General features: G+C 41.6%; 1 protein-coding gene across 1 annotated transcript; it reads right to left on the reverse strand.

Annotated features, from left to right (window-relative positions):
- Window positions 1–6657: 6657 nt before the first annotated feature.
- vcpip1 (valosin containing protein (p97)/p47 complex interacting protein 1) lies at window positions 6658–49851 on the reverse strand. Its single transcript, XM_078216278.1, has 4 exons — window positions 47025–49851; window positions 28438–28524; window positions 14602–15552; window positions 6658–9974 (listed from the first exon to the last, which is right to left on the reverse strand). Exons 1-3 carry the CDS (start codon window positions 49630–49632, stop codon window positions 14633–14635), a joined length of 3615 nt encoding a protein of 1204 aa, XP_078072404.1. The 5' UTR covers window positions 49633–49851; the 3' UTR covers window positions 6658–9974; window positions 14602–14632.
- Between the last annotated feature and the right edge of the window lie 16558 nt (window positions 49852–66409).

Raw genomic sequence — 66409 nt, forward strand, 5'->3', positions numbered from 1 at the left:
ACCCTGTCCTGCTACCTTAAGGGACCAGTTTACATGCAAAACAAGGTCCCTCTGATCCTCGGTGCTTCCCAGGGGCCTATTGTTCATCATGTTCTGAGAGCATGGGGAGGGTGCAAGATTCCACTAACACTGCAGGAAGGGATTCTATTGTCCCAAGATTTGGGGTCTCAAGGCAAGTGATCCTGGATGTATCAGTGAGGGAGGACCGAGGTCTGGGACAACTAGGATTAAGGACAGAAATGAAGCCTGAGGTTTCACAGACACTGAGATGGGGACATGGATCCTGGATGTTGGGGTGAAGTTCTATCCTTGGATGGATCTGGGATGCATCTAGACTGCGGAGAGGAGTTCTAAGTTTTGGGTGTACCATTTGGTGGATTTGGAAGTCTTGTGGTGCAGTGGGTAGCGTCCTTGGCTCTGAGCCACAAGGTCTGGGTTCGAGTCCTACCCTAGGACTTGATGGCCAAGGAAAGTGCATTCATAACATGGCCAAACAGGTTGAGTATCAACCTGCAAAATCCTTCCTATATGCCAATGGCTGGTGGAAGGAGCAGGGGAGACTCCTGGTCAGCTACGCTTGATGTGGAATGGTACCGCTCGAGCTATAAGCTTCTGGCAACAGACTGGGGACTTGTCCCAGGAATAACTAGCTATGCAAATGGGCAAAAATCTGCCGTAGTGCATCACTAGGTGCAGGAAGCAAATTGGAATGGAATTTGGTGAAATTAGGAATTCACAATGGTGAAAGGTGAAGGGACAGTATTATTCTGTATACTGCACCAATACAGAATTCATGGATGGGTTGAATGCTCTCTCTATTTGTTGTAAGATAGAAATAATAGTTGAAACACAATATTGTGACACAGAATCACAAAGGGCAATTCAATGGGTACATTTTACAATGCTATGTTGTAAAAAATTGTTTAATTGTATATTGGGCATTAAAATGACAATTACTGAGTAGAAATAGCAAATGATTTGTCTTTCAAAAAACATTTTGAATGATAGTTAGTTTATTAACGACGCATGATGGTGAAAAGTTGGTGCCCCAAGATAGGGTTTTATCATTATTAAGGTTGGTGTGTGAAGAGTGACTAAAAACAGTAACATAGCAATGAAGATTTATAGACTCAAAGTATACATCAATACACTTTTTAATTACGCTTAGGAAATATGCCAGCGTCATGGACCAAAAGATTGTATGAGAATGCAATCAGGTGAAATTAATTAAACAAATTTAAATATGGAATGTGGCATTGATTAAATTAACAGGTGGCTTCATTGCACTGAAAGCGGCCATGATGGTCATAATGATAAGCTCAAGAAACCACAATAAATAAATGACTGAAGAAATGTTGATAATAGCATGAAAAAAGTGGCCATACCACAGGATTAGGAGAATCTAATTAAATAAAGTGGAACCATGACATAATAAACAAATTAATTAAATTAATATGCAGGCTTCATACAATTAAAGTGGACTTTAATAAGATAAATGGCACCTATATTGATTAAATAATGTAAGCAATGGGGCTGAAATTTAGCAAAATTAATTAAATAAATATATAGGTTTCATGAATTCAAAGCATCGATACACAAACTGGGCAGAAAAAGCAACAAACAAATAAGTTAAAGTGACAATGGCATGGGATGCTCAGTAACTACACTGGCAAATTGAAGTGCTTTGGCAGTAGAGAAACAATAGAAAGGAAGAAAATACTGCACTAATTTATCTTAAAATATTAAAAGATTGTGTGAAAAAACTTAACATTTGACAATGGTGTCAGCTTGCTGGAAACGCAAATGGGTGAATGTTGCAGGTTGGAAGTGGGTAAAGAAAAATAAGGCAAAAGCAAAGTTTCAATTAAATTAAAAGAAAAAGGCATGTGAAATTTGGTCAAAGCAAGTGTCTGAAGTGATGTCAACTGAACAAGGAGTTATAATGCCCAAACAATATTCAGTCACATACAATAGACAGACAACTTGGAGCAAAAGACAGCAAAAATCACAGAATCATGACAGCAAAGGTGGAGGCCATTCATCCCTTCATGTCTATGTTGGTTTTCTGCAAGAGCAACTCAGCTCGTTCCACTTCTCTGTCTAGCCATGCAAATGTTTTCTCTTCAGATAATTACACAATTCTTTTTCAAAAGCCATGATTAAATTGGCTCTTGGGCAGTGTATTCCAGATTCTAAGCAATTGCTGCATTAAAAAAAGATTTTCCTCATCTCACCTTTGGTTCTTTTGCCATTCCCTTTAAAACAGTGTCCTCTGGCTCTCGACCTTTCCACCGATCGGAGAAATTTCTACCTACTTTGTTCAGACTGCTCGAGATTGTGAAAACCTTTATCAAATCTCCTTTCGACATTCTTTAAGGAGTACTTTTCTAATCTATCTATATAACTGAAGTCCCTCATCCTGGACCCATTCTTGTAAATCTTTTCTGCACCTTCCTGAAAGCCTCACGAGCTTCCTATAGGTTTGCACTCAGAATTTGACAGAATAATCCAGTTGAGGCTGAACCAATGTTTTATAAAGATTAACCATAACTTCCTTGCTTTTATACTCTTATCATTTTCTCAACCTGCCCTGCCATCTTCAACAATTTGTGCACATACATCCCCAGCTCTCTCTCCCTGCACTCCCTTTAGAATTGTGCACTTAATTTTACATGGTTTCTTCTCATTCTTTCAACCAAAATGTATCACTTTGCACTTCTCGGCATTAAATTTCCACCAGCTTCCCCAAGTCCTCTTGAAGTTATTTATCACCCCTCACAGCTCACAATACTTCCAAGATCTGTGTCATTTTCAAATTTCTAAATTGTGCCCTACACACCCAAGTCTAGGTCATTAATATAGATCAATAAATTCTATGGTCCAAGTACCAACCCCTGGTGAACCCCAGTGTATACCTTCCACCAGTTCAAAAAACAACCATCCATCATTACTCTCTGTTACTGTCACTCAGCCAAATTCATGTCCTTGCTCCACTGTACTTTTTGTTCATTAACTTTAACTGGCAAATTTATGTGGCAATTGCCTTTTGAGAGACCATGTCACCCTCAGTGCCCTCATCAACCTTCTCCCTTACCTTATCAAAAAACTCACTCAAGTTAGTTAAACATGCTTTGCCTTTAACAGTTCCATGCCTACTTTCCTTAATTAATCCACATTTGTCCAAGTGACTCTTACTTTTGTTCCATATTATCATTTCTAAAAGCTTCCCTAACATCGAATTTAACTGCTGTATTTATCCTTACCCATTTTTAAACAAAGGTGTAAGATTCACAATTTTCCAGTTCTCTGACACCACTCTTGTATGTAAGGAGGATTTGAAAATTACAGCCAGTTTCCACCCTTACTTCCTTCAATACCCTTAGATGCCTCTCATCCAGTCCAGGTAACTTATCAGCTAAGAATGCCAACTTTTAAAAATATCTTATTTTATCAATTTTTAGCTCATCCAGTATCTTAACTACCTCATCTTTCACTATAATTTTGGCAGCATCCTTTTCCTTGATAAAGACAGATGCAAAGTATTTAATTAGTACCCTGTGCCCCCCTGCATAAATCCCCTTTTAGACCTCTAATTGGCCACATGCCTCCTTTTACTACCCTTTTAACTATTGATGGGCCCCTAAGAGAAGTGATAAAAGTGCTGGAAAAAATTTTTTAAGGTGACAAAGTTATGATACCCAAAATGAGAGAAAGTGACATGACAAAATTGAGGGTCATATTGAGAGAAGTCCAATGTTTCCCAACCGTAGTAACTTTGAAGGCTACTCATTGTGGCTTCAAGTTATCAAAGGGTTTATTACCAACAATATTTCTATATGTACAATCAAGGGTCAAACAGAAATACATGTCTACTCTCTTCTCCTCCCTGGCTCCCACTGAGGTTCCTCCCCAACCCAGGAGCCCATGCATCCGATTGGCTCAGTTTCCCACACTGCCTCTCCATAGGATCTGGCCTAATTACATGGCCTTCAGGGGCTTAAAGGGGCCACACCAAATGAACCGTTAAAGTGCAAAATTTAAAAGCAGCATAGTACGTTACTCCAGATGACTATCATTTGACATAGCAAAAGAATAAACTTTCTTGGCTGCACCATGCAAAATTGGATGCTGCCTACTCACTGATTGTTAAGTGGTCACACTGGGAAGCTCCCACATGAGCAGAAATCCTTCTCACCGGCATCCAGAGTAAAAGTGAGGCTATATGATGGCACGATACTCTCACATTACTCACACAATATTCAGGATAATTAATTGGAGAGCCCAATGAAATGGCAAGAATGAGAATGTGAAGTTCCAGATCATTGGCAGTGTGCAAAATCTACTCATCTCAGCATGAGCAAGTCTAAAACTTGGACTGGTAATCCTCAACATGCCAAAAAAAGATTTACGATGTGTCATAACGTACCACGTTTCTGTGATGGCAACAATATCACACTTCCATGTGTCAATCCACACCATTAACTCATCAGTCTTACCTACTACACTCCTAGCATTAAAGACCATCCAGCCTTGCCTTACTCTGACACTCAACATAGCTGAACTCACTCTGAATTGCTTCCTTCATTATGGCATGATGTTTGTCTATTTTACTAATGTTCTGTGTCCCCTCCCCCTGCCAGAATAGTTTAAACTTCTACCAACAGCACAAGCAAACCTATCCGTAAGGATGCTGCCCCATGTGGTTCAGGTGCAGAATGTCTCGTTTCTGCTTGTCCCACCCTTCTCCAGAAATGTCCCAGTGGTCCAGAAATCTAAAACCCTCCCTCCTTCACCAACTCTTGAGTCACACATTCATCTACCCTATTTTCCTATTTCTATACTTGCTTGGCACGTGGCACTGGGAGAGAGATTACAACCGTTGAAATCCTGCTTTGTAATCTATTTCCTAGTTCCCTGAATTCTTGATGCAAGACCTAATTTCTCACTTCACCTATATTGTTGGTACCAACATGTACCATGACGTGTAACTCATCTTCCCCTTTCAGGATGCCCTGCAACCGTTCAGTGACATCCTTAACAAATAGCTTAGGTTACTTAAGTGCAGTATTGAGTAAATGCCAAATTATTAGAAGTGCCATCCTTTGGATGAGATTTATATCTGTTTCTAGTTGTTTCTTGTCTATGATAAACTTAAAAATTAGACCATGTTATTTTCAGGAGAGCAGGGTATTTTCTTGGGGTCCTGATAAACATAAAGAAATGACCACCCTGCAACCCCACTTCCATAGCCTTACCTCAAGCTCTACCCCGCATTGTATATTCATACAGCACAGAAGGAGCAGCCAATCATGCATATGTACTCCCCTGCCTTTTCCCATTGCCCTGCAATTATTTTCTTTTTTCAAGTATATATTGTCCCAGAGCCAAGACCTCACTCTAGAGTTTTAATATATACACCAACCTGGCTAATTTATAAAATCACTTTTAAAAACTGGACAAAGACTTTAAAATGATTGAAACCATGACTATGACTCACACAAAAATAATTTCTGGCCTTCAGAACAGCAGCAATCTCATTATCCCTGAAGAGGCACTAATGCCCCAAGGAATTGTACCAAGGCCCTTTAAATTTTTAAGGCCAGGCCCCTGACCAATGAAGATGATTAGTCTGCAAGGGCAAAAGGATCCTGAAATCTTTCTTAAACTTATTAATTGTGGAAACATTAACTATCTCAAGAATCCACTCAAGGAAAATACATCCTTTGTCCAAAGGTGAAGAAATGGGAATCATGTCATGCAACCTCTACCCCCTCACCCCGTGCAGGCTGCTAGAATCTGTAATATTGCCTTGTGAAGCTGTTAAAAAAAGGGCAGATTGCCATTTTCCATCTAGCAGTTTGAAGCAGAAAAAGGGGCAATTTAGGTAATTTTTAGATACCTGGCTTCCCAGCTACATTGTTTTCTACTGGAGCTTCTGAACCGCTGTACATGTGCCTATCCCACCATGAAAGTTATCTCTACTGGAAAAATGGATTATTCAGCATCCATCTTCAGTGTGCTGGACTCTGTGAAATAATACATCACTGGACTTTAATTCTGAACTCTGGACTCATGAAAAAATAATTCTTAGCTGTTCTATGCTCTTTAGCCCTGTACCTCTTCCCCTTATCTCTATTTTATTGTTTGAATGTGCTAGGGGATTGTGTAATAAAATAATGAGGGGGCTGGATTGTTTTTATGTGGATCCAGAAAATAATGGACTTATAAAATAGGCTGCTGGCTTGGTGATGAATGCTGATTTTCTGTAGTTCTTCAAGGAAAAACGAGCATGGGAAGTAGATATTCTGTAATATAATTCAGGACCCATTTGATCTCCTGGATTAGTTTTGCTCACCTAATGGATGTGAGAAGAATTTTCCATTTTATTTTCCATAACTGGTTTAGGTTTATTTAGGTTGTTTTCATATCTTGTAGGAGTTGCATCTGCATTATAACATACTAGACAGCACAATTGTACTGGATGGATTAGATTAACTAATGTTTCTTTTTCAATCTGTGATTTTCATATGTGGCACAATGGCACAACAAAATTGACAACGAGCTTTGGAAGCCAAGCCCCTCCACAATGGATGCATGTTTTGAAATAAAAGTGTTTGGATATTTTGTTATAAATGAATCACAATTCAAAGCAGCTTATGCAAATCTAGTTCCTACAGATTGAACACAGAGATTATTAAATGAAGTATTTTCTCTTAAAATCACAAGAGAATATAATAGAGGACAAGTACATGGTGTTACTACTTCTGAAAGCATGTTTTGGAGTGCAAAGATGAAAGATCAGCTTTTCCTCTGTGGGACCACCACATATGTGGTGAAGAAAGAAAAATGTCGTTAAAACAGTTTGAAACATTCTTGGACAATATGCACGTGAAACATTTTAATTTATTGCACCTTCAATATATGCTCATAACTCATGCTAACAGCAAGCTGGTACTTATAGAATGTACCACTTTTGTTTAATAAGCATTCAAGAAAAGAACTCCAAGTACTGTACAAGTCACTTATAGTACTGTACAATATATACTATTATAATACACAGGTGTTACATTATAGAGGAATTCATTTTAGATATTTAGTACAGCAACCACAAATATAAACAAACCAAATTTGCTGAACAATTGCCAGTGTTATCCTGTTATCATAAATGTGAGTACATTTCTTATATCTATTATCAATTGTTGTCATTTTCTTTTAAACAGGGACATTTTCTCCACTAAAAATAAAGCATATATACAGTACACCATCCATACATACTCAAGGAGAGTTACAACATGTTCTAATAACTGGATGGCAAACACAGCAAAATAAAATCTAACTCTGTGGGAAATTTAACTTTAGACTTGCTTTGCACTCCCAATTTATCTACATTTTCACTCTCTATAGATGCTCCATCCAATAATACTTTGCATGAGTTCTGCTATCGCATTTAAAAGGACAATAAAGTTGAAAATCCCATGGAAAGATGCTAATGAATTTTAATGTACATGCTTATTAATGGAGTTGTCTTGTAATCCTCACAAATTACCTAAAAACAAATTCAAAAGCAAATGAATCATTAATTTTTTTTTTTAAGGCCCAAACTGCCAGCATACAGCTCATTTCTAAGAGTCATGAAAAACTCACCACTCCTGTGAAATTTAATTTTTATTTTAATCAATATCTTTGTCTGAAAGCACATTCATTTTTGCATGCTAAGAATGTAAATATTTATGAAATGTGTAAAGTATACAGCAAGTCTCTAAGCGTCTTTAAAAATGATTCAACAGCCATAACGATCACTATAAATTAAATGAAATCTGCCTATTAAAAAAGCAAAATTAAGTTAATATTAAGATTAACAGACAACAATACTGGCTATTCCAAGCACAGTCCAAATGAAAAGCAGAAACACTTAACTTTCTGTTTTCGCGGAAGGGAAATCATTGAGGTTTATTTCCAAAGCATTTTTAAAACATTTTGTGTAATAGTGGATTTATGAATCTCTTTTAAAAAATAAGTAAGGCAGACTCATTCTTGTGTAGTTTTACTGATTAAGGTTTTTGCATTATGATTTCACATACAAGGAGTAAAAACTGCCTATTCATACAGTGGCAATATCAGTTTGCATTTCAAAATCAGAAAATATTTGGTAGTTCTTCCCTTTCCAACACAACTTAAGTCTTGTTAAAATTGTTGATTACACTGTTACTGTAAAATCATCTGCTGCAGTTAATAATCACGCTGCTTGACTGCAATAATAAATAATACCATTGCCAGTGACTGTACACATTACCGGATGGCATCTTTAATAGTGGAGAAAGGCATGTTTTTCTCAGAATTTGCAATCATACTAAGAATATAGAGCGCAATGTGTTTGATACAACTTGGTGTTTTGAGTGAGGATAAAGGAACTCAAATTGTAATTTATATAAAAAAAAGCATTGTAGTGCTTATTTTTATTTTTCTGCACCATGGCTAAATACTCGTGATGATACTTTTAAGCTCAAGTAAATGGATGAAATAAGATATGATCAATACTAAGGAAAAGTGTGAATTCAGCAACATGAAAATAAATGTCTAGTGAGTTTGATACCTTACTTTTGAAACTTGCAAAACTCTACAGTTTTGTTCAAAGCATTCTATAAAGTCCAATTCTTTTCAGTTGCTGTAAGAGTGGAATATTATATTTGTCTTATTTTCCTTTACAACAACGGGTGTGATCTCCAGGCTGACAACAGCCTGGAGGCTCAAATTGCTGGTCAACACCTGTAATGGGAAATACGTACAAAACCAACATTTCAGAAATTGTGTTTTTTTTTTTAAAGATGATGTTTGATCTTTCTTCCTTGTACTTAACTCAAAGCTAGATCAATTTTGGGGAGCACTTTAAGGAACTGCATCAAATGTTTTTGATTCAAACTTTGAAAAACGCTGAAGCAAAGTTCTTAGTTCTCTCCCAGCAAATATTACCTTTCAGTGCAAACTAGTCTTTCTGCTTGCCCCCCCTGCCCCCCCCCCCCCAAAGATAGTTACTAAACTTTAGGACAAAGAGCTTTCCCCACTTCCTCCCCATTCTACTATATCACACACTATCTAGACAAAAAAAAACTAAAGATCTTTATATTAGTAGAGAATTTTCTAAATACTGAATTTGAACCTATGCTCAAGCAAAGAAGATTTGCAATACGGAACTGATCAGTTTCAAAGCAACTGGTATTCCATCTCTACTTAAGCACTCAGGCAAAACTCTTTGCACACAATGGAAATAAACAGAGTGCAGCAATCAAATATTTTAACTGCAGGTCAATTTGTCATTACCAATTGGATTACTCCTGCACTAAGATCATAGTTTAGTACGTTCCAAAAAAATTCAAACTTTTAAACGAATCTCAGATCTGTCAAGAATATTTCTGTGATAAGACAATTGATACCTTTATTTTTCATCATGGCGAATCACATTAAATGACTTAGATTATTTTGGCAAAGTGCAAAACCAAAAACGTAGATGACTTTTATTATGCCAGGCCCCAGTCCCTATCCAGGCCCTAAAAGCCAGGACAGTGGAATGGCTATTTGGATCTTTCTAAAGAGCACTATATTTATTTTGTTTTAATGGATGTACACCAAATATGACCTTATTCAACTTCATATTCCAGTATTTTGCTTCTAGCACAAACATCACCATGAACTAATATTGCTAAAATCAAATTCTGAATGCATCAAGAAAATGTATTCTTATGAGACTCATCTCTTTTTACCAAAGAACTCTCATTGAGAGCTACATCAACAGAATCTCTATCAAGGTTAAGCTAATAATAATGGTTCTGTGGACTAATATGTGCAGAAGCTGTCATGTGGATCACCAAGAAAAATCTTGCTCTCATGCAATGCATAGGGGGATTGAATCTGATTCTGTCTTTTGACCACGATGAGTTCCTTTCGTGGCATGGCTCTTGTACAAAGCCCAGCTCTGCCTGCAGGGGGGAGAAAAATTAGACAAATAGTTAAATTCAATTTTGATCGTGCAAATTTATTGTCCCCTTTACTTTCTTTTTGCCCTAGAAATTTGCAATACATCTTCATCGAGCCAAAGGCACAGGATGGGACAACAACAGTTTCACAGTATTGAATATTACCAGTAATGCTGCTTTTAGATCATCCAATGTGCCAATTTGGTGTGGAATTGCTTGTTTTGCTTCCTTCATCTATTTCATCATTCCCTTCCTCTAATCCAGTGGACAACTGTAGAGGGCAATGAATTATAGGACACTACCTGGTTTCAACAATCAAACTGTCCACAGAAAGTCTTCCAGCAAACATTATTTCTTGTATTTTGACACATCATGTTTAGCAAAATTATCAATTATTAAGAATTAGGTATGGTTGATTTAACAAAGCAATTGCACTTCAGAAATAATGGATAGTGTGCTACAAGTCTGTAATACAGATTGAAAAATGGCAAGCTAAAAGTGGAGATTAGTTTTAAATATTGAGTCTGAAATTCTTCGGAGTGGCAATCAGTGTTGGATTATCACTTCAAGCCCAGTTTCTTACCTGATATTTTTCCCCCAGCCTGTCTCACCCGACTTTCCCACTCAGGCCTAGCGCAATCCAGGCAGTGCAGCGTGTCCCCGGTGCCGAGGGTCAAAGTCCATCAGAATCAAAGTGAAAGAGGCCATACCCCTTTCCACAGCTTTAGCTGCCACAAACCAGGTAAGTATAAAAGTCTAGTGAAATTTACAGGTTCTTGACAGACCAGGAAGATGGCAAGTGTCTAAGGTAAATGGATAGGGATTTTGGGGGTTGGGAGGACTAGAAGTGGGAAGAAACCATGGGTGGGTGGAGGTAGGGGTTTAAGGGGATTGTCAGAGGTCAGGCCTCAGGTGGAGCGAACAAACCTTGTGGGCGGGGCGATTGGAGATCTGCAGTGGAGGGCCTCGAGGGTGGTCATGTCGTTGGTGAGTGGGCAGAGTCCCATGGGGAATCAGTGAGAGTCTGTACAATAGTTGAGGTTTTAATTCTCCTAACCTTTTCTGGATAACTATTGGTGTAACCCCGTCAGAACCATGCAACGTTTGAAGTTTAAATTTCATTTTCAGATAGTTCCCAGTGCAGGTCAATTGCCCAGGGAAGTTTGCATTTCTGGGCAATTGTTGTGCAAACCTTATCAGGGAACCTCTGAAGGGGATTCCCCAGCGCAACACTGGGGTATCTCCAACCCGCGCTGGCAAGCTCAAACGTTACGGCCCCTAATGTGAACAACGACCACAACTACTTATTACATCTTTAACATCCTCCCTGCAATTTTAAAAATTATTTTACTGGCTCTTCTCATTGCAGAGATTCCCATTTTAGTTTGTATCGTCTGTTAACCCTGACAGTGTTTACTTAATTGCTAACCAGTACTTCTAAGTAGTATTGCATCGTATGGTGAAAATCTAAGGGAAGAAAGTAAAATAAATACTGTTCTGCAACAGGGATGTAGTTATCTCAGCTAACTGGAAGTATGTGTTTTATTGACAAAGTTACAATATGTTTGTAGACTTCCACATGAAAAAAAAGAGATTGGAATGGGCTACCAGACAGCACTAAAAATATAAGAACACAAAAAACTACAAACAGGAGGCCATTCAGCCCCCGAGCCTGTTCTGCTGTTCAATAAGATCATGGCTAATCTGACTGTGGCACCAACTCCACTTTCCTGACTCCCCCAAAATCCCCGACTCCCTTTTAGATCTTAAATCTGACTCAACCTTGAATATATTCAGTGGCCCAACTCTCACTGCCTCATGGGGGAAAGAATTCCAAAGATTAAATCGGCAAATTTGAGAGATTTCCTCTTACCTCTGGCTTAATTGGAAACCCCTTATTATGAAATTGTGGAGATACCTCACGAGGGAAAATATCCTCTCAACGTCTACCGTGTCAAGTTGCCTCAGAATTTTGTTTCAATCAGATAACCTCTCATTCTTCTAAATTCCAATAAGTATAGTTTTAAAATGTACTTATTAGTGTCACAAGTAGGCTTACATTAACACTGCAATGAAATTACTGTGAAAATCCCCTAGTCACCACACTCCGGCAGCTGTTCGGGTACACTGAGGAAGAATTTAGCATGGCCAATGCACCTAACCGTCTTTTGAACTGTGGGAGGAAACTGGAGCACCCAGAGGAAACCCACGCAGACACGGGGAGAACGTGCAGACGCTGCACAGTGACCCAAGATGGGAGTCGAACCCATGTACTAGCACTGTGAGGCTGCAGTGCTAACCACTGTGCCACCTACTCAACATTTTATCATAAGATAACCCCTTCATCCCAATGATCAATGTAGAGAACCTTCTCTTAACTGTCTGCAATGCAAGTATATCCCTCCTTAAAAAATGTGACCAAAATTGTTCATAATACTCTAGCTGTGGTCACAACAATGCCCTGTGGGGCAGACTCAATGGGCTGAGTGGCCTAATTCTGCTCCCATGTCTTATGGTTCATAGAATCATAGGATCCTACAGTGCAGAAGGAGGCCATTCAGCCCATCAAGTCTGCACCGACCACAATCCCACCCAGGCCCTATCACCATAACCCCATGCATTTACCCAAGCTAGTCCCACCAACACTAATTTAGCATGGCCAATCAACCTAACCTGTACATCTTTAGACTGTGGAAGGAAACCGGAGCACTCAGGGGAAACACACGCAGACATGGGGAGAATGTGCAAACTCCACACAGACAGTGACCCAAGCCAGGAAGCAAACCCAGGTCCCTGGCACTGTGAGGCAGCAGTGCTAATCACTGTGCTGCTATGCCAAGCTTCTAGCAAGACTTCCCTATTTTTATACTCCACTTGCAATAAGACCAATATTCCATTCACCTTCCTAATGACTTGTATTCAAATGCTAACTTTTTGTGATTTTTGTACAAATCCTTCTGCATTCTGTAGTCTCTCTGACAATCTGCTTTTCTATTCTTCCTGCCAAAGTGGACAATCTCACATTTTCCCACAATATACTCCCATTTCACATTTGTGTTTTTTCAAGTCACTGGGACCTATCCAGAGTCTACGCAACTTTGGAAGACTATAACTGATGCATCTACTATCTCTGCATCCACTTTTTTTTAAGAACCTAGGATGCAACTGTCAGGTCCAGGGACTTGTCAGTCATTAACCTCATCAGTTTTCCTAATACTTTCCCTTTAGTGATAATGATTGTTGAAGACCCCCACTCCCTTTTGCCCTTTGATCTCTTGTCATTCTTGGGATGTTTTTTGTGCCTTCTATCATAAAGACCGGAAGAAAATACCTGTTCAAAGTCTGCAATTACCTCGTTTCCCATCATTAATTCCCCAGACTCACCCTCGAAGGACGTTTACTTTAGTTGCTCTCTTCCTTCATATATACTTATAGAAGCGCTTGTCTGTTTTTATATTTTTTGATGGTTTATTCTCATTCTAATTTCTTCTCTTTTTGTTTTTAAGTCATCCTTTCCTGATTCCTTTTTTCCCCAATCTCTGGCCTACTACTAATCTTCACAGTACTGTATGTTTTTTCTTTCAATTGGATACTAAACTGGTTCACAGGATATAATAGATCAGCTCAAGCAACTTATAAACACCATCCAAATACCTCTTTGCACAGCAATCCTGACTTTTATATAAACACGTGAAATTAATGTTGAAGACATTGACAAATTATGCCCTATTTTGAATAGATTATTTCCCCTTCATTTTGGGGAATCACACAGTTTGTGGCTTATGAAAACCTTCATGTGATGTGTGTGTCTGAAGGAATGGAGTAATCAGTATTGTGATAACAAACATATTTGCATTGTTCTCTTCCCAATGCCCAAAGTTCTACATTTACATGTATTCCCAGTTTACAAAATCTGTCTTCCTGTTGCTACATTTGTGCCAAACTTTTGCCATTATACATTCCTAAGGCCATATTATTGGTTTTGTCTATGTAAATTCATTAGCAATCTTACCTTCCCCTGCATTGAATCAACTTTTCCAAGTACAAATTTTATTCATTCCATATTTATAAAGGAATTTGGCAAGATATACCTACAATTACACCCTCCCACCACTGACACAATTGTTGGACCTCAGACTTTCATCTCCTAGTTTCTTAATCTGTGCTGCAGATAAATTCTTGTTTCCAACCAATTCTAATTTTCTACTTCCCAAATAGCCATATATTTTGCTAATAATAATAAAAAGTATATGTAAAATAAGGATGAATATAAAGTTAAAATGGCAACTGAATTACATCTATGTGCCCTCATCCAATTGCTGCTCGCTTTCTCATCTACTTCAATTGAACACTACATTCGGCATTGACTCCCAGTATGCCATGTGATGGGCGACTGACTAATATCTAATATTTCCAAAATAACCAGATACACTTTATCAGTATTTTAAAATGACATGTTCCTACATACCTCTCCTTCAGTTTACAGAAAAAACTTTTAAGGGACACATTTCTAAATAGTTGTTCCAAAAACAGTCAGTTATTTCAGTTCATTTATTTTACCTTCCCCACAGTGAAATACTCTGCAGTTGTGAAGAACTTATAATGTCTTGGGTACTTATTTCAGACTCACCAAGCTTTATAGTATCCATTTCTACATGAAGTCAAGAGTGATCCATTGGTTCAATTGTCCCCTCTATTTCCTGACTATCCATTTCTTCAAGGTCTTCATTTAAAAGGTTTCCATTCTGTGCCTTGCTGGATTGTATGGATGGATGGGATAACAGTTCCACACCAACAGATGTTGTTTCCATGCTCAAATTTTCATTGTCACCTGCTTGTGGAGCGACTGATGGTGGCTCCAGTGCATCAGTATGAAGGCTTTCAGTTCTCATTATTAATTGAACCGAGGAAGCTGTAGAATGTACTTTTGATTCAGGGACTTCACTAGGTATTGATTGTTCTGCATTTTGATCCTTCAAGTGTTTATCCATGGAGGCTTGAATGGAAGATACCATCTCCTGCAACTTTTTACGTTGTGCTTCAATTAAATTGGGGTCAAGTTGCCTACCATCTCTCATTGTTACAAAACCAGGTGCCATTCGTATTAGCTGACTATCCCCACTGCTGGATTTGGGTGGGGAAGCCCCATGCTTGGGACTAGACCTGCCAATACCATAACTAAGATCTGTTCCTGAAGAACTACCAGTGCTTTGTTTCCTAGGCACTTGCATTTCCCTGCTATGCCTCTGCTCCAACTGTGGGCTGCTTGAAGCAGTTCCAAGGGAATGACCTTTTCCTTGGAAAGCTGTAACATTTGGCATTTGTTCAGATTTTTTTCGCACCACTCCTCCACTGCCAAGTTTCATCCCTCCGTGCGAGGAAGGACTTCCTTCCCTACTTCTTGACCCTCCCTCAGACCGTAATTGACTTAAGGCCTCTTTGATCAGATTGTCAATGTCAGGACCAATGGGGATGTGCCCTGCTGGATCAATGCACAGCTCCAGCCTATCGTCTGTTCCATTATACACAAATGTCTTACCAGGAAGATGGGGTAGAGCGAAGTGCTTGCCATCTGCCAAACCTGTGTAAAAGAATGAATACCAAGAACAACATTTTAAAATCAATGGATAGTATTTTAAAACACTAATATATATGATATAAAAACAAAAAATGCTGGAAATACTCAAGGGTCTGGCAGCATCTGAGGAGAGAGAGACACAGTTTACATTTCTAATTTTTTTCAATTCTGATGGAAGGTCATCCACCCAAAATGTTCTCGGTTTTAACCAGGTGAAAGCTGGGGAAGGGTAGGAAAAACAACAAAAGTGAAGGTTTCTAATGAGGTGGAAGACAGGAGAGATTAAATGACAAAAATGTTGGAGGCGCAAGGCCAAAGAGAATAGTAATGGGCAGAATGATGAATAGCTGCCATTCAAATGCAAAAGCATGAGAAAGAGGAGCTAAAGCAAAAGCTGCAAGAATTAAAAGACATAATGGAGGCAAGGGTTAAGGTCCAAAATTGTTGAATTCAGTGTTGAGCCCAGAAGGCTGTAAAGTGCCTAATTAAAAAATAAGTTGAGCTGAAGGAGAAGTTGTTCAAGCTTACATTGGAAGACTGCAAGAAGGCTGAGAACACAGAAGGCAGTGTGACATCAAGAAGGAGAATTAAAATGACAGGCAACTGGACTGAATAGAGGTGTTCAGTAAAGCAGTCACTCAATTTGTATTTAGTCTTCCCAGTGTAGGGCAGACTAAGCTGTCAGCTGTGAATACAGTATACTAAACTGTAAGAAGTACACAAGAATGGATGTTTGGGACCTGAGAGTGAGGAAAAAGGAAATAAAAGGCCAAGTGTTGTATTTCATGCTATTGTATGGAAAGGATGTGAGTGAGGAGTGGATCAGGTGATGGAGGAGGGACCAGGGTGTCATGGGAGGAACAGTACCTTTAGAATGCCAAAAAGGGAGGGGAGGATGTACTTTGCAGTGGTGCCATGCTGGAGGTGCTAGAAATTACAGAGAATGATCAATTAAATAGGGAGGATTGTGGGGTGGAAGGCTGAGACAAGGGGAATCCTAACATGGTTCCGGGGAAGATGGAAGGGGTGAGAGCAGAAGTGTGGGATATGGGATAGATATGGTTGGGGGCCCTATCAACCACAGTGGGAGGAAATTCTTGAGGAAAAAGTAAGACGTTTCAAAAGTGCTTGTATGGAAGGTTGCATCATCAGAACAGAATGCAGGGACTTGGAAAATGGCATGAAGCCTTTGCAGGAAGTGGGTGCGAGGAACTAAAGTTGAGATATCTGAGAGAGTCAATGGGCTTAGAGTGAATTTCAGTTGAAAGCCCAACCCCAGAAAGGGAGACAGAAAATTGAGGAAGAGAAGGAAAGAGTCGGAAATGGACCATGTGAAGGTGAGAGAGGGAATGGAGGTTGGAAATAAAGATGATGACATTTTCCAGTTCAGGGTGAGAGCAGGAAAGCGCAACAATAGAGTCATCAATATGCCAGAAGAGGGGAGATCTGAGTTGGACTGGAACAAGGAATGTTCCATATTTCCCACAAAAAGGTAGCATTACTAGTATCTATACAGGTACCCATATAGTGTTATGATGTCCACAGGGGATTATCAATAGATCTCGCCATGGGTCTCATTGAATATGAGCTTCCTATTAGAGAAATAGAGGCTTGCCCAATAGGAAAGGAGCACTGGGGGGGCTGGGGTTAAAACCAGCTGGCTCCACTCAGGTAGGCAGTCAATAGTCTTGAACCTGATCTACACTCTAGCCACTGAACGACGCTCAGATCTCACTGTAAATAAAGGGTGATTGGTGATGGAAGACTGGCCTCGGTAAGGCCTAGCAACACCTTTCATTTGGTGGAAGTGAGTGAAGTTGAAGGAGAAATTGTTCAGATTGAGAGTAGGTTCAATCAGGCGGAGAAGGGGTGATGCTGGATGGAGACTGGTTGGGTCCTCTTTTAAGGAAGAAGCAGAGAACCCCCAAACCTTCCAGGTGAGGGATGGGAGTGTAGAGGGGTTGATTGTTCATGGAGAATGAAATGGTTAGGGCCAGGATATTGGAAACTGTTAAAGTAAAGGGGCGGGGTGGGGCATCAGAAGAGTCATGAATGCAGATGTAAAGTGACTAGACAAGGGGATTTTGTTTTTAACTCACTTTGGAAAGCAGCTGTTTATCATCTTGCCATTCACACCTTTTGTTTCTTTACCATACTTGTCCCATGAACAATCCTTTTTAGGCCAGCAACCCTTTTGTCATTTAATCGGTCATTTCTTCCACCCTATCACAGGACTCCTATTTATTGCTTTTCCATCTCCCACATTTTACTTGTTTAAAACTTATTTTATTTCTAACTTTTCCCAGCTCTGATGAAAAATCATCAACCTGGAACATTAACTTTTGTTTCTCTCTCTCCATAGATGCTGCCTGTTGACCATTTCTGGCATTTTCTGTTTTTATTTCCAACTTCCAACATCTGTATATTTTGCTTTTTAATATTTAATATTCATCATTTCAAAAAATTAATTGCAGCGCAAGTAAAGAAAAATGTAATTTTGCTAGCGATGAATTTTCACTTGTTTGTTTCAATGTAACATCTCTATTAAAAATTCTAAATCATTTTTATCAAAAAGGAAACAGAGGAGAGCACTAGTTACAACTGATAAATAATGTTAATAGATCTGCAATAGACTACAGGTTACTATAACTATAAATCTAATTTGCACTTAAACAGTAGTAGTCACCAAATTTAACTGGCATACTAATCAAATATTGATGGAGGCACCCTGGCATGGCCTTCCACTCCCTTAAATCCAAGGGATTTGAATGTTATGGCATATAACTGGGTTAACCATGCATAACCAAATCTGCCTGTATCCTATGAAGTTCTATTGGGTCTTTCTCTCCTCTACTGAAACTGCTCAATGTTCCAGGATCATTCTGGAGCGTGAAGATAACCTGGCAGCTTCGCTTCTCCAATACTAAATTGCCTAGTTAAATACCTCGTCCCATCTCCTTTACTCTCACCTCCAACTAGTGTGAGGTGGTTTTGGAAGATTGAGGTCATCCATCCTGTACCTTATTTCTCCTGGTTGTTATCATCTAGTGATAATACCATTAGGCTTATCGAAGGAGCCAATGGCCTAGTGGTATTATCGCTAGACTACTAATCCAGAAACTCAGCTAATGTTCTGAGGACCTGGGTTCGAATCCTGCCACAGCAGATGGTGGAATTTGAATTCAATAAAAAATATCTGGAATTAAGAATCTACTGATGACCATTGTCGGAAAAACCCATCTGGTTCACTAATGTCCTTTAGAGGAGGAAATCTGCTGTCCTTATACCTGGACTGGCCTACATGTGACTCCAGAGCCACAGCAATGTGGTTAATTGTCAACTGCCCTCGGGCAACTAGGGATGGGCAATAAATACTGGCCAGCCTGCGATGCCTATGTCCCACGAATGAATAGAAAAAATACCTAGTGCCTTAGTCGCCACGTTTAATAAAATTAAATGCCATATTCAGCTCAGTCAATATATATGTGCTGGTGTTTTTATCTTCTAACTATCTAGTCAAATCACACTCTTCTGTTTCCCTATCATTAAAGTATGTTGCCATGCAAATAATTTTCATTTAAACTAATTAACAGACTCTGAAAAAATAATTTGTCTTGTTTACATTATGCTTCACACAAACTCAATGCCCCAAAGCACTTTACAGCGAATTATTTTTTGAATTTCGGACTTTGCTTCACCAGTAGTTTGTGGAAGTGAACTCCCGACTCCAGCCACACACCGAGTAAAGAATATTTTTCTAACCAATCTGGGAAGAGTGTGATAAATTGTGCCAGTGTACTCTAGAAGACCAAAAACTACAATCCCCATAAATTACCCATGCGGAATGTGTTACTGGGAAGCAATAAGTCCCCAACCCACATAAAGGGGCCGATTTTACCAAACCGGCTCTAAGTGCCGGGTGCGGTCGTAAATCAGACCCGCGCCCAGCAGCCGCGCTCCAGCGCCCCCATACGCCTTTTTTCGACGTGGGTCCAGTGGGCGGGGCCTAGCGCATTTGCATCTGTCAGAGCACCGAACTGCGCATGCGCAGTTCGAAGCTGCCAGCACTCAGCGCGCCCGAGCACTGCCTTTGACTTTCCCTGGTGGAGGGGAGATCTGACGTCTCTTCCCTGGGGGGGAGGGGGGGTTGTGATGTCTCTTCCTGGGGGGAGGTGACATCTCTGCACCCCCCCCTCCCCCCCCCCCCCCACCCCCGGGGCAGAGACGTCACATCCTCCTCCCCCCCCCCCCTCAGGGAAGAGACGTCACATCCACCCCTACCCCCCACCCCCCCAGTGAAGAGACATCATCCTACATCAGGACCCCCGGAGCAAGGCCAGGATCCGGGATCGCAAGATGCTTTCGACGGACACCAGCGATCAAGGTAGGTCGGGGGCCCGGGGGTGGAGGGGGGGGATGGGGTGGGGTGGGGCTGATGGCGGGGCCTGTGTCCCAGGGTGGTCCGATCGGGGGGGGGCTGCCAGGGTGGTTCGCGGGGGCAGTCCACAAAGGGTGGTCAGGACGATTCGGCGGTTCAGTTGCTGAGTTGAAGCCCTATCAGACTTGAATTCAGCAACACGGTAAATGCGCGGGCGCCGATCGGATCGAAGCCTCGTAAAGTGGGAATCCTTGGGTAAATTGGGCGCGGGCTTCATTATTCGGGCACGCATCGGATCGGCGCCCGGATCGGCTGTTGGTAAAGGCGCGATTGGCCTTGGGTCGGGTCTGGACCGTGTTTTAGGCCCGACGCCCAACTTCACCATGATTTTCGGGCGCGAAATGTTGGTAAAATCGGGCCCAAAGAATTCAATCCTCGCAATAAAGCAAAACCAAAGCTCCAGTCCTGGAAGATGGAGTGTGAGAGACAATTGTGGGGGAAGAAAGTGGAAGGGAAAGGATGAATGCGCAATCATGATGGGAGAGAGTGAAGACTAGAGACTTGGGAGAAAGCTTGTAGTCAATATCCGCTAAGAATGACCAGAATTGATCAATTTCAACCATTTACAGAAATTACCACAGAGAATAATTTTTGCCTGCAGTAAGAGATCTGAAATAAGCTTTGGATAAAAACTAACAGAATGGTTAGCTTTAGCAGGTTAATATACAACAATCATACTCTCTTGCACAGTTTCCAAAATATTACACTGAACAGCAAATAATTGGTGTCTTCTCTTTTATGGCAGCTGGGCAAACAAATTATCTGGAAGGACAGTACATCTCTGTCTGCTTCTCCCACTATGGACAGATTTCTGCCACACTTCCGGCAAAGCTACTTCAGCGGGGTGGGAACAACCCCAAGAAAATTTCCAAAAAATATTTTCTTCAGTTTGAAGCTTTCTAAAGTTATACGATGAAGTTAATAACTTTTATTTAAAAAATAGTTGAAACATCCTCAAATTCAACCAATTTGTATTCAAATCAATTCCAAAAACACACAAACTAAAAGATGTTATGCATGAAGAAACAATTTATATTTGTAATGAGGAAATGAATAATACACTGTTTGGAATTTGAAGATAAATAATAGCTGCTTCAAATATGTAATCTGTACCAACAAATAAACATAAGGAATAAGGGCAAGAGTAGACCCTTTGGCCCATCGGACCTGCGTGATCACGTCTGATCCTCTGCCTCAACTTCACTTTCCTGTCTGCCACCCAGACCTCTGGAATCTCTGAGAAACCAAAAATCCATCAATCAGTCTTGAATATACTGAAAGCTGGAGGATCCACAATCCTTTGAGATAGACAATTCCAAAGGTTCACAATCCTGAGTGAAGAATTTTCTCATCTCAGTCCTAAATTATTCACCTTAAAGCCATAAGGCATATGAGCATAAGCCGGCCATTCAGCCCATCAAGGCTGCTCCACCATTCAATGATATCATGACTGATTTGATATAATACCCAATTCCACTTTCATGTCTCATCCCTTGATTCCCTTACTGATTAAAAACCTGTCTATCTCAGCCTTGAACATATTTAACGTCCCAGCTTTTACAGCTCTCAGGTGGTAAAGAATTCCACAGATTCACTACCCTCAGAGGGAAGAAATTCCTCCTCATCTCTGTCTTAAATGGGCGACCCCTCACTCTGAGATTATGACCTCTGGCCCTAGATTCTCCCACAAGGGGAAACAACCTCTCAACATCCACCCAGTCAAGCCCCCTGAGAATCTTATACATCTCAATAAGATCACCTCTCATTCTTCTAAACTCCAATGAGTACAGGCCTAACCTACTTAATCTCACCTCATAGGAAAATCCCTCCATACCTGGGATCAACCTAGTGAACCTTCTCTGGACTGCCAGTATATCTTTCCTTAGATAGGGGGACCAAAGCTGTTCACAGTATTCCAGGTTTTCCAGTATGGTTTTAGCAAGACTTTGCTATTTTTATACTCCATTCCCTTCGAAATAAACAGAAACAGAAAATGCTGGAATATCTCAGCAGGTCTAACAGCATCTGTGGAGGGAGAACAGAGCTAACGTTTTGAATCTGTTTTCTCTCCACAGATGTTGCCAGACCTGCTGAGATTTTCCAGTATTTTCTGTTTTTGCTTCAGATCCCAGCATCTGCAGTGATATACTTTTATCCCTTTGAAATTAAGGCCAACATTCCATTTGCTCTTCCAATGACCTACTGAACTTGCACGCTAGTTTATTCTGAGGCTGTGCCCCGTGTTCTAAATTCACCACTGAGGGAAAAACAACCTTTCAGTGTCTAGCCTGTCAAGCCCCTTCAGAATATTGTATGGTTCAATGAGTTCACTTCACATTCTTTTAAACTCCAGGGAGGATAGATAGACTCAACTTATGCAGCTTCCATCATCACAGGAACAAGTAGCATGAATCTTTGCTGTGTTGTCTTCAAGACAAGTATTTCCTTCCTTAAATAGGGAGACCAAAACCAAGCACAGAATTCCAGGTGTGGTCTCACCAAAGCCTTATGCAATTGCTTTCAGAAAAACAAGATACTTTTGAGGCTAAAGAGAAATATTTTTTCAGGTCTGGCTGACAAAATGCTACTGATATGGGAGAAAATGTACACGCTGCATGTACTTCCTGTAGGTTCTACCTTCAGTTGGTCGAGAAACAACTCTGGGCAAAAATAAACAGTCCAAGTTCAGATTTTTGGATGAGCCAAATGCTTCGAACTAAATGTAGGCATTCAAAGAAAATATTTATAGTTGAAACTAATATCATTGTTAAATATATAAATGCTAACATCTCCTACGTTGCAATCCTAATTTGGGACATCAGAATTTTCAATTACTGAGGGGGAAAAAAATAGATTTTTTTTCTCATAAAATCATGGGCCTAATTTTACCAAAACTTCGCGCCTGTTTTTGGGCACGGTAAAGTTGGGTGTTGGGCCTATACCGCAATCTGCACCCGATTCCGAGCAGATCGCGGCTTTACCGACACCCGATTCGGGCGTGGGTCCGGCCCGTGTCCAAATCGAGCGGCCCAACGATTTAAATGCATTTGCATGCATTTAAATCGACTTAATGAACCGCGCACCCAACTCTACCGCCAAATCCCACTTTACCGTCTTCTGGCCCGATCCACGTCCACGCTGTTACCGACCTGCAAAATAAAAGTCTGAACTTGCCACTGCAGCCTCCGAAGAGCGGGATCAGTGACCGCAATGGCTCTCTGTCCCAGGTCATCCTCCGGTTGGGGGGGGGGGGGGGGGGGAGGGGAGGAGAGGGGGTGTGACGCCTCATCCCTGGGGGTGGGGGTGTGTGACCAATCATCCCCTGGGGGGGGGGGGGGGGAGGGGGGAGTGACGTCTCAAATTCTGGGGAGAGGGGATGGGGTGGGGGGGGGGGGAGGAGAGGGGGTGTGACATCTCATCCTCTGGGGAGAGGGGATGGGGTGGGGGGGAGGAGAGGGGGTGTGACATCTCATCCTCTGGTCGGGGTGGTTCCGCTGCATGTCTGCGGCCGATCCCTCCTGGCTCCATCACTGGTACACTACCAGCCACAGAGTACTCTTCCCTGCAGGTGCGAGAGAGCGGGAGAGATGGCTGTGGCTGGAAGTGTACCAGTGATGGTGCCAGAAGGGATCGGCCTTAGACAGGCAGCGGAACCCCCCCGACCAGAGGATGAGACATCACACCCCCTCTCCTCCCCACCCCCCCCCCTCACCCCCAGGGGATGATCGGTCACTGCCCGCCCCCCACCCCCCCGACCAGAGGAGGAACGCCAGAGAGCCGCTCTCTCCGCTCTCTGCTTTTTGTTTCGCGCCCGGGCGAGCTCTGTCCGATTTTTTTTGAACTGCGCATGCACAGTTCAGAGCTCCGATCGGTCTGCCAGCGCTAAGCCCCGGCCACAGCGCGGATTGGGCTGGAGCCGGCAAAACGCGTATGGGCGCGCTGGAAAGGGGATTCCAGGCGTGGATCTATTTGACGCCCAGATTCGGCACTTAGACTCAAAATGGTAAAAGTCCCCCCCGTGTTCAATTAGTTCATTGGCTCCCTGGGTTTTAAAAACCCTACAGTGCAGAAAGAGGCCATTTGGCCCATCGAGTCTGCACCAACCACAATCCCACCCAGGCCCCACCCCACATCCCTACACATTTACCCACTAATCCCTCTAACCTATGCATCTCAGGACACTAAGGGGCAATTTCTTTTAGCATAGCCAATCAACCTAACCCGCACATCTTTGGACTGTGGGAGGAAACTGGAGCACCCGGAGGAATCCCACGCAGACACGAGGAGAATGTGCAAACTCCACACAAACTCCAATATTCATTGAGAACCTCGCCCATCTCCTGCGGTTCAACACATTTGTGTCCACTTTGGTCCTTGAGGGGTCCTATTCTCTCTCTAGTTATTCCTTCTCCTTTAATATACTTAAAGAATCCCTTTGGATTCCTCCTAGTTCACTCAGCCAAAGCTGCCTCATGTCCCCATTTTGTCCTCCTAATTTTGTTCTTGAGTATACTCCGGAATACCCTGTACAACTCCAGGGAATCCCTTGATTCCAGCTGCTTGTACCTGAGCCATGCTTCCTTTTTTCCTGGCCAAAAACCTCAATACGTTTTGTCATCCAGGGTTCCTACTCCTGCCAGCCTTGCCCTTCACCCGAACAGGAACACATAGATGCTGAACTCTAGCTATTTCACTTTTGAAGGCCTTCCACTTGCCGGAAGTCGCTTTACCCTCAAACAAGCTACTCCAGTCAACCCTTGCAAGCTCCTGTCTAATTCCATCAAAATTCCCCAATTTAGAACTTGCCACTGTGGATCAGTTCTGTCCCTTTCCATACCTGTTTTAAAATTAATAAAACTATGATCACCGGTCCCAAAGTGGTCCCCCACTGTCACCTCAGTCACTTGTCCTGTCCTATTTCCCAAGAGTAGGTCAGGTTTTGCCCTTTCCCGAGTAGGACCCTCCACATGCTGCCTGAGGAAACTTTCCTGAACTCACTTAACAAATTCCACCTTGTCTAAGCACTTAACACTAGAGCAGACCCAGTCTATGTTAGGAAAACTAAAATCCACGACTATGACAACCCTATTACCCCTGCAAGTCTCCCCAATCTCCCTGCATATTTGTTCTTCTAACTCCCATTGACTATTTGGGGGCCTATAGTACAACCCCAATAAGGTCGCCATCCCCTTTTTATTGCTTAGTTCCACCCACAAAGCTTCGCTGGATGATCCCTTGGTTATTTCATCTCTGACTACTGCCGTGATGCTCTCCTTAATCAAAAATGCAGCTCCCCCTCCTCTCCTTCCTCCACCTCTATCCCACCTAAAGCCCCTGTATCCTGGAACATTAAGTTGCCAGTCCTGTCCCTCCCTTAGCCATGTTTCAGTTATGGCTATAATATCCCAGTCCCACATACATATCTATGCCCTGAATTCACCAGCCTTGCCCGTCAGGCCTCTTGCATTGAAATAGATGCAATTTAATCCAACAGGTTTTCCCCGCTCCCTGCCGTGTTCCTGTCTATCATGTCTACTCAGCTTGCCATTGTTGAGTACTGCATCTCCTTTCAGCCTCTCATTTGCTTCCCTGCTGCTGAGCATCCCACCCCCTGCCAATCCTTGACTGAACATTCAAAATTGATGTTTTCAAAGTCCTTACCACTTTCTCATTTGTAATTTTCCAGCCACTTGGTTTGAACATTTCCTAACTCTACTCTTCAGATTTATTGCTGTTTTCCTTTGAGCCAATTTGTGATGAAATGTGACAGCAAGTAAATGAGTCGACTACAGGAAATAAATGTGATGCTTACAGATAGTGTGCACTATATACCCAAGATTGTCAATATAAATAGAGGTTAAAAAGTCAAAGTTTTGGCTTGGATAAGTGACCATGGAACAACCAAAAAAAAAATCACAAAATTGAATTATTTTAGAGTAAGCAAGGTAGGCAACAACAATGAAATAAATAAAATCAAAGAAGAACAAAATTAAGAAATACTGAAAGCAGCATGGTTGAAACAAAAAAAAACATATTTCAAAACCTTTATATCTGTACTTTACAAATAGAAACAACCCATTTGAGCATAGTAATTTTGGGCCAGAATTGGATTATATGTATCAAACAAACAAAAGAGTAAAAACAGTCAATATTGGTACCTATTGCATTACATCTACCAAATAGCTAATTTATAAAACTAAATGAAAGTCGAGAAATTTTTCAGTTTTTATAAATTAACATATATTGCTGCTTAAAACATGACATTTTTTTCCTGTTAATGTGTAGAATAATGAATAAATTACAAGCAGACAGCAAAATGTGTAGACTTAAAAAACAGCCTTATTCCCACAAGTAAAGGGGTGCAGCAAAAGCTGGAGTTCCTCAGATAAGGAGAGAAACTCAAATTAAGTTAAACTTGAAAAAGAAAACACCAAATCTAGAACTAATAAAAATGAATGAATATCAAGGAAATATTTTTTTAAAATCTAAATGATACTATTGCAGGGGGGAGTGGGGGTGGTTGTTCACCTTCCCAAAGTTTGTAGGTAGCAGGGCAAGTTGATAAGGCAGATAAAAACCAAATGGTATACCTGGTCTTGTAAATAGAGGCATCAAATACAAAAAACCTTTACAAATCTCTGATTAAGTTTCAACTGGAATACACTGTACAATTCTGGGCACCACACAAAGAAGGATGTCAAGGTCTCGGAGAGTTTACTAATGATGTTTACCAGGATGATCACTGGGAATAGGGGACTTTAGTTATGTGAATTGATTGGAAAAGCTGTGATTGCTTTCCTCAGAACAAAGAAGGGAGACTTGACAGGGTTACTCAAAATTATCAAGTGTTTCATAGAGAAAATAGTGAGATACTATTTGCTCAAGCAAATGGATCACTAAACAGGGATAATACATTTAAGATAACCGACAAAGGGATTTAAGGGAAAGAGGAAAACCTTTTTTTCACTCAAGAATTATTAGACTCTGGAACGCATTACCTGAAAGGGCAGTAGACGTAGATTCTTTGAGAATTTTAAAAAGACAACTGGAAGAGGACCATGTTGCAGGCTTATGGGGTTTTTATTTGCTGGGGCACGGGACAAAACTGAACAGTTATTTCAAAGAGCCAGCAGAGGTCAAATGGTCTCACTTTTGTGCTGTAAAGTTTTACGATTTGAAGTTTAGAAATGTTCAAAAAGGAATAACTTAGACAGGAACAGACCAGTCAGTCTAACACTGGGTAAGCCTCTAGAAGTCATATTATACTGTAAAATGAATATGCACTATCAAGACATGGGCTAATTAAAAGCAGATGGCACAGATTTGTAGACGGTAAACCACTTTTGACAAATTTAACAGAAATAAGTGTATTGATAATGGAAATGCAGTGGATTTTGTGTTATGTAGATTTTCAAATGGTGCTGCACAGGAAACATGTCAATAAAATTAAATTACATGATATTCAAGAGGAAACAGCAGCTTGAATGAGAAATCTGTTAAAGTGCAGAAAATATATACTCGCAACTAATTGCACTTTTTCCAGGATGTAGGGATGTGAATGTAGCAAAATTTGTAAATGGCATAAAAAGGGGATAATTTGAAGAGGAAATTATGTGACTTCTAATTGTGCCCAGTTTAAAGTTGCCAATTTCAGGACAATGGAGTTGGTGCAAAGTAAATGGCCTATTTTGGTGCTGTGTCAGTTTACTAAAGTATTACACCAATGCAATAAACTAAGCTAAGAATTAGTTGCTTTTACCTTTTCATTCAACAGAGAACAGGTTAATGATGCTCTTCTGGTTCTGTTGTGTGTCCACTGAAATAGTAGCAAGCTTTCAACATTCATTTAGATGAATGTGCAGTTGATCAAAACGTTAATGATTCCTAAATATATATTTTGATTGTCTAAGTGGCAGCTATAAGGTTCCTCATTAAACCCAGTGTGAAAACAATCCACTAAACTTCCCTCCATTCATAAAATTAAACAATTTGGATTTTTTCAATATAAAAAAGATGTGCATGAAGTTAGTTTAAAGAAGAATCAAAAATTTGCCTTTATTAAACTGAAGTTGTTAAAAAACTAAATGAGGAAATGGGCTATGCTCCACTGCAATGCACTGCAGCTCCAACACTCAAAACCATCAGATAGAAAAGAAATGCAAGCTAATATACATTTCAGTTCACAATCTGAGCCAATATAATCATAAAGCCTCCATATGAAGACTATGGCATTTTCTAGCAGAGTAGAAGAACAAATAAAATAAATTATATAACACATTCAACCAGTTGGTAGATCATGTCTCCTAGCAACTAGCCATAAGTGGTATTGGTAAAGTCATTTTGGAAGCAAAGGCATATTAATGATAAATTGCTACTTGGAAAAAATATGTATTTTTCCTATGAAATGAGGATCTATAAAATGATGAAAAATGCAACACGATTCACCTTACCTACGTTTTTCTTCATTGTGTTATAGAACACCCCACCTTGTTCAAATAAGTGTGGTAACTTCTTTGCGTATGACCAAACATCTTCTCCTAAACAACAACATGAAACAAATTTTGTTTAGAATTCTAAGCATCAGATTAATTTTACCACTTAAATATAGAAATTGCAATAATTACTTACATCACTATTACCTAATTACAGAATGTTGGAATATATTATTCAATGCAGCTACCATAATTTTATCTGAAACCATTTTTATTTTAAAAAAGCACTTCATACATTTCACTTTTATTCTCAGTCTTGATCTGATATGCCTGGCTCTAACTAAAATAGAAGCATGCAAGAATAGTTTGAATTACTCGAGTTGAGATTTTACCTCAAGGTATGGAAGTACCTCATTTGAACAACTTAGTTCAGACTGCTTCAACAACCTTAAATCAAAATAAAACTGGTAAGGTGAGTTACATTGCTTCCATTAGAATGGCCCCAATTTTGCATTAGTAATGATGGTAAAACTGCTGGCAATCACCATTATTACTCCCCTGAAACTTACAACAAGCTTTGGAGTCTGCATACGTGCAGTTAAATGTGGAAATCTGGAGGTTCCAGTCAGTGAATCAATGTTGGACTGCCCCTCCACCACCCCTCCAGGTGTCCTGTTGAAGACCATACGACTGCAACCAAGAAGCATCAGAAAACTGATAAAAACCTGTGCTTTTATGCTATTAGTCTCATTGTCAAAACCCTTTAAAAAGTTCTATCGTGATAAATAAAGTATAGCAGGGTTATTATGATTATTAAGTTTAGTATTACTCAACAACCTCACTGGCACTGAAAAACTATTGTATTTCTGAAATGTCAAATTTCACATCAGTTTTTTAAAAAATTACATTTTAAAAATGAATATTTTCTGAAAAGAAAGTTTTATGCCATTTTCATTTCTACCTTAATCCCATGTATAATTCACAGTCATTTATTTCATTCTGTAACTTTTTTAAATTACAAGTGAAAGATCCAGTGGTTTTTACTTCCTGCTTTGCTGTCTGAATGCTTGAGCGTAATTGGCTGCTTACCCTGCTTGATGACATCATTAACTGCTGGATGCCTGGAATTATCTTTAACTTGGTGCCAGATTTAAACTGACATTGGGGAAAAAGGAAATTCATACCATTGTGGGCAATTCTCTCTGAGGCTAACAGCGAGTGCCATCTCTTCACCGCTGATTGTTGTAAGGGTTGTTCTAAATGGTCTGGAAGCTTGTATAATTGAACTATATACATCTCCAAGCTAAAGCCCTGATAGGTGTTATCTCCATGCTGGCTTCTTCTGGACTTTCTGTTCACACAGTCTACCATCATGTGACTCTCTACATCAAAATATGAGTAGTGCTGTTTCCCTAACCCCACATTAACTCTCACTAACCTGAATATCCTTACACTACAGCTCCCTCCCCACCCCCTTAAGTCTTTACCCAAACATATTTACAATAAAACCTTTATTTGCATGGCATGCCTTCTCCACAATCACACCATCGCCCCCACCAAGTCTCTGACTTTACCAATTCAGACAATCTGGAGGCTTTATGGTTCTTTGAGATCTTGTCTCGTCGTGTTTGAAGAAGTGGCAGTCGCAAATTGCTTTGGGCAGATTTTGTTGGTTCAGAGTCAAAACTGTAGTATTCAGTGTTTCTGGTACTTGGGTGTCTCTATCTTTTTGCAATCCTTAGAGTTGCATTTTTCTTTATCAACAATCTGTCTGTTTTGTTCGGACACCATTGCTATGTCCCATTCTTTCAGAAGGGAATGGTCACTCCCTTCATCTGCTCACTCCACACTGCCACCTGCTGTTGCAGTTTGGGTATTGTGTTGGCATTTTCAAAGATATATTTTTAAGCTTTTTGGCTGCTTCTCAGCTTCTGCTTTTTTCTGGACTAAACTCTTCAGCTCGTGCACTTCATTGCACTGACATGATCTGTGATCATCATGTGTTCTGCTTGGCTATTGTCTCCCTCACCCTGGGGTCTCCATGCCATTTTTTGAGGGTGTTCTATAACTTTTTTAATGCCTGCGCTCTCTACAATTTGGAGTTTAAAATACTGTCTAAGGCTTTTAATACCTAATCAATGCCTTGTATTAGGATTACTTCATCAGCAAACACCACAAAGTATAAAATGTATTAACTTGTACTTCTGATTTTCTACTTAATCCTGATGTACTCCCTTTAATGTAAAAACTTTCTTCTCCATGATGCCCAATACTGCATCTGATTTGGCCCTTGCATGAGCTCAAATTGGTCTGGTAGTTTTAATTTACTATTTCAAGTTTTTCAGAGCAGGGGAGTACACCTTTAACTTTTTCAAGATGGTTCTGCAGTAACTTTTTGTTAAATGCTTCTGACCAGATATAATAGGTGTTGGCGGACTCACGTAGCAAACACAGGCCTGATTTAAAAGGGATCAATTTTTTGCAGCGAGTGGTCAATTTAAAGGTTTGGGCCAGCTAGTACGTTTCCGGAGTGCAGGAAACCAAATGAATGGCAATTCTCAGCTCTGGCTGCCAGTTTAAATGTTGTTTTCTTTTCAACGAGCTTGGCCACCATATGGAATGCTGCCTATTCTGAATCCTGGAACTTCACTGCATGTTTGAGTACACACACCATGGCCCACACATACGTTAGGCCAAAGTGCAATGCAACAGATTAACTGCTACTGCTTGAACAATTACTAATAGTGAGCCACAGTGATTAAAGAAGTCAGACTGCTCTGCCTGAATAGCACCCTGATTATTTTTAAAAGGTCAGTTCAGCCTTTTAATGAATTTTGCTCACCCCCTTTTTTGTGATCTGGCTAGGTTCTTTGACTCTACATTTAATCAGGTTTGGTTTTTGCTCATCCTTTAACTCTGTTCAACTATATCTGGCAATGGCCACATTTTCTGGTGGAGTCCTTCAGCTACACAATATATTTTTCTTTTGCCCTTCAACATCCACATCTGCAATGGAGCTTATTTTTTGGATGATCTTTAGCTGCTTATTCAATTCAGGTGCACTTTGTTTAAGTCAATCTGTAATCTCTTTAATTTTTCATGCCTTGACATTCTGGGGTTCATCTCCAGTTTTGTTGAGGTTATGGGTTTGTTCATTAACGGCTACCATGTTGTAAGGGTTTTTTGATGTCTCATCAAAAGGTTTCGAGGCTTGTAAGGTTGAACATTAAGCATTCATTAACAACTCATAACTATATACATCTCCAAGGTATATCTTGACTAGGTGCTATCTTCATGTTGGTATCTTCCACTCTGTACACACAGTGTACCATCACATGACTCTCTACAACATAATTTTGATAGTATTGTTTCCCCAGTCCCACATTAGCCCTTACAAACCTAAATGCCTTTTCACTACATTGACTGGGAAGTATGTGCCATTGTAACTAAGGCTGTGGACAGTTGACATCCCAGAAATATAAGAGTTACAAAATGCTAGATGGCTATTCTGATCCATTATAGCATTATTTTCAACAGTGCAAAATAAATTCACATTAGACTTACACACAAAATGCTGCAACTATGGGTTCTATGCTTTATTAAATAATTTGTTTCTTTTAAGAACAAAGCAAGCAATATAATTGTAACCTATTGTCTCACTAATATCCTCTGTTGTTCATTTCACAGGAACTGTGCCTTCGGTACTCAACCCCACTACTGTTACTTATATGTGAGCCTCAATAATGAATGCCAACAGGGGTCTCAATTGCTGGATGCCATAAACATGCAACATCAATTTTGTGCTTTCACAATTTGTATTCCCCTTTCAAAGTTCAATATATTTTGTTCTTTCCTTCCAATACAAGTGAAGTGAGTTGATTATACTTATTATTTAATTTCCAAAGTCTGAGTAATTTCTTGTTTACACACAGATGTAAAAACATGGGTGTTCTCTTTGGCTTCTTGTCTGCAGTGTCAGTTTGTCTGCTTGTTTTCTAGATTGGTATGTGTGCATTTAGTTGAGGGATAAGAAAATGAGGATAAAAGCATTAGGATAACTTAAGTAAACTCTGGTAAGTAATACACTTCCAAAGCAATCAAGAAGGCAAAATTGACAATGTTATTAAAAGTCAATTAATATTCATATTGACTACCAAAGACCAGAAGACCATAAGTTATAGGAGCAGAATTAGGCCCTTCAGCCCATCGAGTCAGTTCCACCATTCAATCATGCCTGGTAAGTTTCTCAACCCCATTCTCCCACCTTTTCTCTGTAACTTTTGATCCCCTTACCAATCAAGAACCTATCAAACTCAATGACCTGGCCTCCACAGCCTCTGTGACAATGAATTCCATAGATTCACCACCCTCTGGCTGAAGAAATTCTTCCTCATCTCAGTTTCCCTTTACTCTGAGGCTGTGCTCTTAGATTTCAGTCCCTCCTACTAATGGAAACATCTTCCCCATGTCCACTCCATCCAAACCTTTCAGTATTGAAAGAGTTCCATGCCAGAAAATAAATCCCCTTATTTCTTGTAAAGCGCATAGGGAAGAATTTAAATCAATTGGTTTAGCTTAACTGATACAGAACAATCTCATTTTAGCACACTGCTGTTGGTTCCCTTTTGTGTTTTAAACGGTAATTAGTATGCAAGTTGATCTCACTTGTCCCACAGAATTGTTTCTACACAAACATACATAGAATGATGCAATAATTGCAGTCATAGTACCCATTTGATAATCCACATCATACTTTATTGTGCACAAGAGATGGAAAGAACTATGTCAGGAGAAAGATCACCTACTGCAGCTGGATGCAGCTCACTATTACTAATTAACTGCAACTGCTTGAACAACCTGTTACATTGCACTTTGGCCTAACGTCTGTGTGGGCCACGGTGTGTACTCAAACATGCAGTGAAGTTCCAGGGACTTAAACATTGCTCCAATCAACTGAGGCACATGCTGAAGTTGCACAATCCACCGATGCTATTCTAAAAAAAAAGGCAGTATCACATGGGTCTGCAATAGTATAACTAAAAGACAAAACAACAGGTTTTCAATCTGTCAAAGTCCATGTGATCATTCTGTGGAAACATTCCACCACTCTTCAGCTGCTTCCAACTGAAAGGTCATAAGGAGATGTGCATGCTATGAAGAAAGTTCAATAGTTCACTCCTAAAATTTGCAAAGAAATATTTGATGGGGTAAATTTCCACTGTGATGCTTGGAAAGCAAACCAATTCATTTTCCTATAATCTAAATACTTTCAATGCTTAAAAACTGCATGGACACCTGTATCAAATCCCATCAAAACAGAACAAACTGGTAATTTAGAAGTACTGGCAGCATAATATGGGCACAGCTTCCTCTCAAAAATTCCAAATATTTTCCAAACTGATTATATTAATCATTCATTTATGTAATCCAGTTTTATAAATTTAAATCTGCAAAACTGGGGGTATAGGAACGTGAATAGCTCTAATTGGTGACTTAACCCTTTGATTGTCTTTTCATATTTGTCATGTGTTTAAGGGCCACCCTGTTTCACTCCAGTGGCAATGCCACCTGCTTCGAGAGCGCAGTACTGGAAAAGCTATTCTCCCTCCAGATGTAAGCTGACTCCAGCAATCTAAGTATTTTTAAGTGCCATGTACTAAACCTTAGACTCCAAATTGAACAGCCTCATCTGGTCAATGGTACTGGCTGCCCAACATTTTTCAACTAACGTACAAAACAGTGAATATCTGATGTGCTTTGATTACTGATATGAAAGGTAATCAAATTAACTGAAGTGCACGTAAGAAAAAAATTAGGCTACAAGAGTCAAATACGAGGAGATCTAAATTTTCTACGATTGGTGGGACAATATTTTTCAGATTTATAAACTCATTTTTGCTAAGCATTATTCCATGTTTTACATTCATGAAACTAACATGAGAGCCACCCCAGGTTCAACTGGAAAATGAAATAAGGAACAGCAGTCATTTTCATTTCTCTGCAAACATGCGAGTCAAGTTAAATTTTGAGTATATTGTAGGATTAGCTGCAACTGGCCCAGGTTAATGTTCTCGAGAGACGGGTTCAAATTTCACCAGGGCAATGTGGAATTTAATTGATAAATCTGGAAATGAAAGCTAGACTCAGTAATAGTGACCATGAAACTATAATTGATTATCGTAAAAACTAATATCCTTTAGATGCCATCTTTATTTGGGCTGGTCTATATGCAACTCCAAACCCACAGCAATGTTTTGATTCTTAAATGCCCTCTGAAATGGCCTCGCAAACTACTCAGTTGTGCTACTGAAAAGTCAAAAAGGAATTAACAGGACTGACCATCCAGCAGTGATCTCAGAACCAGAAATAACTAAGGTACACCCAGCCCTGTCAACTTTGCAAAGTCCTGCTTACTGACATCTGGGGTGTTGTGCCATTACTGGGAAGGCTGTCCCACAGACTAGGTCTAGCTTCAGCCTGATATAGTAATACTCACTAAATTATGCCTCACAGACACCACATTGCAATCACTGGGTACATCCTGTCCCACCAGCAGAACAGACTGTCCAAAGGTGGTGGCATAGTGGTATACAGTCAGGGAGGAATTGCCTGGGAATCATCAACATTGACTCTGGACCCAATAAAGTCTCATAGCATCAGGTCAAATATGGGCAAGGAAACCTCCTGCTGATTACCTTCCTCAGCTAATTAATCTTCTATGTTGGACACCAATTGGAAAAAGCACTGAGGATGGAAAAGGTACAGAATGCATTCTGGGTAGGGGACTTCAATGTCCATCACCAAGAGCGATTCAGTTCCATCACTATTGGCTGAGCTGGCTGAGTCATGAAGGACATTGTTGTTAGACTGGTTCCCGAGCTGCTACAGGCCCAACACAAGGGAAAACCTACTTAGAAACAGAGTAGGCCATTTGGCCCTTCGAGACTGTTCCACCATTCCGTATAATATTTAAGGGGAGGCGGTGGCCTAGTGGTATTATTGCTAGATTATTAATCCAGAAACTCAGTAATGTTCTGGAGACCTGGGTTTGAATGTCACCACGGCAGATGGTGGAATTTGAATTCAATAAAAAAAAATTGGAATTAAGAATCTACTGATGACCAAGAAACCATTGTCAATTGTCAGAAAAATCCATCTGATTCACTAATGTCCTTTAGGGAAGGAAATCTGCCATCCTTACCTGGTCTGGCCTACATGTGACTCCAGAGCCACAGCATTGTGTTTGACGCTCAAATGCCAATTAGGGATGGGCAATAAATGCTGGCCAACCAATGACGCCCATGTCCCACAAATGAATAAAAAAAAATAATGGCTGATCATCTAACTCAGTACTCTGTTCCCGCATTCCCCCCATATCCACTGATCCCATTCAACCCAAAGAGCTATATCTAACTCCTTCTTGAAGAAAACATACTAAGTTTTGGCCTCAACTGCTTTCTGTGGAATTCACCACTCTCTGGGTGAAGAAATTTCTCCCCATCTCAGTCCTAAATAGTCTACACCTTATCCTCAGACTGTGACCCTTGGTTCTAAATTGAGTGGATTAGGATTATATTCACTGGAGTTTAGAATGAAGAGGGGATCTTATAAAAAGCTATAAAATTCTAACAGGACTAGACAGGGTAGATGCAGGTAGGATATTCCCGATGGCGGGGAATGGTGGACAAGTTTTGGGGAGTCAGGAGGCGAGTTACCCCTGCAGTTTCTGAATACTGCAGCAAGTAACTCAGCTCCTGACTCCCCCAAAGCCTGTCCACCATCTACAAGGCACAAATCAGGAGTGCGATGGAATACTCCCTACTTGCCTGGATAGGTGCAGCTCCAACAGCACTCAAGAAGCTTGACACCACCTAGGTCAAAGCAGCCCAGTTGATTGGCACCACATCCACAAACATTACTCCCTCCACCACCGACATTCAGTAGCAGCAGTGTTTACCATCTACAAGTTGCACTGCAGAAATTCGCCAAAGATCCTTAGACAGCATTTTCCAAACTCACAACCACGTCCATCTAGAAGGACAAGGGCAGCACATACATGGGAATACCACCACATGCAAGCTCCCCTACAAACAACTTACCATCTTGACTTCGAAATATATCATCAATCTTTCGCAGTCACTAGGTCAAAATCCTGGAATTCCCTCCCTAACAGCATTGTGGATCAACCCACAGTACATGAACTGTAGCATTTCAAGAAGGCAGCTTCTCAAGGGCAACTAGGAATGGGCAATAAATGCTGACCAGCCAGCGATGCCCATGTCCCACGAATGAATAAAAAAACCCTTTGCTGCATTCCCTCCATTGTCAGCTCATCCTTCCTCAGATAAGGAGACCAAAACTGCACACAATATTGCAGGCATGGTCTCAACAAGGCCCTATATAACTGCAGCAGAACATCCCTACTCCTGTACTCGAATCCTCTCACTATGAAGGCCAATATACCATTTTCCTTCTTCACTGCCTGCTGCACCCTGCTCTGATGGAGATTTGCATCCCTTCCTACAATCTTTACATTCCCATGGATTCTTCCCATTGTGACTGCATTCATGTTCTGACAGGTCAGATGATTGCCTGAAGGTTTGTCCATACACAGAACACGTGTATGGTTTCTTCCCACTATGAACGCTGCACCTGTATGCTTACTTGCAGCGGCTGGTGTACAAAGACATACAGGTCTCATTGCACATTTCCCTCTCTCAATCTATAGCAATGCAGATAATAATCTACCTTCCTGCTTTTCCTACCGAATTTGATTACAACACATTTATCTACATCCTACTGCATCTGTCGTGCACTCAGGAAGGGTTCATATGACTGGTGGTGAAGAGGGCTCTGGCTGTTAAAGTGACCTAAATCAGGGATATTGGATGGTTGGAGGACTGGGCTAGATGTTGCCAGAAGAGCTGCATGACAGAGCATGATGTGGAGATGCCGGCGTTGGACTGGGGTAAACACAGTAAGAAGTCTCACTACACCAGGTTAAAGTCCAACAGATTTATTTGGTTCACTCCAAAAGCCACTAGCTTTCGGAGCGCTGCTCCTTCGTCAGGTGAGTGGGATTTCAGTTCACAAACAGGGCATATAAAGACACAAACTCAATTTACAAAATAATGGTTGGAATGTGAGTCTTTACAGGTAATCAAGTCTTAAAGGTACAGACAATGTGAGTGGAGAGAGGGTTAAGCACAGGTTAAAGGGATGTGTATTGTCTCCAGCCAGTACAGTTAGTGAGATTTTGCAAGCCCAGGCAAGTCGCGGGGGTTACAAACAGTGTGACATGAACCCAAGATCCCGGTTGAGGCCGTCCTCATGTGTGCGGAACTCTGCTCAGCGACTCAGCGTTGTCATGTGTCGTGATGGCCGCTTTGGAGAACGCTTACCTGAAGATCAGAGGCCGAATGCCCGTGACCGCTGAAGTGTTCCCCAACAGGAAGAGAATACTCTTGCCTGGTGATTGTCGAGTGGTGTTCATTCATCCGTTGTCGTAGCGCCTGCATGGTCTCCCCAATGTACCATGCCTCGGGACATCCTTTCCTGCAGTGTATCAGGTAGACAACGTTGGCCGAATTGCAAGTGTATGTACCGTGTACCTGGTGGATGGTGTTCTCATATGAGATGATGGCATCTGTGTCGATGATCCTGCATGTCTTGCAGAGGTTGGTTTGGCAGGGTTGTGATGTTGTGGTCACTGTTCTCCTGAAGGCTGGGTAGTTTGCTGCGGACAATGGTCTGTTTGAGGTTGTGCGGTTGTTTGAAGGCAAGAAGTGGGGGTGTGGGGATGGCCTTGGCGAGATGTTAGTCTTCATCAATGACATGTTGAAGGCTCTGGAGAAGATGCCGTAGCTTCTCCGCTCTGGGGAAGTACTGGACAACAAAGGGTACTCTGTCTGCTGTGTCCCGTGTTTGTCTTCTGAGGAGGTCGGTGCAGTTTTTTGCTGTGACGCGTCGGAACTGTCGATTGATGAGTCGAGCACCATATCCTGTTCTTATGAGGGCATGTCGTGACACTACAGACTTCCGACAGAAACTCAGCACACATGGAGCAGTTGAACCAGGAGCACTCCTCGTCACAATGGATGTCTCGGCACTCTACACCAGCATCCCCCATGACGATGGCATTGCTGCCACTGCCTCAGTACTCAACGCTGACAACTGCCAATCTCCAGATGCAATTTTACAACTCATCCGCTTCATCCTGGACCACAACGTCTTCACCTTTAACAACCAGTTCTTCATCCAGACACACAGAACAGCCATGGGGACCAAATTCGCACCTCAATATGCCAACATCTTCATGCACAGGTTCGAACAAGACTTCTTCACCGCACAGGACCTTCAACCGATGCTATACACTAGATACATCGATGACATTTTCTTCCTTTGGACTGATGGTGAACAATCACTGAAACAACTATATGATGGCATCAACAAGTTCCATCCCACCATCAGACTCACCATGGACTACTCTGCGGAATCGGTTGCATTCTTGGACACACGCATCTCCATCAAGGACAGTCACCTCAGCACTTCACTGTACCGCAAGCCCACAGATAACCTCACGATACTCCATTTCTCCAGCTTCCACCCTAAACACGTTAAAGAAGTCATCCCCTACGGACAAGCCCTCCGTATACACAGGATCTGCTCAGAAGAGGAGGATTGCAACAGACACCTCCAGACGCTGAAAGATGCCCTCGTAAGAACAGGATATGGCGCTTGATTCATTGATCGACAGTTCCGACGCGCCACAGCGAAAAACCACACCGACCTCCACAGAAGACAAACACAGGACACGGCAGACAGAGTACCCTTCATCGTCCAGTACTTCCCTGGAGCGGAGAAGCTACGACATCTTTTCCGGAGCCTTCAACATGTCATTGATGAAGACGAACATCTCGCCAAGGCCATCCCCACACCCCCACTTCTTGCCTTCAAACAACCGCACAACCTCAAACAGACCGTTGTCCGCAGCAAACTACCCAGCCTTCAGGAGAACAGTGACCACGACACCACACAACCCTGCCACAGCAACTCTGCAAGACGTGCCGGATCATCGACACGGATGCCATCATCTCACGTGAGAACACCATCCACCAGGTACACGGTACACACACTTGTAACTTGGCCAACATTGTCTACCTGATACGCTGCAGGAAAGGATGTTCCGAGGCATGGTACATTAGGGAGACCATGCAGACGCTACGACAACGGATGAATGAACGGCGCTCAACAATCACCAGGCAAGAGTGTTCTCTCCCTGTTGGGGAACACTTCAGCGGTCACGGGCATTCGGCCTCTGATCTTCAGGTAAGCGTTCTCCAAGGTGGCCTTCACGACACACGACAATGCAGAGTCGCTGAGCAGAGACTGATAGCCAAGTTCTGCACACGAGGACAGCCTCAACTGGGATCTTGGGTTCATGTCACACTATCTGTAACCCCCACGACTTGCCTGGGCTTGCAAAATCTCACCAACTGTCCTGGCTGGAGAAAATACACATCTCTTTAACCTGTGCTTAACCCTCTCTCCACTCACATTGTCTGTACCTTTAAGACTTGATTACCTGTAAAGACTCGCATTCCAAGCATTATTTTGTAAATTGAGTTTGTGTCTTTATATGCCCCGTTTGTGAACTGAAATCCCACTTACCTGACGAAGGAGCAACGCTCCAAAAGCTAGTGGCTTTTGCTACCAAATAAACCTATTGGACTTTAACCTGGTGTTGAGACTTCTTACTGTGATAGAGCATGGCCAGAGCCATCAAGATTCTTTGCAAAATGCTGCTCAGCCTGAACTGCATTCAAGTTGAGTGGCTCAGGCGTGTAAAGTGCTTCCTCAGACACCTCGCCCTTTCAACCTGAACCAGCTCTTGGGAATTCCCTTCATGTCATTCCACTCTCTATGTGCAGGTTTCCTGTAAAGGCTACTCTTGCACACCCTCCACTTCCTCACCCTTGTCTGCTGTCCAGACACACTGGTGTTTCATCTTGCTAAATGGAGGAGGTGGGAATCCTTGGTCAGAGGTTCTCTATATGGTAGTCCTTCCTTTGTCCAGTGAGGATTTGGCATGGAGGGTGCTGCGTGTGGTAATTCCACACAATCGATTGTCCCGGGCAGCCTGTAATTATTGTAGCCAGGAGGAATCTGTCTTTCACATCTATGTTGGAGGTGCAAAATTGCAGCCCTCTTTCATTATCTGAGGAAACATTTTGGTGCCATGTCCCTGACCTTTGGCGATCTGTGTGAAGAGGAGTCCCTTGTGGGACTGCTACGAGAACTGGCCAAAGTAGCCATCAACAGATCCTGGAACAATATGGTCAGGTGGGGTCAGTGTCGTTGCTTGGCCTTTCTACCCATCTCTCTCACATGGCCATGTCTACACCGGTGTCCCTGGAAAGGGAGCACAGTGTCCACCAGTGCGCTTGGGGTTTTACACAGCTGGTGGATGCCAGGAAACATGGAGTGCAACACCACCCCCAGAAATGTCACCTTAACTTATAATTCTTAGTTTTTGTTACATCATATTCATAGATCATAAATAGAATCTTACAGTATAGAAGGAGGCCATTCGGCCCATCGATTCTGCACCAACCACAATCCCACCCATAACCCCATGTACTTACCCCCTGACACTAACGGGCAATTTAGTATTGCCAATCCACCTGACCCGCACATCTTTGGACTGTAACTGGGGTGTAACTGGGGTGATCAGTAAGTTTGCGGACGACACAAAATTGGCAGGACTTGCAGATAGTGAGGAGCATTGTCAGATGCTACAGAAGGATATAGATAGGCTGGAAATTTGGGCAAAGAAATGGCAGATGGAGTTCAATCCTGATAAATGCGAAGTGATGCATTTTGGTAGAAATAATGTAGGGAGGAGCTATACGATAAATGGCAGAACCATAAAGGGTGTAGATACGCAGAGGGACCTGGGTGTGCAAGTCCACAGATCCTTGAAGGTGACGTCACAGGTGGAGAAGGTGGTGAAGAAGGCATATGGCATGCTTGCCTTTATAGGACGGGGCATAGAGTATAAAAGTTGAGGTCTGATGTTGCAGATGTATAGAACGTTGGTTCGGCCGCATTTGGAATACTGCGTCCAGTTCTGGTCGCCACACTACCAGAAGGACGTGGAGGCTTTGGAGAGAGTACAGAGGAGGTTTACCAGGATGTTGCCTGGTATGGAGGGGCTTAGTTATGAGGAGAGATTGGGTAAACTGGGGTTGTTCTCCCTGGAAAGACGGAGGATGAGGGGAGACTTAATAGAGGTGTATAAAATTATGAAAGGCATTGATAGGGTGAACGGTGGGAAGCTTTTCCCCAGGTCGGTGGTGATGTTCACGAGGGGTCATAGGTTCAAGGTGAAGGGGGGGAGGTTTAACACAGATATCAGAAGGACATATTTTACACAGAGGGTGGTGGGGGCCTGGAATGCGCTGTCAGGCAAGGTGGTGGAGGCGGACACACTGGGAACGTTTAAGACTTATCTAGATAGCCATATGTACGGAGTGGGAATGGAGGGATACAAAAGAATGGTCTAGTTTGAACCAGGGAGCGGCACGGGCTTGGAGGGCCGAAGGGCCTGTTCCTGTGCTGTATTGTTCTTTGTGGAAGGAAACCAGAGCACCAGGAAGAAACCCACGCAGACATGGGGAGAACATGCAGACTCCGCACAGACGGTGGCCCAAACTAGGAATCAAACCCGGGTCCCTGGCGCTGTGAGGCAGCGGTGCAAACCACTGTGCTACCATGCCACCTGTTTCACTAGGGGCACTTAGTTTTGCTTTATTTGCAACCTTCTGACTGGAGCAAAAGAGGTCCAAACTAAAACTGTGGTAAAGTTAGGAGGTGTATACGTGTAAGATGAACTCTAAGTTAGTATGAAAGTGCATAAAGATTGGCTCCAGATCTATCCTTCACCAACTGGCTTTCTGGAATAGAACATAAATGAGTCGCCACAACTCACTGGAATAAAGAGCATCAGTAAACACTTTCAATGAAGAAATTTCTCATCTCAGTTCTAAATAGAAAACCTTTATTCTCAGATTGTGACCCTAGTTCTAGACTCCCTTATTGGGGAATAAAGCCTCCCAGCATCTACCCTGTCAATAATAAATAACAACAAAAAATGCTGGAAAAATAATTCAGCAGATTCTGGCAACATCTGTGGAGAGAGAAAGAGTTAACTTTTGAGTCCATGTGACTCTTAAGAGCTAAAGAGGGGTAGAAATGTGATTATATAGTTGGAAAGGGGTGTGGAGAAGATGGAGCAGAATGGAAGGTTAGGGATAGCCGGAGCGGAGGAGAGGTTGACAAAGATGTCATGGATACAAGACAAAGGAGTGTTAATAGTAGCACTGAGGATTGAAGGGCGGTACGGTAGCACAGTGGTTAGCACTGCTGTTTCACAGCTCCAGGGACCTGGGTTCGATTCCCAGCCTCAGGTCACTGTCTGTGTGGAGTTTGCACATTCTCCTCGTGTTTGCGTGGGTTTCCTCCGGGTGCTCCGGTTTCCTCCCACAGTCCAAAGATGTGCGGGTTAGGTGGATTGGCCATGCTAAAATTGCCCCTTAGTGTACTGAGATGCGTAGCTTAGAGGGATTAGCGGGTAAATATGTAGGAATATGGGGGTAGGGCCTGGATGGGATCGGTGGTCGGTGCAGACTCGATGGGCCAAATGGCCTCTTTCTGCACTGTAGGGTTTCTATGATTCTATGAACGTGCTGATAGTGGCATAAAATAAATGGCAAGCAACAGGAAGGTTGGAGCCATGTTTGTGGTGTGAGCAAAGGTGTTCCACAAAGCAGTCACCCTGTCTTCATTTGGTCTCTCCAATGTGGAGGAGACTGCATTGGGAGCAGTGAATACAGTAAACCACATTGAAGGAGGTGCAAATGAAATGCTGCTTCAACTGAAAGGAATGTTTGGGACCTCGGACAGTGAGGAGGGAGGAGGTAAAGGAGCAGGTGTTGCATCTTCTGTGATTGCAGGAGAAGGTGCAGTGGGAAGGGGATAAAGGATTTGGGGTGGTGGAGGTGTGGACCAGGGTGTCACGGAGGTAGTGGTCCTTGTAGAATGATGACAAGGGGGGGTGGTGAGGGGAAGATGTGTTTCATGATGGCATCATGCGGAGGATGATTATTTGAAGGTGGCAACTGATGGAGTGAAAAGTGAGGACAAGAGGGACCCATCAGGATTATGGGCGGGGGAGGGAAAGGGGTGAGGAGAGAGGTGCGGGAGATGGGTCGAACAAGGTGGAGTGCCCTGTCAATCACCACAGTGCAGGGGGGGACCCCAGTTGAGGAAAAAGACAGACCCTCATCAGGGAGGTGGCATCATTGGAACAGATGCTACGGAGGCGGAGAAAGTAGGAAAAGGGGATGGAGTCCTTACCTCTCATTCCTCTAACCCTGCACAATATTTCCTCATCGCACATTCCTCACATGCCAGGAATCTGGTAAACCTGACTGCACTCGCTCCGAGATAAGAACATCCTTCCTTGGGCAAGGAGACAAAAACTGTACACAGTACTCGAAAGGTGCTCTCACCAAGACCCTTCATAATTGTAACAAGATTTCTTTATTCTTTTACTCCATTCCTTTTCCAATGATTTCCTAATTGCTTTTCCTGTGTGTTAACTTTCTGTAATTTGTATACAAAGACATTTCTGGGGGTGGTGTTGCACTCCATGTTTCCTGGCATCCACCAGCTGTGTAAAACCCCAAGCACACTGGTGGACACTGTGCTCCCTTTCCAGGGACACCGGTGTGGACTGAATACCAACACCTTCCAGTCTCTCACCATTTAAAAAATATTCTGGTTTTCTGTTTTTCATAGAAAACTGGATAACTTTGCACTCACCCCAATGTTGCCACCTGCCATGGCCTTGTCCACTCTCTCTGCAGCTTCTCTGCATCCCCTTCACCATTTACTTTCTCATCTAACTTTGTATTGTCAGCCAACTTGGTACACCTAGTCGTGAGTATTAATCCCACTACTTGTAGACTGCCAACCTGAATAAGTCCCATTTATTCCTACACTCTTTTTTTGTCCTTTAATAAATCCTCAATCCATGCCTTTTATATTACCCTAATCATATGTGTCCTAGTTTTAAGTAATACCTTCATGTGGCACCTTATCAGATTTTAAAGTCCCCCCATATCCATTCTACTATTTACATCATAAAAAAACTAACAGATTGATCAATCACAAGTTCCCTTTCATAAATTCTTATTGTCTCTGTTTAATCAAATTTATGGTGTCCTCAGAGCCCTGTCAATACCTTCCTAGCTAGTTTCTAGCATTTTGCCTACTACTGATGTTAGGTTAGATGACCAATAGTTCCCTGTTTTCTCTTGTCTTCCTTTCTTAAATAGTGTATTTATGGTTGTTACTTTCCTATCCTTGGGAACCGTGTTTGAATCTAGGGAATTCTGCAGCTACTTCTTTTAAAACACCGGGATGCAGGTCACCAAGTCCAGGGGTTTTGTCGTCCATTAATTCCATTATTTTCTCCAGTGCTATTTCTTTACTTATACTGTACTGATTTCTTTGAAGTTCCTTATTCTCACCATACTTTTGGTTTTCCATTATTTCCAGATTATTTTGGTGTTTTCGACTGTGAAGAGAGATACAACATTTCTTTCATGTCTGCTATTTCCTTATTCCCCATTATAATTTCATTGTCTCTGTTGCTAATGTGCTCATGGTTATTTTCACGAATCTCTTCCTATTAATACATGTACAGAAATGTTTACAATTTGTTGTTATGTCTGTTGTTAGTTTATTCTCACATTTTCTTTCCTCATCAATTTCTTGATTCTCCATTTGCTGAATTTTAAAATCCTCAATCCTCAGGTTTACTATTTTTTTGACAATATTAAGAGCCTCTTCCCTAAATTGATTACCATGTTTAACTCCTCTTGTTAATCATGTCTGGTACATTTCCCCTGTGCCTTAAAGGAATTTGTTGCAAATTATGTATTAATTCTTTAAAGGCTAGTCATTGCTTGTTGACTGTCATATTATTAATGTAGTTTCTCGAACTACCTGAGACAACTCACCTCTCATAGCTACATAATTTGGTTTGTAAAGATTTAAGACCCCAGTTTCAGGCTTAAATTAAATACATTTTCTGTCATTTCATGGTCATTTGTCCCTAAAGATCTTTTTACCACAAGCCGATGCATTAACCCTTTGTCATTGTGGAATACTAGATCCAAAATAGCCTGTTTTCTAGTTAGTATTCCAGATCATTCTTTCAAGGAACAATGATACATGCAATGAATTTGTCCTCCACACTATTACTGATTGCCTGGTCTATTTGAAGATTAAAACCCCCCACGTTTATTTTATTACCCTCCACTACAACTACTGTTAGGAGACATTTAAACAACCCCCAACAATATTTTCTGCTCTTGCTGTTTCTTAGCTCAACCCAAGTTGATTTGTCTTGATTTGCTGAGCTAAGATCCTTTCTCTCTGCAGTTTTTATCCAATCTTTTATTGTTAGAACGATCTTTCTTTTCCAGTTTGACTCTATCCTCTAAATGTTAATTATCCTGGAATGTTTAGCCCTCAATCTTGGTCATTTTGCAACTGCATCTCTGTAACGGCTATTAAATCAAACCTATTATTTATATCTATGCCATTAATTCATCTAATCCATTGCAAAAGCTTTGCACATTCTCAGACCAAAAGTAAACTCACGTTGGGAAAAGAAAGTACAACTCTAGAATTACAAGGCTAAAACTATTGCACCAGCCTATTAATTTCAATTTTCACAGAAGATGAACAGAATTGTAGAACATGGTCACAAAATCTGAGTAATGATTCCAGAGTCTATTGTAATAATACCGGATCAGTCACTGTAGGCCCAGGGCCCTAATAGTACGCCTAGATTTATTTACATTGCAATAATACTGGTCTTTGGACTTTGAATCATGGCCTACACAAAAACTGAACTGTGGAAGTTCAAGGCTTTGGCTTACGAATGCAGCATATAAAATCTAATTAATGTTAAATCAAGTTCTTCAAAACTCCACTGATGTTATACAGCTCTATTGTATTTTGAAAGCACGTTAATTACATCGTGTAGTGGCAAAATTTGTTTACTTTAATACTTAATTCTATGTGAATACCTGAAATAATCAATTTTCAGTTTCAACACCAACAGTTACATCACTGCTCTCTATCTGCTTATAATATCAAAACTCAACCTCAAGACATGCCCTCATAAACAAGTAAACAAATACACAGTGTTGCAGCCTTGCAGCACAGTCTACTTTAACTCTTAAAATTAATGTTTATTCTAAATAAACCAGCACCTATTTCAAAATATTGTTATTGGTTCTTTGGCTTCACAATACCAAGTCAAACGCGAAATGTTATTCTTCCATTATCTTTCACTTTCAGGTGCTGAATGAACTAAACTAAGGTATATTTTTAGCATTCAACTTCAGATTTCCATCTTGAGGTTTACTTTTTTCTTTGAACTACTACCAGTTGTGCAGTGCTATCACAAAGCTATCTCCAGATAAATTAACTGAAATGAACAAAAATAAGATAATATAACTTCTCACCCATTAAAGTTGCTAGAAGACAGAGGGAAGACATTTCAAGATCAATATGGTCTTGCATATCCTTAACAGAAGCTCTACCAGATGCTTCAGGTTCTTCAGTTTTCCAGGAATGAGCTGCAGATGTTGAAGCAGCAGGAACAGGTTCTTTGCTGTCCTTCAAAATCTCCACAGAAACACGATCACCATGTTGCAGGAGCAAAACCTCATTTTCCCATCCCACTTTAGGTGGCTGCAGTTCCTTTGGAGGAAAGCCATGTCGTATGCATTGCAAATGTGGAGGAAGGTTAAATTCTTTAGCTATGCTTTCTTGAAATTCTGAAAATGTTACAGACGTTTGAAGGGTCAGTGTCGCCTGTCTCCCATCACTAGTGGTTACTCTAATCTTTTTTTCCTTGGTAGGTGATGCGGAATAAGGGGACTTGATGGGAGTGGCTGGGGCAGATGATGATCCATCTTTAACAATTCCAGGCGAAGGTGGTTGGCCTGGTACCTTTTGATCCTGGCGTAATTTGTCAGTTTTCCGCTTTTGCATAATAGCTGCGTGGTCAGTAATATTCTGCTGAATACCTCGTTCAGTTTTACTCATGTTCAATTCTTCTTTATGCAGAGTCTTTGATTTCTGACCCATTAAAATAATTTTGGTGGGTAAATGAGGCTCTGATACTGGTTCATCTTGCAAGTCACCAACTCTGCGACTATGTGCCCCTTCAACAGTGACCGGAGTATATTCATCAGGATTCTTTTTGGCTGTATGATGTAATATGGTGTTAACAACCTTCTGAATTAAGATTTCACTTCCAAATTCACCAGGAAAATGCTTGGTAACAAGCTTCATAGCAACATCATAAACATTGCTGTTTAGAGCCATCTCACTTTCATATTGAAACCAATAAACAGTTTCTCGAACCACCCTTCCATTCCACTCCAAAGTAATTGGGAATGCTTCAGGTAAGTTATCATATTCCTTTCCTTCCCAGTAATGCTTGTAGCCACAGCCACATTTACCTCCAGCAGATCTGGCATTAGTTCGATCTCCATCTAAGTACACAACAGAACCATCTCCTCTGACATGGCGCATGGAAGTGCCATGACACCAGTTGCAAGATGTTAAATGACTCAAATTATAATCTGGCACCAGTACATCTTCTTTAGGGTCATATGAGCAGACCAAGTGGTTAACAGGAAAGCTGTAATTTTTGTCTGGCTTCAGTTGGCCATGAGTGCTTGTAGCTAAGTTGTACAGTTTTCCTCCTGGAGCTAGCCATTCTGTAGGCACATGAAGCTCAGAAAGAGCACCACAAATCAAACATTTCTGCAAACGATTTTCAATGACAGCTTTCTTTGCAGCTTCAGTAACATCTTCCGGCTGTATTCCAATCACCCCTGTCCTTCTGTATATATACTGATGAACATCTGCTACCAGAGAAGGGTGGATATCATGCATCTTCAAGAAAATTTCTTCCATCGCAGCAACTAGCCTCTGCAAGTACTTGTCCTGCAAACTTCGGTCACCTCCTAATGTACAGCTGTCATCTTCAAACTGTATGTACTTCCTAATAAGCTCCTGTGGGACACCCCAGGCTTTAGGCAACAGTTTTAAAGGAAGCCTGGGTAAAGGACCCTTTTTTATTCCAACCAAAGGTATGTAATGGTTGCGCCCTGAACTGCTCCATGCAATGCAAATAGGTTTATTAAGCTGTCCATCCTTTCCCCAACATTTTTCTTCAGGAACTAATCCTGGGAGAAACGTAGCTGAATAATCACCACAACTTCTCATTCCACTCAGAGAATCTAGCAAAATGATTGGACGATGCAATACATTGGCCAAACCAAATATATGAATGTTACGCAGACCTAAAGGTACTCCTTCAGGAGGAACAAACAAAGGATCGCACTCATTAATGATATCCTCCCATTCTGCTGCATCAATGAAGTCATGAAATAATGCCTTGTAACGATCCAGGTTTAGCTTAAAGTGCTGTTTGAGATTTTCGCGCAAAGCATGCCAGAAAAGTTCTCTGCCCACCAAAGCCCTGGAAACAGCATGAACTAAACAATGGCCATCACCATCAACGTGAACAGGGATTAAACATTCTTGATTACTATTTGCCTTCTTGATCTCCTCAAGAGTATCATGGAGGTACAACAGACTCCCTGAGCGGTCTTTCCCATAGCCCATAGTACCAATGTGCTCTGGATCAATAAGGAAAGCTCTGTCACCCAACAAGGCACAATCAAACATCTCCCCTTGGTTCATCGCTCTCAAGAGTTTGGCCTTCCCAGTTTGTTTATCCATGCCATACCGGGTCAGTATAGGAGACAGCAGCTTACAGTGGTAATTGGACAGTCCCATTACTTTCACCATTTCCGTGCCCTTTTTGGGGGCCGTGACTCCCAGCAAAGCATTCCTCAGCAGGTTGTGCAGCACCACGTCTGGGTCGGTGACTTCCTCTACATTGAGCAGGTTTCTTTGTTCATGGCGCTGGCCGCATTCGGTGCATTCTATACTGACTCCATAGGCTGGGAAAAACAGACGAGCCTGGCACTTGGGATCCGGACACGTACCCGACAGAATACGTTTGTCTTTTTTCTTAGATCCTTGCAACATTGTCTCATTGATTGTTCCTGGTTATAGTAAAAACAGTCTGTGTATTTTTAGTCGTTAATGCTCACAGTGTCATGGTCAGTTGATAAGGAGAAAGGCTGTTCCTGTCACTAATATTCTTTACTGGGGAGATGAAACGCGGAAGTACTCAGTTTCCTTCTCTTTCTCCTTCCACTCTCAGTTTCCGTTATTAAACGAAACGAAACAAGTCTCCTTTACTGAAGGCAGGAGACAGCGGCAAGCAGCGGGAGAGTACGGACACGCATGCGCTCACAGCGCGCTGCATGTCGGGGACAGTAGTTTCCGGTGGAAGGCATCGTCGTTTGTCGGCGGGCGGTGTGTGCAGCTTTGGAACTACATTTCCCGGAATGCATTGCGGCGACCAGAAGGTTGTCCATTGGGGGGAGGACTCGAACTGCTGGACAAGCGAAAGGTGTGCTGGGAGTAGAGGTGGTGGTTATGTCAGGCTTGTTTTTTTTCGCTTTTTGATGTGGTAATTTTGAACGTCAGCCGCAATAGGAATTCTGCTTCCTTGACCGTGTGGCTTGATTAACCTAATTAAATGATTTCGTATTATTTTTATTGGCTAATTTCACTTCACGATACGAAGTGTGTATGTACTGTAGCCTTTCAAATGTCTCTCTTCCTGCCGTGTGAAGGGATGAAGAAGTGTCGGTTTAGAATGAGCTGTCAGGCCTGCTGCGCGGTTACTAAGGAGAAGCCGATGTCATAGTTACCGTCATTGTCAAGGTGTGATGACGTTTCACCTTCACTGCGCTTGCGCAAGAATCGCCGATGACATCACCGCTCATGGTTTGCTGTTGCGATGTGATGACGTCAACACAATTTTATCTCCCCCTCCCCCTAGCTCTGGAGGACTGATGGTGTTAAGTGAGGAGGATGGGAGTCAGGCTAGTGTGAGAAAACTCATTGCCACACCCTTAGTCATATAGCACAGAAACAGGTCTTTTGGCCCACCATGTCTATGCTAACCATCAAACACCACTCTTCACTAATCCCATTTACAGGCACTTGGTCCATAGTCAACTATATCTTGATGATTTAAATGCTCGTCCAGATGCTCCTTAAATGTTGTGACAGACCTGCCTCCAGCACCCTCTCAAGCAGCGTGTTTCATATTTCCACCATCCTCTAGGTGAAAATGATTTTCCTCAGATTCCTCTTAAAGCATTTCTCACCTTAAACCTATGCCTTCTGGTCTTAGATTCCTCTGCATGGGAAAAAAGACTCTTATGATATATCCTATCTATGTCTCTCAATTTTGTATACCTCTATCAGATTCCTCCTCTCCTCCAGGTGGCACGGTGGCACAGTGGTTAGCACTGCTGTCTCACAGTAAGAAGTTTAACAACACCAGGTTAAAGTCCAACAGGTTTATTTGGTAGCAAAAGCCACACAAGCTTTCGAGGCTCTGAGCCCCTTCTTCAGGTGAGTCTCACAGTGCCAGAGACCCAGGTTCAATTCTAACCTTGGGTAACTGTTTGGAGTTTGCATGTTCTCCTCATGTCCGTATGGGTTTCCTCCGGGTGCTCTGGTTTCCTCCCACATTACAAAGTTGTGCAGTTAGGCTGACTGGCAATGCTACATTGCCCCTTAGTGGCCCAAGGTCTTTAGGTTCGGGGGATTAATGAGGTAAATACTTGGGGTTATGGGGATAGTACCTGGGTGAGATGCTCTGTTGGAGAGTCGGTGCAGAGTCAATGGGCCAAATGGCCTCCTGTAATGTAGAGCTTCTATGATTCCAGGCTATCCAGTCTCCTCATAGCTGAAAATTTCCATCCCAGGCAACATACTGGTGAATCTCCTCTGCACCCTCTCCAATGCACTCTCATCCTTCCAAAAGTGTGGTAACCAGAACTGTACATAATACTCCATCTGTGGCCTAACCAATATTTTATAAAGTTGTACCAAGACTTTCCTGCTCCTAAATTCTATGCCCTGGCTAATGAAGAGAAGCATTCCATATGCATTCTTCACCACATTATCTACCTGTGCTGCCACCTCTGGAGATCTATGAATTTGTATACCAAGTTCCCTTTGCTCCTGAATACTCCCTTTGTACCTACCATTCATTGTATATATTTTACACTTATTAGACTTTCCAAAATGCATCACCTCACACATACCAGGATTAAATTCTAAATTAAATTCTATCAGCCATTTGTGATGTTAGTGTAGCTTTAAGATTTTTTTTTAAATCATGCTCTCTCCGCAGCTCTCACAGTCAGTGGCTTCTTAGTTCACAGCTTCAGTGATGTCATTGTTGCTGGCTTGACTGGAAATGTCCTTTTATTGCTAGTTAAGTGGTTTAAATGGGATTGTTGGTGTTTACCCTGTGATTAGTTTTATGATCCTGTATTGTTAGGAGGATGGTCATGTTTTTGGACAGTTTTTTTCATTTACAGTTTGGAACTGCAGGTTTGAGTTTTAGTTTTAGAAGGGACAGCAGGCTGAAAATAAGTATTTTCCCTCTCCCTTTTTTTTTGAAATTCTCTTGTTTTCCTGAAGGGTGAAAATCTGCTGTTATTGGGGCTGGACCACGGTCTGTCTGGTGCTTTGGGAAGCTGCCTTGTCTTCAAACTGTTCGGAATGAATCCAGAAAACTGCAGACTTTAACTAAAGGACTCAATTTCCATTATCACATGAGCATTAGTCTGTGCTGTGTTAAACCTGTGAAAAGAGTGTTTTGTCTATGGGATTAGTTTGATTGGAACACATTAGATATCTTTGTTAAGAGTTATACATTATAGTGGTTGTTTTGTTTCTTGTTTGTAATTGATAAAAGTTCTTGCTAATTTTCTTACTATACATATTAACTATATTCTTAAATAAACTTTGTTTGATAAAAGCTCCCCAGTGGGTCTTTTGAATTACACCTGAAGTGGAACATATCGTGCTTATCCTAGCCAAATTCAAGATGTAAAATTTATAATCCAGGCAGGTTCCATAGAAGTTCCATAGAGTTTCTATCCTGAACCACAACACATTGGTCTGCCCAATTTACTAACTGATTAATATTAGCCTGTAGCCTAAGACTATCCTCCTCACTAGCAACAACACCACCAATTTTTGTGCCATCTGCAAAGTTACTAATTATACCTTCTACATTCACATTTGGGTCGCTAATGTACATAACAAACAGCAAGTGTCCCAGCACTGATTCCTGTGGTATTCTGCTGGTCACATGCTTCCAATCACAAAAGAAACAGTCCACCACCACCCTTTGCCTCCTTTTAACAAGCCAACTTTGGATCCAATTTGCCAACTTGCCTTGGATTCTCATGGGCTGTAACCTCTTGGACCAGTCTTCCATGAAGGACCTTGTCAAAGACCTTACTGAAGTCCATGTAAACCGACCCTAATCAATATATTTTCTTACCTTTTTAAAAAATGTAATTAGACAGGATCTCCCACCAACAAATCCTTGCTGATTATCCCTGATCAATTCCTGCCTTTCCAAGTGTTGGTTAATCTTGTCCCTCAGAATTGTTTCCAGAATTACGAATAAAATGATTTTCAAAACAAAATGTTTTCCTCCATTTATGAACATTATAATGTCATTACTTCTAAAACATGCTTCTAAATATTACATAGCATCTACATTAAGATTTTTATGTATTATCGTGGATTATAAACTGAAGCGCGTCCTAAATTTGAAGCATGTTACCTTAAGAACATAAGAACCAGGAGCAGGAGTTGGCCATCTGGTCCCTCGAGCCTGCTCCACCATTCAATAAAATCATGGCTGATCTTTTCATGAACTCAGCTTCAACTCAACTTACCCGCCCGCTCACCATAACCCTTAATTCCTTTATTATTCAAACATGTATCTATACCTGCTTTAAAAACATTCAATGAGGTAGCCTCAACTGCTTCACTGGGCAGGGAATTCCACAGATTCAAAACCTTTCGTGTGAAGAAGTTCCTCCTCAACTCAGTTCTAAATCTGCTCCCCTTTATTTTGAGGCCATGCCCCCTAGTTCTAGTTTCACCCGCCAGTGGAAACAACTTCCCTGCTTCTATCTTAGCTATTCCCTTCATAATCTTATATGTTTCTATAAGATCTCCCCTCATTCTTCTGAATTCCAATGAGTATAGCCCCAATCTACTCAGTCTCTCCTCATAAGCCAACCCTCTCAACTCCGGAATCAACCTAGTGAATCTCCTCTGCACCCCCTCCAGTGCCAGTATATCCTTTCTCAAATAAGGAGACCAAAACTGTACACAGTACTCCTGGGGTGGCCTCACCAGCACCTTATACAGCTGCAACATAACCTCGCTGTTTTTAAAATCCATCCCTCTAACAATGAAGGACAAAATTCCATTTGCCTTCTTAATTACCTGCTGCACCTGCAAACCAACTCCTTGTGATTCTTGCACAAGGACACCCAGGTCCCTCTGCACAGCGGCATGCTGCAATTTTTTACTATTTAAATAATAGTCCATTTTGCTGTTATTCCTACCAAAATGGATGACCTCACATTTACCAACATTGTACTCCATCTGCCAGACCCTCGTCTACTCACTTAGACTATCTATATCCCTTTGCAGACTTTCAGCGTCCTCTGCGCATTTTGCTCTGCCACTCATCTTAGTGTCATTTGCAAATTTTGACATACTACACCTGGCCCCCAACTCTAAATCATCTATGTAAATCGTAAACAATTGCGGTCCCATCACTGATCCCTGAGGCACACTACTAGTCACTGATTGCCAACCAGGAAAACACCCATTTACCTCCACTCTTTGCTTTCTGTTAGTTAACCGATCCTCTATGCATGCTAATACATTACTTGTGCACCTTTATCTTATGCAGCAGTCTTTGGTGCGGCACCTTGTCAAATGCCTTCTGGAAATCCAGATGCACCACATCCACAGGTTCCCCATTGTCCACTGCGCATGTAATGTTCTCAAAGAATTCCACCTAATTAGTCAAACATGACCTGCCCTTCATGAACCCATGCTGTGTCTTACCAATGGGACTATTTATATCCAGATGTCTCACTATTTCTTCCTTGATGATAGATTCAAGCATTTTCCCTACTGCAGAAGTTAAGCTAACCGGTCTATAGTCACCCGCCTTTTGTCTACCTCCACTTTTAAACAGTGGCGTCACATCTGCTGTTTTCCAATCTGCAGGAACCATAAGACCATAAGACATAGGAGCGGAAGTAAGGCCATTCGGCCCATCGAGTCCACTCCACCATTCAATCATGGTTGATTTCAACTCCATTTACCCGCTCTCTCCCCATAGCCCTTAATTCCAGAGTCCAGCGAATTTTGGTAAATTACCACGAGTGCATTTGCTATTTCCCCCGCCATCTCTTTTAGCACCCTAGGATACATTCCATCAGGGCCAGGAGACTTGTCTACTTTTAGCCCCATTAGCTTGCCCAACTCTACCTCTTTCATGATAATGATAGTTTCTAGGTCCTCACCTGCCAAAGCCTTCCTGTCATCAATTTTTGGCATGTTATTTGTGTCTTCCACTGTGAAGATTGACACAAAATGCCTGTTCAATGCCTCAGACATTTTCTCATTTCCAGTTATTACATCCCCCTTCTCATCCTCTAAAGGACCAATGTTTACTTTGGCCACTCTTTTTCAATTTATATATTTGTAGAAACTTTTGCTATCTGGTTTTATATTCTGAATTAGTTTACTCTCATAATCCATCTTACTTTTCTTTGTAGCTTTTTTCATGGCTTCCTGTTGACCTTTAAAGATCCTCTAGTTTCCCACTAATCTTTGCCACTTTGTATGCATTTTCTTTCAATTTGATGCCCTCCTTTATTTCCTTAGATATTCATGGCTGATTATCTCTTTTTCTACAGTCCTTCCTTATCACTGGTATATACTTTTGCTGAGCACTGTGAAAAATCGCTTTGAAAGTCCTCCATTGTTCCTCAATTGTCCCACCATAAAGCTTTTGCTCCCAGTCTACCTTAGCCAACTCCTCCCTCATCTCTTTGTAGTCTTGATGTAGTCTGCTCTTACAAACTGTGCAGCAACAAGATATTCATTAGAGTAACATCTGCTTTTCATGTCATAATCCCACTGAATGCACTGTTCCGCAGAAGAATCAGCAATATCAACACAAACCAGTTTCTAGGTAGATTTTTCCATACTTGTGACTACAGCATCATTACTTTAAAAATTGTAAATGTGGAATTCTGAATCAAGATAAAAAAATACCAAACAGGAGTAGGCACTTTTGTTGAAATGTCCGTGGAAAGTTCCCAAGCCAAAATATATTTTGTTTTATATTTCATTTTTAGCATGGCATCCTTGACAATAAACAAAAAACATGCAATATTTGTAATAAAAGGCTCTAAAGGATACTTACTTGCCAGTTGTTGTTTTCCCTGTGTTAGTTATCAATTCCTTCTCTAATTGTGTCCCTTCTATGGCCATTCTTTACCTGTTCACTATTATGTGCTGTTCATTGCTGCTTTTCTACTATCTGTCTCATACTACTTGGATTGAATTTTCAAAAATAGAAGATGATGGAAAGACTCAGCAGGTCTGGCAGCATCTGTGGAGAGACAAACAGTTAACGTTTTGAGTCGGTATGACTTCTGTGTTCTGAAGAAGTGTCATGTTGACACGAAACATTAACTTGGTTTCCCTCTCCACAGATATTGCCAGACCTGCTGAGTCTTTCCACCATTTTCTGTTTTTATTTTGGATTTCCAGGTGGTGAGGGATGGTGTCAGTGCCCTCTGAGGTGGAACCCTCTCATCAGCCCTTTCAACTGCCTCAGCCCTATCGTGAAGTCTTTGCACACTGGATGAGGCCACCAGCTGGGACACAGCTGGCATCCACTGTAAGCATGAATAGAAACATAGATAATAGGAGCAGGGGTAAACCATTCAACACTGCCTGGTCCTGTCTTCCTTCCATATCCTTTGATCTCCTTCACCCCAAAAGCTGTATCTAACACCTTCTTGAAAACATACAATGTTTTGGCCTCCATTCCTTTCTGTGGTAGCAAATTCCATGGACTTACCATTCTGGGTGAAGAAATTTCTCCTCATCTCAGTCCCAACATGTTTACTTTGTATTCTTGGACTATAACCTCTGGTCTGGACTCCCCCACCATCAGGAACATCCTTTCTGCCTCTACCTGTCTAGTCCTGTTAGAATTTTATGGGTTTCTATGAGGTCCTCATTTTTCTGAACTCCAGCAAATATAATACTAACCAACTCAGTCTCTCCTCATAAAACAGTCCCGCCATCCCAGGAATCAGTCTGGAAAACTTTCGCTGCACTCTCACTATACCAAGAACATTCTTCCTCAGATAAGGAGACCAAAACTGCACACAATATTCCAGGTGTGGCATCACTAAAGCCCTGTATAATTGCAGCAAAACATCCCTGCTCCTGTACTCAAATTCTCTTACTATGAAGGCCAACATACCGTTTGCCTTTTTACCGCCTGCAGCACCTGCTTGCTTACCTTCAGTGACTGGTATACGAGGACACCCAGGTCTCGTTGCACATTCCCCTCTCTCAATTTATAGCCGTCAGTGACACTGAGTGGTCATTGTTGCTAAGTCACACTCTTTGTGTACATGTTAGGGTGCTGCTGCTGCATCCACTCAAAATGGAGCTGGATATGGCCCTTCGATCGGCTGGCCACTCAATGGAGAAACTCAAGCACTCAAAATCCTGAGTTATTATAGAGCTGTAGTGCTACATGGGCTCCTTCCCATTGTCTGTCCATGGGTCTGTCTTGCATCAGGGATCTCCAACAATCTGGAACTCATATGCCTCCAGACAAATGCCCCTCCTTTTGACGACGTCCCGTTTTGCCATTATCAATTGGTTGACATAATGGCATGCTTGCAAGCTCCAGCACTGCCTGCTCCAGAAGATCAGTGTGTGGAGCTGTGAGACTCGTTCACCAGTCAGAGACTACTACGTGATGAAGAGAGAAAAAAATATGAGTAGCCTGCCCTCCCTGACCTATTCCAGTATGACATTCATACATTATAACAGTGACCACAATTCTGTTTTAAAGGATCATCTCTTTCGTCTGAGGTTGTGCCCTCAGGTTCTAGTTTTTCCTACTAGTGGAAACATCCTCTCCACGTCCACTCTATCCAGGCCTCGCAGTATCCTGTAAGTTTCAATATGGTCCCCCCCTCATCCTTCTAAACTCCAACGAGTACAGACCCAGAATCCTCAACCGTTCCTCATACGACAAGTTCTTCATTCCAGATCATTCTTGTGAACCTCCTCTGGAACCTTTCCAAGGCCAGAACACCCTCCCTTAGATATGGGGCCCAAAACTGCACACAATACTTCAAATGGGGTCTGACCAGAGCCTTATACAGCTTCAGAAGTACATCCCTGTTCTTGTATTCTAGTCCTCTCAACATGAATGCTAACATTGCATTTGCCTTCCTAACTGTCGACTGAGCCTGCACGTTAACTTTAAGAGAATCTTCAACAATGACTCCCAAGTCCCTTTGTGTTTCTGATTTCCTAAGCATTTTCCCATTTAGAAAATAGTCTATGCCTCCATTCCTCCTTCCAAAGTGCATAACCTCACACTTTTCCACATTGTATTCTATTTGCCACTTCTTTGCCCACTCTCCCAACCTGTCCAAGTCTTTCTGCAGCCCTGCTACTTCCTCAATACTACCTGTCCCTCTACATATCTTTGTATCATCTGCAAACTTAGCAACAGTGCCTTCAGTTCCTTCCTCCAAATCGTTAATGTATATTGTGAAAAGTTGTGGTCTCAGCACTGACACCTGAGGCACACCATAATCACCGGCTGTCATTCTGAAAAAGACCCCTTTATCCCCACTCTCTGCCTTCTGCCAGCCAGCCAATCCTCTATCCATGCCAGGATCTTACCCTTAACACCATGGACACTTAACTTATTTAACAGTCTCCTATGTGGCACCTTGTCAAAGGCCTTCTGAAAATCTAAATAAATCACGTCCACTGGTTCTCCTTTATCTAACTTCCTTGTTACCTCCTCAAAGAACTCTAAGAGATTTGTCAGACATGACCTCCGCTTAACAAAGCTGTGCTGACTCAGTCTTACTTTATCATGCGCTTCCAAGTACTCTGTGATCTCATCTTTAATAATGGATATGTAACATGATGGTACCTAGTGGGTATATATGCATAGTTTCAAAAAGTAATGCAGCCATGTCTTTAAAACTAAATAAACATGTATAAAGGCATAAAAGGAGAACAGCTTATATACTGATGTTCAAAACAACATATGAATTGAGAAATGAGTGAGTGTTCCCCTAATGAACCAAAAGTATTGGAAAGCCGCTGTTGCTACTTCATAAATGCTAGGGATTTTGGTTTCAGATGGAGGTTCACTTGTGTGTATAAATACAATAACATTGATGTAAATTATAAGAAGGAAGATTAATGTTTTGAGCAATAAACAACTCCACAAATTTTCTTAAAATGAGGAGTTTTATTAGCTGGTGGTTTCTTAAAAATATTGAAAATGTCCATCACAGGAGACAATGGGTTTGATTCCGACACCCTTTGAACAATAAGGCAGTCAAGAATAAGGCAGTCAAGTATAAATCTGTTGGGTGCAGGTGAAGGATCTGATATCATAGGTCAGAGAGATATTCCCAATGAGAATACCTTTAAGTGCAAAATCATGGTTCCTGAAGCCAGTTATAGATTATCAGGTTCATTTTGCTACCTCTATTTGTGCTTATTGCAGAATTTGAGAATTAAAAGAAAATGTGGATGTGCAGAAAGGATTTTGGCCCAGAAGAAGATCATTATCTATAACCTGTCGAGATGAAGCTGCTGATGCTAACGGGGAAAGAAATGGATTGAGTTTTGAGTATCTGCAGGATGGGATCCTGGGCAACCATGAAAATAATCATTCATCTGTGAGGTGGGTGGTGTCAGAAGGCTAAAGGTACCATTTTGTATTCCAAACATCCTAACACAATGCCTATTGATAAAAAGGTGGTTTTTGCATCAAGATTGGGATGAGTTCAATTGGCAGTGACTGGGAAAAATGGGTGATGTCTGGAGAAGAATACTATGGAGCGTGGACATTGAGCAGAGGAGGTGGGAATATGGTGAAACTCTTTAGAAAGCTTTTGAATGCAATGTAAGTGTAAGGATGACTAAGAAACTTAAGGGAAGGGTTCCAGAGGCAGACACAAGTCATTGCAAGACTGATTATCAATGACAGAATTAGGAATAAGTCAAATTCAGAAGGATGGCAGGTGCACATGTATGTATATAACTGAAAGCGATCACTGAGCTAAAATAGGATGAGACCGTGAAGGGATTTGTAGGTAAACCTTAGAATCACCCTGTTATGCTGAGTTACTTGTAGGTTGTGAAGGCCATGACAGTAAGCCACTGGAAATGTCAAGCCTTGATGGAAATGTAGGGTTGGGAGGCAATATTTTAAGGTGCAAGAATATAGTCTTTGTAACAAATTAAATGTGGGAAGAAAACTGAGCTAGAAATCTACATTTCTGGATTTAATCTGATGTAGTAACCGAGAAGAATAATGATGTTAGTGCTGGAGGCATGTGATGTTAATACTGGAAGGATGAGGAAGGATAGCAGTGGAAGGGTAGCAGTGGAGGGGTGTGTTTCTGAATGGAGGGCTGTGACAAGTGGCGTTCCTCAGGGATCAGTGCTGGGACCTTCGTTGTTTGTAATATATATAAGTGATTTGAAGGAAAATGTAACTGGTTTGATTAGTAAATTTGCAGACGACACAAAGGTTGGTGGATTTGCGGATAGCGCTGAGGACCGTCAGAGGATACAGCAGGATATAGATCGGTTGGAGGCTTGGGCGGAGAGATGGCAGATGGATTTTAATCTAGACAAATGTGAGGTAACACATTTTGGAAGGTCTAATACGAATAGGAAATATACAGTAAATGGCAGAACCCTTAAGAGTATTGATAGGCAGAGGGATCTGGGTGTACAGGTACACAGGTCACTGAAAGTGGCAACGCAGGTGGAGAAGGTAATCAAGAAGGCATACGGCATGCTTGCCTTCATCGGCCGGGGCATTGAGTTTAAAAATTGGCAAGTCATGTTGCAGCTTTATAGAACCTTAGTTCGGCCGCACTTGGCATCGTGTTCAATTCTGGTCGCCACACTACCAGAAAGATGTGGAAGCTTTTGGAGAGGGTACAGAAAAGATTTACCAGGATGTTGCCTGGTATGGAGGGCATTAGCTATGAGGAGAGGTTGGAGAAACTTGGTTTGTTCTTACTGGAACGGCAGAGGTTGAGGGGCGACCTGATAGAAGTCTACAAGATTATGAGGGACATGGACAGAGTGGATAGTCATAGAACATAGAACATAGAACATTACAGCGCAGAACAGGCCCTTCGGCCCACGATGTTGCACCGACCAGTTAAAAAAAAAAAAAAACTGTGACCCTCCAACCTAAACCAATTTCTTTTCGTCCATGAACCTATCTACGGATCTCTTAAACGCCCCCAAACTAGGCGCATTTACTACTGATGCTGGCAGGGCATTCCAATCCCTCACCACCCTCTGGGTAAAGAACCTACCCCTGACATCGGTTCTATAACTACCCCCCCTCAATTTAAAGCCATGCCCCCTCGTGCTGGATTTCTCCATCAGAGGAAAAAGGCTATCACTATCCACCCTATCTAAACCTCTAATCATCTTATATGTTTCAATAAGATCCCCTCTTAGCCGCCGCCTTTCCAGCGAAAACAATCCCAAATCCCTCAGCCTCTCCTCATAGGATCTCCCCTCCATACCAGGCAACATCCTGGTAAACCTCCTCTGCACCCTCTCCAAAGCCTCCACATCCTTCCTGTAATGTGGGGACCAGAACTGCACACAGTACTCCAAGTGCGGCCGCACCAGAGTTGTGTACAGTTGCAACATAACGCTACGACTCCTAAATTCAATCCCCCTACCAATAAACGCCAAGACACCATATGCCTTCTTAACAACCTTATCTACTTGATTCCCAACTTTCAGGGATCTATGCACACATACACCTAGATCCCTCTGCTCCTCCACACTATTCAAAGTCCTCCCGTTAGCCCTATACTCAACACATCTGTTATTCCTACCAAAGTGAATTACCTCACACTTCTCCGCATTAAACTCCATCCGCCACCTCTCGGCCCAACTTTGCAACCTGTCTAAGTCTTCCTGCAAACTACGACACCCTTCCTCACTGTCTACCACACCACCGACTTTGGTGTCATCAGCAAATTTGCTAATCCACCCAACTATACCCTCATCCAGATCATTAATAAATATTACAAACAGCAGTGGCCCCAAAACAGATCCCTGAGGTACACCACTTGTAACCGCACTCCATGATGAATATTTACTATCAACCACCACCCTCTGTTTCCTATCCGCTAGCCAATTCCTGATCCAATTTCCTAGATCACCCCCAATCCCATACATCTGCATTTTCTGCAGAAGCCTACCATGGTGAACCTTATCAAACGCCTTACTAAAATCCATATATACCACGTCCACTGCCTTGCCCCCATCCACCTCCTTGGTCACTTTCTCAAAAAACTCAATAAGGTTAGTAAGGCATGACCTACCTGCCACAAAACCATGCTGACTATCACCTATCAATTCATTACTCTCCAAATAACTATAAATCCTATCCCTTATAATTTTTTCCAACATCTTGCCGACAACAGAAGTGAGACTCACCGGTCTATAATTCCCGGGGAAGTCTCTGTTCCCCTTCTTAAACAATGGGACAACATTCGCTAACCTCCAATCTTCTGGTACTATACCAGAGGCCAACGACGACCTGAAGATCAGAGCGAGAGGCTCTGCAATCACTTCTCTTGCCTCCCAGAGAATCCTTGGATAAATCCCATCCGGACCAGGGGATTTATCTATTTTCAGACCCTCCAGAATATCCTGCACATCCTCCTTATCAACTGTAATACTGTCTATTCTACTCCCTTGCAACCCAGTCAGAAGCTTTTTCCCAGGGTGGAAGAGTCAATTACTAGGGGGCATAGGTCTAAGGTGCGAGGGGCAAGGTTTAAAGGAAATGTGCGAGGCAAGTTTTTTACACAGATGGTGGTGGGTGCCTGGAACTCGCTGCCAGGAGAGGAAGCAGATACGATAGTGACTTTTAAGGGGCGTCTTGACAAATACATGAATAGGACAGGAATAGAGGGATATGGTCCCCGGAAGGGTAGGGGGTTTTAGTTCAGTCAGGCAGCATGGTCGGTGCAGGCTTGGAGGGCCGAAGGGCCTGTTCCTATGCTGTAATTTTCTTTGTTCTTTGATAGGGGTAAAAATTATGCTTCTTAAAATTGGATTTACGACATTTAGCTGAAGAAAAACTCCTTTCATCCAGATATAATGTCAGACAAGCAAGCTGAAGAGTTTAGTAATGGGATAATTGGTGCAAATAGAAAGGTACAGCTGGGTGACATTGGCACATACAGAATCAAGTTTTATGTTTCAGATTACGTTGGTAAGGATTAGCACATAAATAATGAAAAGGATGGGACTCTAGGATACATTGGAGATGATTGAAGTGATTGGGGTGATCCATGTGCACAGAGTCGATGGAGTGGATGGAAAGTAATGTGTATAATACAGGTCACTGATCGTTTAAATGTGCTGGATGTGGACCAAGTGTGGGAGGACCTTGGATTGCACATATGTCCATTTGACAGGAGACTCAGGTGCTGACCTTAAAGATGCAGTTTGCCATTGAGAACATCAGGATAACTTTTAATAAAAACAAAGGGGAGTCCTAAATGTGCAACAGGAAGAAAATTATTTTAAACTTGATTATCAAGATGTCATATCATATGTCATATGTTTATGACAGACAATGCCTCTACCAATCAGTCAGCTTGCCAACCAATCAGCATTCTCTTCTCATACAGTATACATTGTTGTTTTCCTCTTATACTAGTATTCTTGCTAAGTGTTCAAGATGAAAAACTTTGACATGTCTCTTTTCTCAGCGATAAAAAGCAGTACACTGTTTAAATAGTGAGAGATTGTAGTACTCAGTGGTACAGAGGGACCTGGGTGTTCTGAGATGTGAATCACAAAACGTTCGTATGCAGTTACAGCAAGTGATTAGAAAGGCAAAATGAATGTTGGCACTTATTGCAAGCGGAATAGAATATTATGAAATTGGGCAGTTTCACTGCAGCTGTACAAGGCTTGGTGAGACCACATCTAAGAATACTCTGTACAGTTTTGGTCACCTTATTTGAAGAAAATATATAATTGGATTAGAAGCAGTTCAGATAATTGACCCATTCCTGAGATGGGGGGCTTATGAAGAAAGGTTGAACAGGTTGAGCCTATACCATTGTAATTTAGAAGAACGAGAAGAAATCTTATTGAAACATAAAATCCTGAGAGGATTTGATATGGTAGATACCGGGAGGATGTTTCACATTGTGGGAGAGACTAGAACCAGCAAACAAGGTTTAAGAATAGGTACCATTTAAAAAGCAGATAAGGAGAATTTGTTTCTCTCAAAGGCTATTAGTCTGTGGAATTCTCTTTCTCAGAAGGCAGTGGAAGCTGGATTATTGACTTTATTCAAGGCGGAGTTAAACAGATCTTTCATAGACAACGGAGTCAAGTGTTCTGGGAAATTGGAGTTGAATGCAAAACCAGATCAGCCATTGTATTACTGAATGACAGAGCAGACACAAAAGGCTGAATGGTCCACTCCAGCTCCTAAATCCAATGTTCCTATGATAGGTGCAGTAGAAGAATAGACATTGTTCCACTTAATCTCTGCAGTGGGTATCCCTGGATTCAAAATCCTTTACTCAATGAGTGTCTGCAAACAAGGAGTGTAGTTGACTGGCTAGGAATAAAAGCATGCATTATGACAGGGAATAAAGCATCCCATGCATAACTTGATGGTGCTGGTCACAGTCAAACTGCAGAATGGCAGAATAAAATCTATTCTTTTTTATATATGTGGGCTGCAATGTAGTAAAGCACAAATGCCTTTTTGTGTACAATTAATAGCTAATGCATCTTTGGAAAGCTAGCTGTTTGGAAGAAGACAAGGTTCAGCATTTGCAACCATCTTCAACCAGAATGCTGTGTGGTTGATCCTTATGGCCTCCTCCGTAGGCCCTCAACATAACGGATGTCAGTTTTCAGCTAATTCAATTCATTTCACATGATATCAAGAAATGCCTGAGTGGACTGAATACTGCAATGGCTATGAGCCCTGACAATACTCCAGCAATAGTACTGAAGACTTGTGCTCCAGAATTAGCCATCTCCTCAGCCAAGCTGTTCCAGTAGAGACACAACACTAGAATCTACCTGATAATATGGAAAATTGCTCAAGTATGTCCGGCCATTAACATCTATTAGCACCAGTCTATTCTTGATTGTCAAAAAAATCATGGAAGGTGTTGGCGACAGTATAATCAAGTGGCACTTACACAACCATAACCTGCTCACTGATGTTCAGTTTGGTCTTCACCAGGACCACTCGACCACTGGCCTCACTACAGCCTTTGTCCAAACATGTACCAGAAGTAAAGTGAAAGTGATTCCCTTGACATCATGGCAGCATTTGACCAAGTGTGGCATCAAGTAACCCTTGAAATGTGAAGTCAATGGGAATTGGGGAAAACTCTCTGTTAATGGAGGTTTTCTTTTGAGGCTATGTATTGCTAAACTTAAGCCAAATACAGAGACTCATGAAACTCAGTGTACTGATTTTAACACGTGACTTTATTAACCAAACAATTGAATGGGAGAGTGATATAAAGTAGCCCAGCACTCCAGGTAGAGAATGCAGGCAGCCCAATATCACTCTGAAAAACAATGGCTCTGTGAGGGCAATTGTACATCTTCAAAATCATATTTCCCACCTTTCCAATAGGCATTATCCAATAAACATTAATACAAGTCAGTCAATAATCATCTCTGTCACTAACTCCAGCCAATAACAATTTACATACTGACCTCATGGGATCTTATTTGTCCTTAATTTCGGATGTTACCTTCCTGTGTTGCCCAGCAGGACAATGAAGCTCAAACCCACGTGACACTCGTCCAACACTAGGAAAATCCGTATGTCTGCCTTGTACCTGCGTTATCAGGTTTGAGCTGTATAGTTCTATTCATCGAACTGGCATTGGTAGCCATTTTGTTCCCGACAACTATTGATAAAGTGGCCGCATTCAGTAAAACCACTGTCCCTCGGAATGCAGGCTCTGTCTACTACCTCATTCCATCAAACACTGTTGTGTATTGTTGTTGGCTGAATTTTCACAAAATATATTCTAAAAGGAAACTGCATCCATTTTATAAATTCAAAATATATGTTTTAAATTAAGAATATTTGTTATTCAGTTAGAGCTATCTATTATAATGACAGCTCTCGTCAGCGCTCTCTATCTTCTGAGATCATTCATTCTTAAGTCAGTGTTATGTTAATGTTCTCAAACCATGATAATGTGTTTTCTATTAGTCTAATTTAGCCCCCCTATATCACTCTCCTTTGGTTGGAGTCAGACCTAGCACAAAGGAAGATGGTTGTGATTGTTGGCAGACAATCATCTCAGTCCCAGGGCATTCTTGCATGTGTTCCTCAGGATATTGACAAGGTCCAACCATATTCAGCTACTTCATCAATGAACTTCCTGCCATTATAAGATCAGAATGGAGATGTTCGCTGATGATTTCACAATATTCAGTGCCATTTGTAACTCCTCAGATACTGAAGCAGTCCATGTCCATATGCAGCAAGACC

Source organism: Mustelus asterias, chromosome 7, assembly GCF_964213995.1.
Source record: "Mustelus asterias chromosome 7, sMusAst1.hap1.1, whole genome shotgun sequence".
Lineage (NCBI taxonomy): Eukaryota > Metazoa > Chordata > Chondrichthyes > Carcharhiniformes > Triakidae > Mustelus > Mustelus asterias.

Bases quoted from the DNA above. Each gene is read 5' to 3' on its own strand.
- vcpip1 (XM_078216278.1), bottom strand. From the start codon at position 49,632: ATGTTGCAAGGATCTAAGAAAAAAGACAAACGTATTCTGTCGGGTACG. The intron at 28,525-47,024 runs GTGAGAAGTTAT...GTTGTTGTTTAG, and splicing joins TCTTCTAGCAACTTTAATGG to GAGAAGATGTTTGGTCATAC. The intron at 15,553-28,437 runs GTAAGGTGAATC...TCTTTTACACAG, and splicing joins CACAATGAAGAAAAACGTAG to GTTTGGCAGATGGCAAGCAC.